Source organism: Rhizophagus irregularis, chromosome 11 (genome assembly GCF_026210795.1).
Source record: "Rhizophagus irregularis chromosome 11, complete sequence".
Classification (NCBI taxonomy): domain Eukaryota; kingdom Fungi; phylum Glomeromycota; class Glomeromycetes; order Glomerales; family Glomeraceae; genus Rhizophagus; species Rhizophagus irregularis.
The window spans coordinates 4,399,119-4,465,556 of NC_089439.1; the positions used below are offsets into that span (position 1 = coordinate 4,399,119).

At 26.4% G+C, this 66,438-nt stretch overlaps 10 protein-coding genes across 10 annotated transcripts; 3 read left to right on the plus strand and 7 right to left on the minus strand.

Moving 5' to 3' along the window:
- Positions 1 to 1,157: 1,157 nt before the first annotated feature.
- On the plus strand, positions 1,158 to 2,276 carry OCT59_003440 (uncharacterized protein; the record flags this gene model as incomplete). The annotated part of the gene is made up of 4 exons (XM_066145614.1): positions 1,158 to 1,209; positions 1,275 to 1,291; positions 1,377 to 1,488; positions 1,888 to 2,276. The coding sequence occupies 4 exons, from the start codon at positions 1,158 to 1,160 to the stop codon at positions 2,274 to 2,276; spliced, it is 570 nt and encodes a 189-aa protein (XP_065996318.1).
- Positions 2,277 to 5,045: 2,769 nt separating this feature from the next.
- On the minus strand, positions 5,046 to 6,615 carry OCT59_003441 (uncharacterized protein; the record flags this gene model as incomplete). Its single annotated transcript, XM_066145615.1, has 6 exons — positions 5,046 to 5,383; positions 5,466 to 5,660; positions 5,739 to 5,790; positions 5,876 to 5,926; positions 6,017 to 6,127; positions 6,211 to 6,615. 6 exons carry the CDS (start codon positions 6,613 to 6,615, stop codon positions 5,046 to 5,048), a joined length of 1,152 nt encoding a protein of 383 aa, XP_065996319.1.
- A 5,236-nt stretch (positions 6,616 to 11,851) lies between these two features.
- Positions 11,852 to 12,133, minus strand: OCT59_003442 (uncharacterized protein; the record flags this gene model as incomplete). Its single annotated transcript, XM_066145616.1, has 1 exon — positions 11,852 to 12,133. The coding sequence occupies one exon, from the start codon at positions 12,131 to 12,133 to the stop codon at positions 11,852 to 11,854; it is 282 nt and encodes a 93-aa protein (XP_065996320.1).
- An 11,345-nt stretch (positions 12,134 to 23,478) lies between these two features.
- OCT59_003443 (uncharacterized protein) lies at positions 23,479 to 23,718 on the plus strand (the record flags this gene model as incomplete). Its single annotated transcript, XM_066145617.1, has 1 exon — positions 23,479 to 23,718. One exon carries the CDS (start codon positions 23,479 to 23,481, stop codon positions 23,716 to 23,718), a length of 240 nt encoding a protein of 79 aa, XP_065996321.1.
- A 268-nt stretch (positions 23,719 to 23,986) lies between these two features.
- OCT59_003444 (uncharacterized protein) lies at positions 23,987 to 25,459 on the minus strand (the record flags this gene model as incomplete). Its single annotated transcript, XM_025331959.2, has 1 exon — positions 23,987 to 25,459. One exon carries the CDS (start codon positions 25,457 to 25,459, stop codon positions 23,987 to 23,989), a length of 1,473 nt encoding a protein of 490 aa, XP_025179577.1.
- A 2,995-nt stretch (positions 25,460 to 28,454) lies between these two features.
- Positions 28,455 to 31,128, minus strand: OCT59_003445 (uncharacterized protein; the record flags this gene model as incomplete). The annotated part of the gene is made up of 9 exons (XM_066145618.1): positions 28,455 to 28,510; positions 28,600 to 28,848; positions 29,053 to 29,446; positions 29,523 to 30,124; positions 30,206 to 30,409; positions 30,498 to 30,680; positions 30,789 to 30,814; positions 30,893 to 31,014; positions 31,099 to 31,128. The coding sequence occupies 9 exons, from the start codon at positions 31,126 to 31,128 to the stop codon at positions 28,455 to 28,457; spliced, it is 1,866 nt and encodes a 621-aa protein (XP_065996322.1).
- A 4,799-nt stretch (positions 31,129 to 35,927) lies between these two features.
- OCT59_003446 (uncharacterized protein) lies at positions 35,928 to 37,532 on the minus strand (the record flags this gene model as incomplete). The annotated part of the gene is made up of 7 exons (XM_066145619.1): positions 35,928 to 36,151; positions 36,217 to 36,559; positions 36,649 to 36,830; positions 36,906 to 36,972; positions 37,069 to 37,269; positions 37,431 to 37,448; positions 37,527 to 37,532. The coding sequence occupies 7 exons, from the start codon at positions 37,530 to 37,532 to the stop codon at positions 35,928 to 35,930; spliced, it is 1,041 nt and encodes a 346-aa protein (XP_065996323.1).
- A 4,340-nt stretch (positions 37,533 to 41,872) lies between these two features.
- Positions 41,873 to 42,662, minus strand: OCT59_003447 (uncharacterized protein; the record flags this gene model as incomplete). The annotated part of the gene is made up of 4 exons (XM_025308492.2): positions 41,873 to 42,258; positions 42,336 to 42,361; positions 42,450 to 42,559; positions 42,639 to 42,662. 4 exons carry the CDS (start codon positions 42,660 to 42,662, stop codon positions 41,873 to 41,875), a joined length of 546 nt encoding a protein of 181 aa, XP_025179574.1.
- Positions 42,663 to 51,499: 8,837 nt separating this feature from the next.
- OCT59_003448 (uncharacterized protein) lies at positions 51,500 to 51,851 on the minus strand (the record flags this gene model as incomplete). Its single annotated transcript, XM_066145620.1, has 2 exons — positions 51,500 to 51,607; positions 51,705 to 51,851. The coding sequence occupies 2 exons, from the start codon at positions 51,849 to 51,851 to the stop codon at positions 51,500 to 51,502; spliced, it is 255 nt and encodes an 84-aa protein (XP_065996324.1).
- A 12,228-nt stretch (positions 51,852 to 64,079) lies between these two features.
- Positions 64,080 to 65,139, plus strand: OCT59_003449 (uncharacterized protein; the record flags this gene model as incomplete). The annotated part of the gene is made up of 5 exons (XM_025316853.2): positions 64,080 to 64,083; positions 64,164 to 64,279; positions 64,514 to 64,586; positions 64,693 to 64,877; positions 64,957 to 65,139. The coding sequence occupies 5 exons, from the start codon at positions 64,080 to 64,082 to the stop codon at positions 65,137 to 65,139; spliced, it is 561 nt and encodes a 186-aa protein (XP_025179571.2).
- Between the last annotated feature and the right edge of the window lie 1,299 nt (positions 65,140 to 66,438).

A 66,438-nucleotide genomic window follows, 5' to 3' on the forward strand; every position in this document is an offset into this window, starting at 1 on the left:
AATAGTATTTAATATATAAAAGTCCGTCGAAATTAATTATAGATTGCCGATCATTTTGTACCGTTGAGTGGTGGACCGGCAATTAATTCTATATTACTTACGTATAATTTAAACTAACTAAATTCTTTATATTCAAAAATTATTATTTAATAATATAGAGTGTAAGTTATTTATTTAATTCTATTGGTATTTGCATATAATTTAACTAACTAAATTCTTTATTTTCTACATAATATAGTTCGTAAGTTATTTATTTAATTCTATTATTATTTAAATATAATTTCAACTAACTAAATTCTTTATTTAAAAAATTATTTAATAATATAGAGTGTAAGTTATTTTAATTTATTCTATTATTACACATAAGTATTTGCATATAATCTAATTAACTAAATTCTTTATTTAAAAAATTATTTTATAATTTCTTTTAGGGCGTAAGTTATAAGTTATTTATTCAATTTTTATTATAATACTTGCAACTAACTAAATTCTTTATTTAAAAAATTATTTAATAATATAGAGAGTAAGTTATTTATTTAATTCTATTATTACTTATTGTGATAATTATATATAATTTAAACTAACTAATTTCTTTATTTAAAAATCATTTAATAATATAGAGAGTAAGTTAATTTATTTAATTCATTGACTTATAATTTAAACTAATTAAATTCTTTATTTTAAAAATTATTTAATAATATAGATAGTAAGTTATTTAAATTACATATTTATATATATTTATATAATATTTGCATATAATTTAATTTAACAAAATTCTTTATTTATAAAAATCATCTAATGATATAGATTGTAAGTTATTTATTGTTTCTATTATTATATTATATATATAATATTTGTTTGTTAACTAAATTCTTTATTTAAATAATTATCTTTTACTTTAGTTGGTAAGTTTGTGAATTATAGGTTTTTATATATATTTATACAAAAAACTAAGACTTATATTATATTAAATTTCTATTTGAATTTTAGAGTAAGTGTTTTTAATTTTAATTTTAAATTTTAGCATAAATTTTAATATATACTTTATTAATATTTAATTGTTTAAATTCATAGATTTGGAAAAAGTGGAAATACAACTATAGATGAATTTATTTATGAAAAAAATTTAAGATGGATTCCTTATAATAAATTTAAAAATGTTGAATATTTTAGTAAAGGAGGATTTGGTGTTATATATAAAGCTATTTGGTTAAATAATAGTGGTAATAAAGAAGTAATTCTTAAATGTCATAATAATTTAAATGAAAATTTAGATGAATTTTTAAATGAGGTATGAAAAGTTTATTATTTATTTTTTAATATAAATTATAATTTTATCTATACTAATATATTTATATATATTTTATTATTTATAGTGGAAGTGTCATGTAAGTTTTTTAAACTCATATGATATTATTAATTTTTATGGATTTACAGAAAATCCAGATACTTTAAAATATATGGTAGTAATGGATTATGCAAGCAAAGGTAATTTAAGAGAAAATTTAATAAGAGTAATCAACTATAATTGGAAACAAAAATTATATATGTTGTATGAAATTATTACCGGACTTAGTGATATACATGAACAACATCTTATTCATTGTGATTTTCATGATGGAAATATTTTAAATCATGAAGATAAAAGTGAGGATAAACTTTATGTTTGTGATTTAGGATTATGTCAACCTGTAAAATCATTATTGAAGGAACATAGTATTTATGGTGTTGTACCATTTATGGCACCTGAAGTATTAAGAGGCAAATCTTATACTCCAGCTAGTGATGTATACAGTTTTTCTATGATTATGTGGGAATTTACATCTGGAGTACCACCGTTTAATGACAGAGCACATGATTTTAAACTTAGTTTAAGTATTTGTGAAGGTGAGCGTCCTGAAATTATTGAAAATACCCCACAATGCTATGTTGATTTGATGAAAAAATGTTGGGATGGAGATCCGTTAAAAAGACCATCTTCTAAAGAAGTCTTAAATATTATTGGAGAATGGATTTTTCTTCCTTATGATAAGAAACTTGAAGACATTAATGAAGAATTAAAATGCAAGATTATGAAATTTATAAATGCACCAATTGGGTATAACAATCTTACTACTGAATCTCATCCACAAGCATGTTGTACAAGTCGCTTACTTGATTTTAATAGTAAAAAATTGAATGAAATTCTTGAAAGTAAAAATTCACAAGCTAGTGTACAAGTGAGTGAAATGCTTGTAAGTGAAGATTTGAATGAATTTATGGTTAATTTGAAGTAATTAGGTATGTGAAGTATATATAATATAGCCAATATGATATAAAATAAATTAATTTACAAATTATTTACATGAGATTAATTTTATTCATTTAATATTTAGATATTAAAACAAATGAAAATTAAACTAATTATTTGAGTTTTAAAAAGATATTAGTTTTTTTTTTTGTAATATTTGATGTCATGCATTTAAAATTGTTCTTTATTTTATTCTTTTTAGATTTATTTAAATACTAAGGCTAGAGTAGCAAAATATTTTACAAGATTCTTAGTTTGTAATTTGAATAATTCCTTTTTTTTATATATATTTCATCCAAATATTAAATATATGTATTCTCTTTTTAGAATTATTTAAAACATTAGGATTAGAGTAGTAAATATTTTACAAATTTCTTAGTTTGTAATTTAAATAAATCTTTTTTTTATACCTTTTCATTTATTTAAATATAATATAAAGCATATAAAATTATTTTCATTGTGTAAAATTAAATAAATATATTCATTTCAAGAGCTAATAATACCAATAATAAATTCACATATAATAATATAAACAGATGTTTGATTCATATGAGTTGATTTTTATAATAAAAATTATCTTCTACATAGAATTTTTTAACTTTACTAAAAAAACCATATAGAATGTTTAATGTCTCTAAAATTCAAGAGTTTTATGAATACAAATTACATTACTATAATATAATAATTATTATGTTCAATAATACAACATTATTTCTGTAAAAAAGTTGATCCGTTTTTTATATTCCATCTTTTTTCCGTAAAAGACTCATATTTCCTGAATTAATAACCTTATATCATGGAATTTATCTACATTTTTTGTGAGTAGATCCGTAAGAGGCTCATTTTTATGGAGTTTTTACAGAAATAATGGATAAAATCTTTTATAGGGACGACGAACACAAATAATAATTTATTTGCCCTATAAAAAAAAAATTCTTTAAAATGTACTTAAAATATACTTATGTATTTTTTAAAATATACTTAAAATATACTTATATATTTTAAAATATACCTAAAATATACTTAACATTTTAAAATATACTTAAAATATACTTAAAATTGCAATTTTAAGTATATTATAAGTACATTTAAAAATTTTAAGTACATTTTAGATATATTTTAAAATATTTAAGTACATTTTAAGTATATTTTAAAGAAATTTTTTTTCATAGGGATTGTACTACAATGATTATAATCTAGTCCTATACTGTTTTATTTATCCAATTATACCATTAAAAATAATAAGAATAAATGAATTATTGCAGAAAGACATTTGATATTAAACGAAATATTTCATAAATTGCTTGTTTTTATATAAATATATACCGTATAACGGGGGCCATAGTACCCCGGGTATGATACAGATTTCAGAGGTTTTGACCTTATACCCGTGAGTTTTTATTATTAGTAGATATGTATAAAACTTATATAATATTTGGGTATTTATCATGCGTAATACCTAGGTATTTATTAATTATTTTAAATAATAAAATCGGTAGAAAATGGGAGTTCTATTTTGTAGGGTACTGTGCATGGGGTACTGTGGCCCGCAAAATCTGGTAATTAAGGAAGCATTAAGGTTAGAATGCCTTCACTATCACCACCTCATACATAATACGGTCAACTCTCTTTAAGTGCACCTCCATTGGAACCATAGTGAAACTTTGAAAAAATGTGCATTTAGAAATGGTTTGCATTTAGAGAAAGGAATTGTTCAAGGCCATCCCATTAAAAAGAGAAAAGATGAAACATTAATAAAACATTTAGTTAAGTGAATAATTAAAAAGAAAAAAGACAAACTGTTAGTAAAGTTCGTTGAAATAAAATAAATAAAAATTTTTAAATTTGAAAAACTTAACAAAATTTCGCGTTCAAGAAGACTGAAAAAACGGCCTAAAAAGTTTCGTTTAGGAATTTTTTTTCAACAGAAAGTACGAAGTGGGAAAGGGGAAAGAAAGACGAAGAAAAGGGAATGGTAGGGAAAGGACAAAGGAAGGGGAAAGAGGACGAAGGGAAGGAAAAGAAAAATGAAGAAGAGTTTAATAAAAAAGTAAAAAGTGTTTTAGGAACCTAATTGCTGATCATTATCGTTACTAATTGAGTCGATAGAGAAGGTTACACCTTATTGAAATATATTGTTAATAAAAATATTTTAAATAATCGGAATATAATCAATTTGAATACAAAATCGGATTATCTTCAAAATTTTTTCAGAGTATTTCCCAAAAAACTTTTGAAATATAATCGGAATGTTATCAGTATAATCGGAGTATTTTCATAAATTCAGGAAAAAATTGGTGTGTATCCGACAAAAATTTTTTATAGGATCTTTACGATATTAAAATGATATCAAAATGATGTCCTAAAAAAATGATATTATTAACGATATTATTTGATATCTTTACCGATATTATACTAGGAAACGGGAACCGTTGTAAGTCCGGAACGAAAAACTAAAATTTGCCGATTTCATTGGGTGACGATCACGTGGCGGACAGAGAAACTCACGTGATCGATTTTTTTTTCATTCGCTTCGCTCCGGACAATTAATTATATTAATTATAATATCGTAATAAATATCAAATGATCAATATCGTTAGGATTATTTTAACGATATCGGTTAAATTTTTAGAATTATTGCTTTTTTTATTTCAAATCTGAAGACTTCCCATATATTTTTTTAATTAAATAGTAACTTTTTTTTCAATAATCATTTTATATGTGTATTTTATCGCCATCTAACACTCTATAAAACTTAACAATTAATTGCATGTTTAGCTTGGGGAGCATATATAACAGTTCTCTTTCTACGATATAATAAGTAACTAACAGATATAATAATTATTACAGTTGCAATACCACCAGTTGTTCCACCTATTATTGCTGCAAGACCTTCTCCAGGTGATTTAGTTGCATTTGCTGATTTAGTTGCGCTTGCTGGTTCAATTGTACTTGTTGATTCAGTTGTTGTATTACTTGTATAGGTATTATTTGGAGTAAAACTTTTAACCCACATGTAATTATTTTTTTCGCTCACGTCAATCATATGAATTTGATCACTAAAAATATCATTAGTAGTATTACGGTATTCTCCTAAACAATATAATAATTTGAAGAAAAATTAAGTAAACTTAATTTAAGTAAAAGCAAGATTTCATCAATATAAAATTCATACCAAATGCAATAATCATATAATTTCCAACAATAGTAGCCGTATGATCACGGAATGGTGCAGAGCTAGGTACAGGATCGATATTAGGAACGGACCATGTAAAAGAGTCTACTTTGGTATCTAAAACTGATATTTGATCGGGAACAGGTAAGAATTGAGAGTCTACTCCCCCATAAATGATAATAAGATCATCTTGTGCTAGAAAATTATTTAACCCATTTTATTAAAAATACTTTATTTAATCTAATATATGTATTTTTTAAAATTGATATATACTTAAGACCGCTGTGTGTAAAGCTCTAGATGATGGTTCAATTCCACTTGTACTCTAATAATATAACAAATTTTGTGCATTAAATAGCAGAGAATAAATAATTGGCATAAATACCCTTCCTCTTTACAAAATTATTTACCATATTTATCCATGTTCCATTAATGGTATCATATATGTAAATATTCCGAAACTGCGTTAATATAATAAACATACAGCCAATTAAAATAATTACTTATCTAATAATGATAAAACAATCAATCAAAATAAACCGTACATTAACCCACAAATCATCTATTCTTTTGCCGATATAAGCAATTCTTCCATCTGGTAATAAGATCGCCGGAGCAAGATAATTCGGTATATTCAAATCAGGCAAAAGAAAATATTCCAGCTGGAAATATCCATAATAGTAATCTCATCATGAATAACACTACCATCATATATATATATATATGATCCATTTTTATTACAGACGGCTGATGACCATTGAACATTATCGAAACTTATAACCGGTACCCACTCTTTGTTATTAATAAATCTATAAAAAAAACTATCTTTAGAAACTCCACAGATTAGAAAGATCGTATCATTGTTAGGACCACATATAGTTGATACCCCACTACTACTATGAGGATGAATTTTACGAGCATCGTTACTTAAATCGACTATTGGTAAAGTAGAATCCAAATTAAAAGGTTTTGAAACGTCTAAATAAAAAAAATCATTGGTTTCAAAATAGTTTTCTATTGCTCCACCAAGAAAATAAATTTTATTGTCCATATAACTTGCGGTGTGCCCCTTACGCCCAACAAGTGTATAAGAACTAGTAATAATTAATTGTGAAAAAAATACAAAAAATAATATAGAATATCGAGACATTTGATTAAAAATTTCACAAATACATTATGTTTAAAAGAACAAATTCATTTGGTAATATGCTACAAGACCACAACAGTGAAAAAAATTTTTTATGCGATAAAGTATAAATTAATGACGCAAACAATGCTAAAAGATTCCGCGCAACCTTAATAATAAGTCACCACACTACTAGATATAAAGGAAAAATCAAAATACAATATAGGGCGTAATACGATATGACGAAAATAGGGAAATAGGTGAGGACAAAATGGAGAAACTAAATGTAATAAAAACATATCGTGTTGTGTTACGAATATGAAACAGTAAATTGGCGAATTATTTAGCCTGTATAAATTAGGTTTCATATCTGTATATGATCTATATGATCTGCAATCAATCATTGGTCTCAGCGTATAAAATCTATTATCTCCTGGCTAATTGGAATAATAAAAATTTTACGGCAGAAGGCCGATCATTTATCCAATCCTAGTAAAATTTTACTTATTCCTAATTAGCCAGGAGATAAGTAATACTTCTAAATTTGTCGAAGGATTCCTTGTAAAACCGGAAAAATTTTTAAATTCCAGAATTTTTTTTGGATATGGCATATTAGATTTCTGGGAAATTTTATTAGTAAGTGAATATCCTTTCTTTTTGAAGCAAATCCGGAATTTTAAATTTATTCCGGTATTTTCTTAGAGATTTTTTTGCATGCTGTAATCCATTTATGTTAAAATAATATACTGTAAATTTGTTTTTAGTTTAAGACCTTTGCAAATTTTCATTACTATTAAAGTTCTTTTATAGAAACGAAAACTTTCCTCCCTCATTCTCTTCTTTATCTTCCCTATAGGGATAGAAACGACTCTGTTGGTTCAGCTTCAGTTCTGCGAGCTAAACCAAGTCGGAGTGAGCCTGACCGATAGGACTGGTTCCAAACCCCGGTTTGAAGCAGACTTTCAAACGACATTTGCGAACGGGTTCGTTAATTCTGTTATGTCACATGACGTTACACAAATTTCCGAAAAAGTAAATTGAACTGACGATCACTAATTTCACTTAATTATTATTATATTTCAGCATTTAACATGTTTTTTTAACTTACATATTTTCAGAGGCCAAAAGTGAAGAAAGGAGATTGTAATTAATATTTTGGATGGGTAGATTTTTTAGTTATTGTTTAATCAATAATAGTGTAACCATGTATAATTATAGCCTAAGAAAAATTGTCATGCACCACGAATTACTATACATAAACTTGATTCTTTGATTATATTAACTTTTTATATTAAAAAATTTAATGATCAAATAAATTTTAGGATTGGCTTTCATATAAAGTGACTCACTATTATATTGATTATATGATTATGCATAAAAGTTTTGTTACAATAATCTAATAATACTGTGCATCAATGTTCCGATTCAATATATTGACACTGCTGTACTGGCTAAATCAACAAATGAATCTTTATTGGGTACAGTATATGAATATAAAATCAAATATAATATTACCAATGGCCGTCTGAAAAAAGTTCTCTCAGTATAAATGATTTAAAAGCCCTCTCAATAAGCTGATACATTATTCCTCCAAGCATTATTAACTATTTATCATCTTTATTAATAATATAACTAGGGATGTTATGAAATTTGATCCAAACTGGTTTTATCCGAGTTTGATATAGTTTAGTCTAAAACTAGCTAGCTCACTAGTTTGAACAATCTTTGTTCGTTACTGTAACTTTGTTCACTTTGAGAAAATAAAAATAAAAAATCAATCTTGTTTTCAAACCGTGTTTGATCAATCTGTTCTTTAGTTAGGTTTAGTTGAAACTTTTTTATTTCATTTCAATTTATAAATTTTACATATTTATTTATATTCTAATTATCACCATAACTCTAGAATTTTTCTTAAATGAAATTAAAGTAATTTCTGAAAAATCAGACAAAAAATAATTCATATTATGCCATTATAAACTTTAAGTTCCAAACTACTAGATTTTCAAATACAAATGATACAATAACTAACAAAAGAGTCATGTAAGTCATCGAATTTGGTGTATTTACAGATGATGATAATTCTCTTTCCTATAAAAAATTTTATCCGTTATTTCTGTAAAAACTCTGTAAAGGTGAGCCTTTCACGGATCCATTCACGGAAAATGTAAATAAATCGATAAATTCCATGATATAAGGTTATTAATTCCATTTTACAAAAAAAAAATGGAATATAAAAAACGGAACGATATTTTTATTATCGTACAATATTGATATCAATAGTTTATTTGCATACAATATTGAATATCGATAGTTTATTTGCGTGCAATATCAAGTTTATTTGAGCATGATCTGCATTAGCCGTACGATAATATAGATATTGTACAGTGGTAGTCATTTTGTTGTTCATAACATTGAAAATCATTTCAATCAAATTAAAGTTAATACTTTTATTAAGAGATTTATATTGATAGGGAGAATGTTAACATAACGATAATGCATTTTTACAAGGAAGATTCTAGGTGAAAAAATTGGTTCTCATCCTGGCGGAACGGGAATTCCAAATTTTTATTATTTTTTTTTATGTTAAACCAATAAAATTGCTTAAAGTTATATTGCGTCCCTATAAAAAAATTGGATACGTTTTTTATAAAGTTTTATACGATTTTTTTCCTTAGAAATAACGTATCATAATAGGATACAGAAAAATGCACAATTCCGTATCACTAAAAATATGGTTTGGATACGGAATTTGCACGGGATTCATATGGAATTTACATGATTTGATCACTGATTTTATCACGAAATTTATACGACTTGGTCACTGAATTTACTATTTGTATTACAGTTTAATATAATTGTATTTTCATAAATCTAATTTTACTTTATTAAATTAAATAAAAAATAAAAAATAAATAAAATACAAATACATTATGAAAAATCCCTCCTTATTAAAACCACCTATTGCAACCAAAATTATCTATAAGTTCAGGTTCATTTGGAGTCAAACAACTAAAAAACAAAAAAAAAGAAACATAAGAACATCTAACTTAATTGGAAACAAAACCCCCCTAATATAGTATCTGCAATCATCAAAGTCACCAAAGGTTAGCATTCCTACAAAAAAGAAAGAGAACTCCAAAATGTCTGACCTACATAAAAGAAAAGTATTATAAAGCGTCTGATGAAAAAGAAACCAAAACAACAAAATAAATCCAAAACTGATCTACAAAAAAAGAAGACTCTGAAGCAACAAACTGAAACAACCTACAAAAAAAAAAGAATCTGAACCCAACTTACAAAAAAAAAAGAAAATTTGAACTGACCTAAAAAAAGAAAAAAATCCTGAACCATCCTACAAAAAGGAACTCCCAAACTGATCTACAAAAAAGAAAAAAGAAAACTGAATCTTCTCACAAAAAAAAATCTGCTGGTCTATGAAATAAAAAAAGAGATAAATATAAATAAAAAAAGGGGGAAATAAAGAATAAAGAATAAATCAAAAAAAATATTTTTTTAAAAAGAGGGGTAACGAAGTTAGGAAAGTTAAAAAAAATTTTTTTTTAAAGGGAGGACGTCAAAGTTAGAAAAATAAAAAATTTTTTATAAAGAGGAAATAGAAATAGAAAGAAAAAAGAAGAGTGGGAATAAAAGAATAAAATCAAAAAAATTTTTTTGAAGTGAGGTACGAAAAAAAAATTTTTTTTTTTTAAAGGGGGGTGATGAAGAAAGAAGAAAATTTTAGAAAAAATAACAAAAATAAGACAAGAGATAAGAGAAAGGAAAGGAAAGACAGAAAGGAAGATCAGAAGATCAAACTCATCAAAGTAAGGGTTTATATAAAAAACAAAAAACGTATCATAACAAATCAATAAACAATCACGTGATCTCGTGTTATGATGGGTAAAATTATCTTAAGTTTGTATACATTCCGCATGATTAATTTTTTCCATATACATTTCGTATACATTAGTTTTTTAAAAAATGTTCAAAAATGAATTGCTTATTAAATATACGGAATTTGTATACGGAATCTATAAAAACGTACATAAAATGTATACAAAACGTATCCTTTCCGTATACATATTTCTTATAGGGCGTGATAAACTAAAATTTGCAACAAAGTCTTGTATCCATATAAATATTTTATAAAATGATTTCTCACGTCAAAATACTAATTAATAAACAACCCTAACACAGTAAAACAAATCAAAAATCAGATGATGAAAAAATTTTGTTCTTAAAAATAAAAAAATCCGGTCAAATTAAAGTAAATTTTGATATGAAAAACCAATTTGTTTTAACTTAATAACGGCTTTATATTTTAAATTGCCAATTTTAAAGTTTTTTGAATAAATCAATTTCATTATAAATATACAATAATTTACAAATTCAATAAATAAAGCATGGTCAGCTTTTTTTTTGTTACATAACTGTCCATAATTCTGGCCAGTTCATTAGCCTCTAATCTTGAATTAGTTAGTTTAATAAAATGTATAATAATATAACTGTGCATGTATACATATTTATTGTGACAATATAGCATATTATTTATAACTGATAATAAGAATATACATTAATACAAATATGCATAATTTCACAAAATCAAAAAGAATTATCAAATTGTATCCATACTTCTTAATTGCAAAGAATTATGAATTTATTAAAATTTATTTAAAATAACTAATTAAATCTATATATAAAAACAGAAGAGAGATGAAAAGAATATAAATTAATTATGAATTGAGATAATAAATTATATATAAAGCTTTGTAAATCAACATTAAAATCAAAGTATAAACATTCAACAAATATTAAATTATCGGCCAAGTTGCTAACTAATGAACTCTATCAAGTTTCCAAAATTAGATCCATGACACACTACATAGACAACTCAACCAACATCTCCATATTACAATACCATAGTTTAAATTCTTTAAGATATAATTTATTCTTAAATAAATCTTTACAATGATCAAATCCTTCACAATATAAAAATTCAAGATGTTCTATGAATGATAAAACAAATTGTTGAAAATCTATACTATCAATTACTAACTCTTTTAAAGTTTCTTTTCGAAATTCTAATTCCAAATTAGAAACTTTAATTAATATATTTTCTATAAAGGTTGTAATTTGATGATATCTAAATGTTGTTTTGCGAATACACCATTTGCTTATGAACCATCTCCTGACAGGACATTCCCCCTAATGGTATTCTGATGTTTTTCATCATCAGTTATTAAATCTAAATTAAATATTGTTAAAGATCTAATCCAGGTTCATAATTTGTAAAAGCGGAACCTTTAGGTAAGTCAACAAAATTTTTCTGTGTTGCATTTACTTCAAATTCCTGAAAGGTTGTACTTTTTCTAATAATCATATGATATATTGCATCAATAAACTTTTGAATCCTATTTGATAATTCAATCTTATTGTAAAGGGAATTAATGATCATATGCTTGTCCTGGGAATAAAATTGTTTTTCTCTCTTATCAAGAAAATAGAGTATGTTTCTAGAACATTCAGTGGATAACAAAGTCATGATTTTTAATAAAAAAAATAGGAACGAAATTTGAGTTGATAGTTGACGCACAAATTGACATTTTATAGCGTCTAAGGTGGTACCGGAGAACCTATAAGGTTAGAGACATTTTGTTGATCATGTCAATTAATACCCTTATTAGATTTTTAATAAATTATATGATTTTATTTAACTGTAACATATTATCCCCCCTTCCCCATTTAATAAATACGTAATAGGTTTCCTTATTAATAAAACAGATGTTGTTCTCCTATTTTCCACGGTCTATAAAAAATTTTAATATTGTGTTTGGTTAAATAAATATATATATTATATTGTTTCCGCTAACGTTCTACAAAAATATTTTATTATTTTCTTAGTTTTAGAAACTTTACATGGAATAAACCTCTTTAACAAAGAAAACAATTTATAAATTCTATAGATTCATCGGCAATAATAGATGATTTTAAATAATATTTATCGTAATAATATGAATAATGTGATATATACTATATATAATATAATATAACATAAGTATTATTATTATATATTTTTTTTTTGAAACATTTAATTTTATCCAGTAAAACTTGTTTCAAGATTAAAATTAAAATATTTTGAAAACATTAAATAAAAAAATACGAATTTTTTTAGTATTTACCTCTTTCAAAAAATATTTTTAGCATATTAAAGATTTTTAAATCTTTTTAAAATGACAATTAAATTATCATTAGGATTATAAAACCAGGTTGCTTGATATATGACGTCTCCGTGTATCTTTCACAATTATTATCTTCAATATTAAATGAAACAAAAACAAATCGGTACGGGACTAGATTTTAATTTTGGTGTTGGGTTAAAAGAATTTTCTTGATTTACGTTTATTAGTTCCATTTTTGTTTATGAATACTGTATTGAAAATTCGATATACAGTTTTCAAATTCTTAAAATAATGAATTACTTAATTAGCGTACACATATATAGAAGTTATGTGAGGAATACTTTGTACATTGTGTAATGATGATCTACATGTACATATCTACCGGTATCGGACATTTTGCCGAAAGCCATTTCGCCGAAAAATAATCTCTGATCTGTCTGCATATTGTTGGCCCTATTTTTCGGCGAAACGTCCTTTCGGCGAAGTGGCTTTCGGCGAAATGTACCGTAACCATATCTACCCCTATTTGTTACAAAGTGCGGAAAAGTTTATTGTCCTTTTACGTATTGGTATGAATTACAATTTATATTTTTAAGGCGCAGTTTGAAAAATGATCCGTGATCTCATATTTCATTGCTATAATTATCAAGGGCCCAGTCCGGGAAGTTTATACTGTCCTAATTCCAATAGTAGTTGGACTTATACGTATTCCATCAAAATTTACAATATAAAATTATGAAGTATTTCAAGTATTTAAGCAATAATATGTTGATGTGAATTTTGTTTTAAAAGGTATATCACATTAGGCCATTCCAAACTAATAATTAGTTTAACGTTCTTTCTGGCTGAAAAATTTGAGGGGGGGAGGGGAGGGAATAATTTAAACAAACATGATTTTTAAACATCAAAATTTCTGAAAGTTTTCGGTAAAATCGGAAATATTCGGTACACCTAGTTTTTAATAGATGGACTGTCAGTAATTTACTTGTTACATTTTCATTAAATAAATCATCAATATTATTTTTTATATCCTTATTGTAATAATTAATAATTATATGATTTTTTTGATAGATTTCATCTACAGCAATAGTAAGCTGATATTCGATATTCGTAAAGCCTTTTTTACGCCTATATCTTTGTGGTTATTATTTATAAGATATTCCCTGATTTTTCATTCTTTTTACATCATTTGACTTCATTAAATTGACTAAATCTAACATTTTTAAATAGCAGTGGGGATGTTATTTCTCATTAAGAATAAAACTTTAGAAAAAATAAATTCTCTTCATAATCGTTGATCTGTTTTATGAATCATTAAAAATTTTCTTTTCCGATACTTCACAAAAAAAAAAAAATTGCGAATTTGAATTTTAAAATTTTTTTAAAAAAATTAGATGACTACATCATCCGGTATCCAATTTGCATCAACATTTTTATTCTCAAATTTATCATGTTAAAAAAAAAAAAATTAGAAATATTGAAATAACATTTTAATTTCTGTAAAACAGACAAATTTTGATAAACTTATTAAATATATCTTAATTTTTTTTATCGACTTAATAATAAATAATATAAACATAGAGATTATTGCTTATTTTACGCTTAAATCACTTAAATTTGATTTTTGGAGGATATCCGTTGGTCTTAAACCGATACATCTATCTATTCCTTATCAAATATATAAATACATATAGTACTTCCTTAAATATAGTGAGAGAGTAAATTTCTTAAATTTCTTGGTTTAATTTCAAACAATAATTCGTCACCAGCAGCTATAATACAAGAAAATCAATTTCTTGGTCTAATTTCAACTATTAAGTTGAGACATTTAATTATACTGCCGTCACTGGTAATTTTAATAGGATTATTCATATCCACTAAATTAATTTCATATTTTCTAAACATTAAAGCCATTAAACAAACTATTCCAGTCATTGATAACTTTCTTCCTGGACATAATCTTAATCCTCCACCAAACATAAGAAAAGAATTCTTCTTTGGCTCAAAATTTTCAACCATCCACCTATCAGGGTTAAATTTATTAGGTTCTTCCCAATATTCATCATTATTATGAATAGCTTTAGAATAAATTAGAAACAATGAGTCAGCTGGCCAATGATATTCCCCCGTTTTATTAGGTTTATCAATATATCTTGTAAATGAATGTACTACTGGAATAATGCGAGCTGTTTCCTTTACAATTGCTTCACAATAATTTAAACTATAAAAATCATCTTTAGTAATTGGTCGCCTTTTATCACCTTGGAATACATTATCAATTTCTTTTAGCATTTTCTTTTTTACATCTGGATTACATACAATATAATAAACAATGAATGAGAGTAAATTTCCAGTCTATATTTGAAATAAAAAATGAGTATTTAAATTAATTTCAAGTTAAAGTACATTGCATTTCAATGATTAAAGTAATGTATAATAAAAATTTCCTTAAAAAGATTTACTTACTTTAAAAGTTCCACCACTAATTGCTTCTTGTATACTAAGGCAAATTTCAGCATCAGTCATAGATCTCATGGCTTCACCAGTTTCGATATAATTATTATCACGAATTGTATTTTTGATAATCATCGATGTCAACATATCATACGATAAAGATTCATTCAATGGTGTATATTCAATTTCTTGTCTTCGATTCTTAATCAATTCATCCAATCTTTGATTAACATAATTGAAGGTTTGTTTTATTTCATCTGCTTTCTTTCTAACAAATGGAACATTATGTCGTATAAAAGAAGGAACTACGAAAAACACTGAATATCCCATAACTAATCTACGTAATGCTTCAAATAATCTCACAGAATCTTCAACTATTGCTGATGGATAATCAGTTTTTTCGTCACTAAGAGTATCAAAATAAGCTGCCATTGAATAAGATCTTTTACCAGTTAACAATTTAATAATAAAATCATTTGTGTAATGATAAACCCATTCAGAAAAATCCAATTTATTTTTATGTTCTCTAATAATTTCTTCCTTAAGGAATAACTTAATCCAATAACTTTCTAATTCATTGAAAAGTTTGTTTGTCTGTTTAATAGCTTCATTAGTAAATTTTGGTGACAAAATAGCTTGATTAAAAAAATGATTATTAAACATCCATGATTTATAATTATTATTGAACGTTAATCCTTTTCCGTAAAGCCCCAATTCTTCTGTTCCTTCGCATTTTGGATATTTCATTGCATGTGTATTTTTTGATAAAATGTTTTCAAGGTATTTTTCTCGACATAAAATTATAGATCGCATATTTACACTATAAAACTCGTATATGCCACCATATTTCTCGTAACAATAATCATAAAACGTTATGATATTTCCTTTAAACCACAAAATTTGAGGCAAATTACCAACGAACGGGAATGGGAATGGACCAGGTAAAGAATTGATACGAGTAAAATATTTGTAATAATAATATGCCACATATGTCATTAACATTGCTGTTAAGAATAAAATGCAATCATAAATTCCAAAATTCTCAAATAGTTTAAAAATCATTTTATTTTTTTTTCAATTAACTTAGGATTAGCTTAATGTTTGATTTTAATTGATTTTTTTTTTGTAGACGCTGTTGCGCCACGGTATACTTTTTTTGTTTACTTTGTTCAGCTTCTTTTTTCAGGTATTTTTATATCCTTTAGTAAATTTCAATTATTGGAGAACCAATGAGACCTGAGGATGGTGAAATTTTAATACCTAAAAATAACAATCCATTATTTTTACTAAATTGAACTAATTTGATTCAAGATGTGTGATCGTCAAATTGTATAAAATTGATCTTTGCATGTGTTAATCTTCCTTCAAATGCAGATCTTTTTTTTAATAACAAATTAATATTTTAAAAAGGATTTAACGATAAGTCACATTAAATTTCGTGGTACAACCTGAGTAATAAAAATTATGAAGCTGTTTGATATATATGTCTTGGTAAGCAATATTTTTTTTTTAGTTTGTTTTTTTTTTTACATGGAAATGCTTTATAAATATAAATTTATGAATTTCCACAAAATTAATATTAATCGAAATAATTACTTTATTTTTACTACCGGTAAAGTAAAATCATTTAAAAAGTGGAGATTGAAGGAAATGTATTTTAACAGTAAGATGTTCATACTTTTTTCAATATAATAAACAGGAAACTCGTCCTCTGAGGAGCATCAACACGTGATATCTTATTAGGATCGTCAGAAAAATTTAGTTATTCTGTTACCATTTTTGTTTACTCCGTAAAATATCCATATGAATGGCACAACAATGTATCCTATCTTTACACATATGTATATATCAGATCCATCTATTAATTTTATTAATTTTAATCATCATCAATATGAATAGCTTTAAATATTACTGATATTACTAGGAACAATGTGTTCAGCTGACCGCTGGTAACCTATTTTCATGAGCGTTTATCAACACATGAGAATGTGGTTTAGGTGTCTGGCCAAAATCTCAAATTTCGCTTGCCCGACTAACACAATTCTGACAAACATAAATCCCGAAAGTTCATTATCAAATTCCCGACAATTCATTATTCCGTCAACACATCTTGCAAATGAGTGTACTGCTGTGAGAACGTGGTTTAGACGTCTGGTCAAAATCCCAAATTCCGACTAACACATGACAAACATAAATCCCGAAAGTTCATTGTCAAATTTTCGACAATTCGTTATCCCGACACAGGGGTCGCCATTATTATCCCCTGATCGGCACCATTTACACGATTAGTTATACCTACTGGGTAGCAAATTTTATATGTATTTGTTTATCCGTTTCTAGGAATTTTTCGTAAAAATTAACTATTGATTATACTAGGACTGATTTGAAAATTTGAGTAATTCGGAAAGATTTGCATTTAAAAACTATTTTTCAAGTGTAATAGTAATGGTTCCGAAACTTTCTAAAATTAATTATTTTTTAAAAATCTTTTAAAATGGAAAAAAAAAACCAAGCGAAAGAAAAATAAGATTCAACAATAAAATATACTATAAAATATACTATATTATACTCACGATATACTATAAAACACTTGCTATTGTGTAAATGGCAGGGGATAAATCAATTATCTCTTGGCTAATTGGAATAGTAAAATTTTACCGCTGAAAGACCTCCTAATTAGCCAGGAGATAAGTAATACTTAAATGGCAGCATAATTCCCGTATGAAAATCACGATGAACCATATTATATTGTTTTATAATAACATAAACATAATAGAGCTGGTTCGATAGAAATAATAGTTATATACTGTATAATATTTATTATTACAATATGAAATCAGCTGTAATAAAAACTTTTGTTATGGTCAGGTCGTACGACAATAATACTATATACGTGGGCATGTGATCGGTGATCGGCAAATAAAATTTTGCTACAAAATTTTTTAACCAATCACCCATTAACCATGTGAAAATAAGTGATATGCTCTCTCTCTGTATTAAATATAAATAATAAAAAAAATAATTAATTTTAATTAATAAAATTTAAAATTAATAAAAAAACAATTAATTTAATTAATAAAATCTGTTATTATAAAAAAATCGTTTGATCATTTTCGGCGTAATTAATGACCATTTTTAGCACCAATTTCCGATGGAAAAAAAAAATAATAATAAAATTTTTGATTGTTTTTTAATTTATCATTTACTACTAAAAGTAAATCTGTATATGTATCGTTCCCTAAAAACTTAAGAGTAACTTAAAATCGTAATTCCACAATTTTGCGAAAGAAAAAAATGATGCTCATAATTATAATAATGAAGGAGAGGGTTTTGTTATATGTCAATACTTTCAAAAATATAATATATGAGAATAATCATGCCCTATAAAAAAACTGGATACGTTTTTTATAAAGTTTTTATAAGATTTTTTTTCCTTAAAAATAACGTATCATGAGAGGATACGGAAAAATGCAATTCCGTATCACAAAAACGTATCATTTGCACGATTTTATCACGGAATTTACACTTATTTGGTTACTGAATTTACATGGTTTAGTCGCAAATTTATAATGATTTAGTCACTGAATTTACACTATTGTTTACTAGTACTTTATTAAATAAAATACAAATAAAGTAAAATACAAATATGAAAAGTCCATTCCCTCCCAAAAATCTTTATTAAAATAAAAATACCATGCATACCAACGTATCTATAAGATATTTGAAGTAGTCCTAAGAAAAAAGCTGTTCTTACAAAAATATACAAAAAAGAAATAATAATATATTTCTTTGATACAAATGAAAACCCCAATTTAAAAGCCTAACTTCCCTTATATTAATTAGATCTAAGTCCAGGTTCGTCCAAGTTTCCACTTTCCAAGAGTCTAACGACCTGAAAAACAAAATAAAAAAAATGTATTAAAAGAATATTAATTACTTTTACTCAAACTCCTTCCTATATAGTACCTACAGTATCCCAGGCTCGTCTAAGTCTCCAAAAGTCCGGCAACCTAAAAAAAAGAAGAAATGTTACTACATTTCTAATTAATATATTAACTCCTTCTATTTAATACATACAGAAAGTCTGGGTCTCCAAGAGGCAACGTTCCTATGAAAAAGAAGCTCAGTGTCATAAAAAAGGAAGAAGTCCTAGCGTCCTACACGTCGTCCTACAAGAAAAGAAATCAAACCACCCTACAAAAAAAAAGAGGGAAACCAAAAAATCCTACAAAAAAAATAAAAAATAAAAAATAAAAATTATAAAAAAAATTTTTTTTAAAACACTTCTAAAAAGGGGGAAGACAAAAACAACGAGATGGAAATAAATGAGAAAAAATTTTTTTTAAAAAAAAACCAAAGGGGACGAAGTGATATAAAAAAAATATTATAAAAAGAGGGAATGAAGTGGAATCTATAAGAAAAAAAAATTATTTTTTTTTAAAACAAAAGCACGAAGTGGAATAAAAAAGAAGTGGGATAAAAGATAATAAAAAAAAGATCGGTGATCTAAATAAATAAAAAACGTATTACAGATCATAACAATAAACAATCACGTGGTCACATGTTATGGTACGGGAATGGAAATACGGAATAATGATAATTATTAAGTTTAAAAATTCAGTATAAATTCCGTATACACAATTTTCATTCCGTATACATTAATTTTTTAAAAAATCTTCAAAAATAAATTACTTATGAAATATACGGAATTGTGATACGGAATTTAAAAAACCACGTATAAAATGTATACAAAACGTATCATTTCCGTACATAGATTTTTTATAGGGATGTAATTATATAAGTTTATTGATAAATTGGATATTAATAAAAAACGTATGGTTTTAAAAGTTTTACAATTTTAAAAATTATATTATTTAACAATAATATGTTTGTTTTACCATAGCAAAAACTGAGTAAAATGTGAATCATAATAAAGGCATCTTTGGATATTAATAAAAAACATGGTTTTAAAAGTTATACAATTTCAAAAATTATCGTCTATGATTATTATTTAACAACAATATGTACTCTTGCTATATGTTTTAACATAGCAAAAACTTGAAAAAAATGTTTATCACAATAAGGGCATTTATCTTCAATTTCATTACATTCCTATGAAAAAAAAAAAATTAAATGTAAATAAAAAGATAGAACTTTGCAACATAAAAGCAATAAAAACAAACATATACCTGTGAAACAATATTTTCAATTATTGATATGTTTAAAGTAAAACCTGGTAAAGTGTCACCCCCATCTAAATCTTCCCATTTACAATTATTACGAATAATTTCATTATTATTCTTCTTATAAGTACAAATCATGCGTCTCTTTGGATCAATTAACCATCCTAGCTCTACAGACGTACCCATTGCAAAGTAATCATTTTTGAATCTATTATCAACTTCATTAAGTATTTGATCACTTGTACTATTTACAACCTCAGCAACAAATATGGGAGTAAAAGGTCGGCCATGCAAAGTCCAAAGTTGTTTTGCATTAAGTGAGTTGTAAGTATCTGCAGACGTAAAAGCAACGTGTGGTGCTCGGATTTTTCTTGGAGCAGTGGTACTAAAATTAAAAGCCCCTTGAGATGTAGTAACAACACCATTTTGGCAGGTATCAATATTCCAGTTACCAAGTTGTCTGGAAATCTCATGTACAACAGCCTCATGAGCAATTGGAGTTTGAGGAAGAGAGATTAGCCTTCCATCTTCAAAATTAGTACGAACTTTAAGATATTTGTTAATTTGTTCAAGTTCCTCTGGAGTGTAAGTACGGGTGAGATTCAATTTGTTTAAGTCTAATGAAAGAGAGAATTAGTATTAAAAATGTTTGGTGCAAAAGTCAAAATTGTTTCTTAATCACAAATCAAAAATTACTTTACCAAGATTTTCAGGTTCTGACATGTTGCTTAATATGGAAACTGCTTAATATGGAAATAATATGGAAACACTGCAAAACTGCAAAATATTTAATATGCAATCTGTTTGGCTTGTGAATCGTTCATTTATATACTTTTATTCTTACACATACTTGGTCAAAATTGCAATTTTGTAGTCATTATGATGACAAATGTTTTATATAGAGATCTTGTTTCATATGATAGTTTTTTTTTACTATGTTTCAAATTGGTATCTTATTATAATATTAGGAAATTGAGCAATAACGTTACCTATCTTAATAATAATAATAATCGAGTTGATGTTAACTTGCATAACTGATGATTAATTTTCACAAAAATCGAAATAGAATTATACATTTTTATACAAGTACATATTACCGAAATAGTATAAAATAATATGATTCACTATTTATTTCACGACAATACAAGATGTAACAATTAATCACCTGGCCCACATTACAGTATAACTCCGGCCATTATGTTTATACATCACGTCATGTGTTTACGGTGAAATGATTGTTGTCAAACCGTCTATCGGTCACTGAAACTTCCCTGTAATTCGTAAATATATGATACATTTATGGAAGAATCTCAGTAAGCAATTAAGGTAATTTCCATGTTTTGAGGCAATAAATTTTGTGAATATGATACATTCGTGGTAATGACATGGAATAAGAAAACACGGAATATATGGCTTATATTTACCAATCAGTTTTAAGGCCCTAAAGGTCAACATGATTGCGAGGTCCTAGATGCCTCAGGCATAGGTGTTTATACAAGACCTTAAAATTACGTGTACTTCTATTCTTTTCCGACTGTTTTCTTCACGAAGCAAGGAGCGAGGTATTTACATAAGGAAGGTCATTCAAGCTTTCCAAAGTGCGAAGGAACAACCAAAGAAAACTAAAGAAATATATCTCTACTTTCTTCATAAACTTTCCTTCTGACAATACTTCTAGTAGAATATACTCTCTATACCTGGCTAGTTAAATTATTATGTTTTTTCATTTGCTACTACTTTATCTTCATGTCTCGTAGAGATTAACCAAGTCTATTTTTGCAATTCTTTCTTTATTAGCGAAATCTTGTTCTATGTTACATCAATATCATTACATTATGGTTTCCAAATACAAACCATGTTTCATTCATTCATTTTACCATAATTATAAGAAACTTCATTTGTTTTACTTTAAAGTGATTTTTTAATAAAAATAATATTTAAATAATCTTTAACTAACTTTACTATCGTACATATTTTATAAAAAGCAAATACGTCTAAATAACAACTCATGAAATTTTTATAGTAAATAAATAATAACAGATATTATTAAAATTTTGTTTTAACAAGAGAAGGATAAACAAAGCAATTCTTAAATGATGTAATTGAATAATCAAGAATTATTCTGATTAATAAGGGCACTGTCAGATATTACCTAATATCACTTTAATATAAGAGCTTACCCCCCCAGGTAAGATATGTTATATATATAATTCCTTATATAATATTGTATGTAACCAAGATCTTTAGTTACCCCCCCTCCTCTCCTCCCCCTAAAATATTAGGTAATATCTGACAGCACCCTAATAACTATTATTATTTAATATTAAGAACGCTCCCTATGGATTTACCAGACGGAACTAGAAATAGCTAAACCGAAATTTCCTTTGATGATCATATAATTAGAAGTTCCTGAAACAACAGTTGAAGCTTGAGAATATGATATTTTTTCTTCTTATAATCTTTCGTTACTCTAAGTTCTTCAACTAATTTGCAATCTGACTTGGATAAGTTGGATTAGGCCTTTATAGATAGTCCAAGCAATCTCATAGTTTCCTCCAAGTGCAATAAAATGATATATATTAAGTAATAGTTTCTCACTTTACAAGGGGTTGGAAAGATGCCAACATAAAGTTTATCATATTTCGTATCTTCCATACTATCGGAAATAGTCTCAATTGAAGCCCTAGATGCAATATTATGATCACAAAAAAAATATTTGAACATTAACAAAAGAACTGAATAAAGTTGCCTTTATAAATAATTTTAGTTGTCATATTTTTATTATTGTAATCTAAAATAGTAATAAATTTCAAGTTGCATTTAGACCGAATAAATTAAAAATATTTTTTAAACTGAATTAACTATTGAAGTTATTATAATTATACCGAAGCGAAGCATTGTATAAAATGATCTGCGTATTAAATTTAACAAAACACAATATATTTGTAATTGCTTTCACAAAGGCGAGATTTTAAAGGTTCCGAACTCGTAAGTTTAATAATTTTTTTCTTTAAAAAGAAGTGCTCCTTAATTTAAAAATATGAAACCGATTTATTATAATTTTTTTTAGGATGAGCGAAGATATTTTGTATCATATCATAACTATATTACAAGATCAATCATCCGCATTTACTCCTTCACAGCATCATTTAAATATTTTAAAAGTTAGTGAATTCTGGAACGTTGTATTATGTGCTGGCGGGAGCGTTGCAAAACTTAATTCACATCCATTGAATAGTAGTTACCCGAGTATAACTTTCGTCCTGTCATTACTAGAAGAATTTAGTATAGCGTATAAAAGGTGTATATAAAAATTGTTGAATATAAGAAATTAAATAGAACCATGCATTACATATTCAGCATATTGACACGGGCTACTAAACAATAGCAATTTTTTAAAATGAGTTTATTGGTCACTTAAAAGTTTTTAAAATAAAGGGCAAAGTAAAAATTTATTTGAGGATGTGGTATACATTATTTCGCCAATGCTACACTATAATATCATAAGAAAAAAAAAGTTCATTATTTTAAAAGCTTTATTGTTGTGGCTAATGTAAAAATAGAATTATTTCGTCATTATTAATCTTCCCATTCAATTTCTTCATATTTTTCAATATACCAAAAACTATTATCCATACAATATTTGATAATTCCTTCTATTTCATATTTTTTAAGTGAATCAGAAGTACTTCTCCAAGTTATCAAAGGATATAAATGCAGAAATTTTCTACCTCTCCAATTAATAAAAAATAGATCTAAAGTTTTTAAGGAGAAAATTCTTAAATCGATTTGGATTTTATATAAACTAGTTGGTGCTAAACTAACCAATATATAAAAGAACTTTTCACTCATAAACCTTACATTCTCTGCCATTTTTATTAGTAATTCTATTCCTTCTAATCGCTGACAACTAATTAAAAGCCTTTTCAGTTCATCTAGATTCTGATTATTTATGAACAATGAAACATATTCAATATTCGGACAATAGTTAATTATTGCTCGTATATATATTATTGTATTGTTAAAATCACTGCTTTCAATTTTAACCTTCCAAAGATTCCCATTAGTATTCTCAATAATCTTCGTAGCTATAGAAAGTGAGATACTAGTTAATTCAAGTACTTGAAGATTAGGAAAAGATGCCATTTCTAATTGCTTCTCAAATAATCTTTGTTCAACGCCAAGATCATTAATCAATTTCAAAGTTTCTAAATTTATTAATTGTGGAAAAAGACAAAAGGGAAAAGATCTATCAATCCATAACATAAAATAAAGAATTGAATCAGCATGTTTCACCAAAGCTTGAAAGATTCTTTTGTGTTTGTTCTCTCCACTCACTTGTTCCTTTTTACTTTCATTTTTATCTTTAAATCCATAATCATTATCATCAACATAAACGCATAAATATTTAATTCGGGTTTGCATTTCAATTAAATGTGCAATCCCAGAATTGCTTTCAAATAACATTAGAGAAATTTTTTCTATTGATCTGCATATCTGTGCCAATCCATAATAAAATGATAATTCACTACATGACATACATTGTAATTCTTTGAGTTTTGAGAGACTAACATTTGCTCCTGGGAATGTATATATTGGATATTCGCTGACCATAGTACTCAAACGCTTTATAGCATAACATTTACTGATAAAAAGTTTAATAATTTCTTGATTTAAAATTGCATATTGAGAATCGGTTAAATTATGCGATTCATGAAAATATTTACCATAGCAAATATATTGACAATATTTGATATAATCAAATAAAAGTTTTTGTCGTTGTTCTGGAATAATATTGATGCCCTTGCTTATTAAATGATTTCTTGATGATTCTGGTAAATGAAAAAGAATAATTCTCTCAAATAATGTTCCTCTTTTTAATCTTTCTTCAATATCTCTTGAACGTAAATATTTATACGGATCTCTCCATAAGATTGAGACTACCAGTTCACACAAAAGTTTATTAACGGATAAGCAAGAATATAGTGATTTTCTATCATTTATTAGTTCTTGTAAAATTAAGAAAAAAATATCATCGTTAAGTTTTGACATTTTTACAGTCATTTATTTTTTTTTATTTGAGATTTTTTTAGGAGAGTCATCACGAAGTAGAATTCTAAGTTGATCATTATTTATAGATTTAACGACACCGATCACCATTTTTGGGATGTCTAAAGTCGCGTTCGATCACGTGAAATACACGTACCTTGATTGGTCACTACAAATAGCCAGGCATTACGATTGGCTTATGGTCACGTAAACGAACATGACCCCATTTCCATATTTTTTGGTAATTTATCTAATTTATCTATTACTATAAGACGCTTTTACGGACAACCTAGAAAATTAGGACGTGATATTAACCTCCTATGTCTATTTTTCCGAAAGGAATTCCTGACCAACATTGTTATCTTTCTTTCAACGACAATTTCATCATTGATCGAGACATCAGAAAAACTTTAAAAAAATCTTTGAATTACCGTATATTAGAATCTCACATTTCTCATCGCTCGTTATCGATCATTAAGCGATACGCCCTCGACTATACTATAGATTGGGAATTTTCACAACTTTGGATCAAACATAATCCTTTTGATCGACCTACAAGCATACAACTTAGATTTACCAGTTGGAAAATAAAATGTTCTACACACTCACTACCCACGTTAGATATCTTATTTAGAAACTATCCTGATTTATTGAAAGGTTTTACCTCATGTTTTTTTTGTAACAACGATTTTGAAGATAACCAACATCTATGGACATGTTCTAAGATTCTCGACATACTTCGCCCCATTTTCAAAAACTTTCACGACACCTACAAAATTATTATTGTCAACAACTCCGACCGATATTCTACTTTATACGAAGATGCTATCAAATTTGCGCTATATTTAATTGGACCGAACGTACTTTAACGAATATCACGGATAATCTACATTTACATTGCTCACTCTTAAATTTAATCCCTAAAGAGATTATTTATCCTTTCAAAGCTGTTGGTATAGGTAAATCTCGTATGAAAAAGTTATCAATCAACTTTTTATACGACCTTCACAAAGACATTTACGAAGGGAAAGAACGCTCCATTATGTGGAAAGAGACCAAAAAACGTCTTAACATCACCAAATCTTCATTCCGTGATTATTAACGTACACATCCTAACGACACTACACGAAAACGTACGCATCACGACCGAAATCTTAATAACTCCATTATAGAACGTGGCTATCGCCACCCCTTTAATGATTCACGACGAGCGCTTGACAACTCTATATTATGGATCTATTTAACATCGTCAAATTTTAGACATAATCTGCCTTGGCTATCATCTTTGGATGTTGATTTATCATCTATTTCTTTTTATTCTCATTATAATTTGGATCTATTTTACTTTCTAATATATATACCCATCGGACTAGTTTTCTTTTTTTCTTTTTTTTGTAGTTTTATTATTCTCGTATGGTTTTTTAGTGCTAGTAGTAGCATAGTTTTATTACTAGTATAGTTCAGTTCGAAGGGTGAGGTTTTGCTTTTGGTGGAATGAATAATGTACTTCTACTTGTTAGATTTCCCTGTGATTTTTTTCGCATATCTTTTGTAACAGATAACATTTACTACTCTTTTAGAAATAAATAAATAAATAAATAAATAACTATTACTATAATCAGACAATCTTGTCCGACCAATTTTATATGGGGTTTTTTTTCATGAAGTTTTGCATAATTACATAATTTCAGAATAGATTTTGGGTTTCAATAACTTAAATTTTAATTTAACCAACTTCTTATTAATAAGAATTTTTCTTATCGTATAAAGATGAATACTTAGTTGTTGATGACTCATACTTTTAAAACTATAATATCATCAGAAATTCTCGGTTTTAACATATAAATAATAAATATTGAATAAAAGATAATCTAATATTAAAGTAAGCATTCTGAAATCCAGACACATTGCAACACATCTTTTTTCACTAACGTACTTTTGACCGGCGCCATTCAATCTGCTTATAATTTATATGAGAGGAATATTACACTACCGATTTATTGTCACGTTAGAAATGATTTTTTTAAAAAAATAAAAAATAGTATAAACAATAATAATATATTTGAAATTCTTTTGACTAGCTAGTAATAGAAAGCAATTGAAAAATCTTGTCGATTAACGAATGTCGTCAAATAATAGGAGTCGGTAATTTCCATTTTATATATTCGCAACTTTTAATTTCATTGCTGATCGACCAAATTTATAATAAGACTCCAGATAGGATTTTTAATTTGGGCCAGCATTATATATTTGATCAGCACTACAGAGTACAGATTTATTTTGTACAACATATATCTTAGAAAAATTTTTGCGGGTTTTTCAAGAATATACATTTCGAGGCGAAATAACGCAAAATACTAAAAAAATTAAGGTGAGAACTGTTGAAAATAATATTCTATTGCGGTCTATTTTATCAATATATCCACTATTTTTAGATTAGTAGTACAAAGTTATGTTATCGAATATTTTTTGGTTATGTTCTTGGGCAATTAGCTGTACGCAGGGTTTTTAATAAGTATAGCACGTATTATTGACATCTGATATTAAAAATCCTGTAAAAATACGTTTATATATTTGTTATATATTTGATTTATTAAATGTACTGTACATCCTTACCATACTGTATACAAGTTATAACAATACATCATGGTCTGTATAAATAATTATTTAAGCAAGCTAGCTAGGATAATGAAAAAAAATTTTTTTATGTGACCTGCTAAATTAATAATTCAAATAATTCATAAACTGTACGCAAATAAAAACCTTACTCTACTATTATGGTGACGCATCATTGGACCCACCCCTATATATATATGAAGAAACTAAATTGATTCATTTTCGTTAACTATTTATAACATGCGGTATATAATTTGTTAGTATTATTCATTCACGATTTCATTATAATAAAGACAAATAATCCTTTTAATAAAATAGAATTGAAATTACTGTATGGAGTATATGCTCATCTATATATAATAATAAAATTACGGTGAATATACTAATTAAAATTTGATTTTCCGGAAATATGAAGTTCAACCAAATGTGAATCTGGAACTACAATAAGTATGATATCATTTAAAAAAAGTTAGTAAATACATAAATAAATACAAAAGAATTAATAAATATTTATATATAAAATCTACCTTCTGGATCTTCAACGGAATTTCTTGGTACAGGAAGATTATGAAAACACATAGAACGACCAGAATAAATTGCTTCAGAATGTTTTAGTATTTCAGGAAAGGATTTTTTAAACATAATGTTATCTGCATCAATAAATTCTTTAAGAATTTCTGGTTCATCAAAAGATTTTTCGAGACGGGAATAATTATCGTTAGGAAATCTCCAATTTCTAATTGTTTTAAGTAACACTTTTGAAGAGGGCCTTTTTCCTGGATTTACATCAAGACATTGGTTTACCAAATCGATATAACATTTTGGTGTCCCTTTAGCTACTCTTGGTCTCAAACCATTGCATATTTTCAATGCAAGATTTCCATCATGCGGTACATTTCTGTAAGGTGATTTTCCGGTTGACACTTCTGTCATTATAATTCCGAAACTATAAATATCGCTTTCTAATGTATAAGATTTACCATCTAATATTTCAGGTGCTATGTAAGGAAGAACCCCAAAAACGTTTGAACAACAAGAAGATTTTGAATTTGTTATTGATTGTGAAAGTCCTAAATCAGTTATTTTTGTACCAAAACCACCGATATAAAATTGAAGTATGTTCCCACTATGCAAATCTCTATGTATATATTTTAATTTGTGAATATTAAAAAGATTATTTGCAATACTTATTAAGATATTTAATTTATCTTTCCATTTTAAATTTATGAAGTTGTTTTCAAGGTAATTTCTTAAATTTCCTTCATGAGCATATTCTAAGATCATAAGAAATTCATTTGTTGCGGGATCTTTAGTTATTCCATAAAATTTCGTTAAATTCGCATTGTATAATACACAATGGTGATGTATGTTAATCTAATTAAAATAAAATATTATTAATATAGCATATATAAAGCAAAATTAATTATCAGTGTATCAAACAATCAAATACCTCATTAACGAAAGCTTCTGTCGTAAATTTTGTATCTTTAATTCTTTTTAAAGCAATAGTAATTGGAGGAGACCTCTTTTTTTCTCTATTAAGTTTAGGTTCACCATCTAGCCAAATAGCAGAATATATTTTAGCAAACCCACCTTCTGCAACAAGTTTAATATCTTGAAATTTATCATAAGATATCCATTCTAAATTACTGTAATAAGATTGTGTCTTGATTTGCGCTTGATAAATTAGTTGGTTTATTTCAGTGTTTCCACTTGATTTTCCTTCCCTCAAAAATTTACCTGGATCACATTTCTTACACCATGCATATCCAGTATTTATTTTTTTGCAATTAGGACATACACCATAATAATCAGCATTGTATTTTTCACATTTAGTTGGTTCAATTGCATCATAGTTATTACAACATTTTTCTTCAGGGGTGTAATGTTGTTTAAATTCACGATTTTGTAAGCAATAAGTATTATTCCGGGAGTGAAATTTACTAAATTTATTTTCTAAATCACGAAGTACATATTTCCAAATGGTACCATTCGATGTTCGATGTTTTTGAATAATAAATATTTTTTCATCTCCTAAAAAATCGGGACATACTATCAAAGAAGCATGTTAAATTACTAAATTTAGTATATGTTTACGTGAAAAAAAGATAATTAAAGATAAGAACTACTTACAATCCATATCGAGAATTCTATTTTGCTTCGAGTACCAAACCATTTTAATTTTATCTGCAGAACGAAGTTTACCAAATTTATTTTTCAAATCACGGATTACAGATTCCCAAATCATATACGAATTTTGGTATTTTGGAACCCGTCTAATAATAAATTTTTTTTCATCATCTCCTAAGGGATCGTGACATTCTTGATCATGATACACTTTTTTATTAAAGAATTGAAAAAAAAATATATATATATTAATTATTTTTTTCTTAAAATCAAATATAATACGTATGTATACACTTACAAGTTAGGTCAAAATTCCATGAATGCCAAAAGTCTCTGACTTTATTTATAGAATGTAGTTTGCCAAATTTCTTTTCTAAATCACGGATTATGAATTTCCAATCAATAACTTTTGATCTTTGTTGTTTTTGAGCTTGTTCAACAATAAAATTTATTTCATCATGCGTTAAAGGATCGTGACATACTAATAGAGTATAAGTATAAAAGATAAACTAAAATTAATGTAATTCTTTTTTTATTTAGAAAAGAATAAACAAAAAATAAATTAATATTAATATATAAATTCACATACAACGCGGATTGAGATGGTTTTTCCAGCTAAAATTAAAAAAAATCATATATGTCGATGTCTTCGATAAAGAAAGAAAGAAAGAAAATAATTTATTAAAAACTTACTAATAATAAATGTGTCTGTCTGTAAATCTTGCGTATGTGCTCTGAGTTAATTTTCTAATTGACGCAAGACATTCATAAGAATTTTCATGCTCTTTCAAATATTGTTTGACAATTTCACCGTCCTATAATAAAAAATAATTTAGTATATATTTTAGCTAGAATTATTTTTTAAAATAAATAAATTAATAAATAATGCATTTTTATACTTCTAATGTAAGAATTGCTTTCTTTGACATTTTACAATATATAATCTTTAGAAGTGAAGAAGAAAAATTAAAATAATTGGATTTTCTCTACAAAAACGTAGAAAGCGCGTTTAAATATTTCATTTTAAAACAATTTTTTTGTTGGTCAAAACTTTAAATTAAAAATGGTTAATCCGAATTTTACTCACCATTTATTATTTACCACAGGATATAACATTACACCACTTCTGCATTACACCTGTATAAACATTTGGGATCTAAACTCATGTAATATATTTCAGCTTTAAAAAATATCTGGAATATATGATTGCATCCATGTACAGTATATACGCCCTGATGTAAACATCATTCAAAGTAAGTAATTTAGTATTACATTGATTCGGACAGGCTAAGGTTCAACACATGATCATGTGTAATATAGTTTAAAAAATTCCTATTTTGTTAAGTTCATAAGGGTTTATTTGTTTTTTTTTTCTTTTTTTTAAAAAAAAAAGAAAATGGTGAATTCAAATTGATTTTTGAATGATCAAGAAATCTCATTTATTATCAGTATTAAGAAAAATTTTGTTTCAGCCCCTGCTTAGTGTCCTTCCACAAACATTAAAATGATTTCCTTTTAAAATGATCCACATGCATACTGCAGTTTTTTTATCATACTGTACATTCTGTAGCACGACAGACTTACACAAATTGCTAATTAAATAACGATTATTGAATGCGAGATGGATGTCTTCGGAGTTGACATTTAAAATTATTATTTCTTTCTTATTTTGCCTTATTTAAACTGTTCAATCCGTAGTACAGTATTGGCCAGTGATGTGCATTTGTACTTCCAATAGTATTTGTTGGAAGTTTCCAATCCTGGTTTTATTAGAAAATTATACTTCCAATCTTTCCAAAGATGCTTCCAATAGTGCTTCCAATCTTCCAAGAGCACATCACTGAACTATTGCGGAAAATAATTGGAATTTATAGAGTTTAATTATTAATTAGAAATTTTTCTCTTTTGGAATATTGATTTTGATCACATTTATAGACTTAATTAAAGGAATTATACTCTTAATATATTAACAAATATGCGACAACATATCTTCAATCATGTTTTTGAAGAAATTTAGATCCCTAGATGTTCGCATTTGAAATAATTTGAACATTAGTTGGGTATTACAAAAAACAATTTAAAAATTATCGTTCTTTACCTACAAATAATAATAATAGATTAAATAATATTTGATGCTAGTGCTCCTACCGGGTCAAGTCGGGTCGGGTTTTGAGGAAATATTCGACCCGATCTGAATAAAAAAATATAAGACTCGTATTTATTCGGGTCTCATATTTTCGTAACCCGACCCTTGACTCGACCGAGTATAATTTAACTCATGTAACCCGGGTTAGACCCGAACATTTAAGTAAAATGGGTACTAACTTATATTATGTGAGATTTTCTTATAATAATAACAAAATTAATTTCCTTTTATTTGAAAAAAAGGCAACTCAGTGATTAACCACTAGTAGCCACCTGAAATTTGTATCATGAATGGTTATACAAAACATGTAACACTAGCTCTTATTTTCTCCTAGACTAATTAAATAAAATAAAATTAAAAATACGAATTTTGAACCTGGTTTAATATAATAAAAGTCAAAGAATTAGGCAAAATAATTAGCAGATATTCAAATCAAAGATAAATTGGAATTCTAAAGCTATCAGAAAAATATTATTCTCAAAAGTCAAAGGTTAATTTTTTTATTTTTCTGATTAAGCTATGTTAATATTTGTTAAAACTAATTCTTGGCTTAATTTTGGCCAAAATTATAATTTTCCCAGAATTAAAAACATCCGGGTCGATCCGGGTCAAAACCCGGGTCAAACCCGGGTCAAGGAAATTTATAACCCGACCCGGCGGGTCGGGTCATGCGGGTCATGCGGGTCACGGGTCATTAAAAATCATTAGTATCGACCCGATTTAAAAGTCGAGTCGGGTCAAATTAACCCGGGTTGACTCGTATCATTCGGAGCACTATTTGATGCATTAGATAGTATTAGAAATAACATTTATTTTGGTAAAAATATTATATAATTTTATACTAATCTAGCTTCATAGTGCTAATGTAGATTAATTATTATTAGCTCGTATAAATTTTATAGGGTTATGTTATAATCTTTCTACAGGGCGGGCTTATCTAATTTTATTGGAGAATGGGAGGTAGTGGGTTAATTATAGAAATGTTTTTAGAATTTATTATATAGGTTTTAAATAGTTTCGTTTATAATTATTACCTCAACCGTTGAAGTAGATTTTTTGTCTCTTCTTCTAGTTTAGTTTATTTTTGTTATTTCTTTTTCAATTTTGATTTGTTTGATAATAATTATATGTATATTAACTAATTACTGGTAAATAAAAAATATAAAATGATGAAAAATAATTTAAAAGTAGAATAATAATGTATTTTCATCCAATGTAACACCTTATAAAATCTTTAATCCAATAGATTTATTATGTCTATTAAAGTAACTTCTTTAAGGTTTATTACACTGCCATTATCTCTAACCTATCTGCTATTTCTTTATAAATAAGTTCATAAGAAAATAAAATAATATTATATGTTATTATATACTGTATCTATCTAATCTATCTAATTAAAAAAATTTTGTCATGTTTAGATTACTCTGTATAAATAATTTGAGTTGTGTAACATTGAAAAGTGTGATATTCTTTCGTTCCGTATTTATCATATCATACTACAATAACCAATCTTTAAACTAATACATTTCCGGTTAATTAAAATTTTAACTAGATTTTTTTTATTCTGATGGATTAATACTAACAAAAAAAAAGTATAATTTTTCTTATTAATTGCAGTCATTTCTGCTCTTTTAGTTACCACGACTAACCATTTCTATAATAATAATTTTTTTTTATTTTTCAGTCATTTTTTTTTTGTTTTACTTTTATTGGATTTTTTTAGGGGATTTTTTTTTCAATTGGAATTTATCAAAATTTTTGGAATTTTTTTTTAACCCAAAAAATATTGTTTATTCTTTTTTGGTTTGGGTCAAGACTATAATCAGATTAGAACTATGTTGGTGATATTGTTTCTGACTAATAAATTCGCATGAAATTTTTTTTTTGTGAGAATTTTTTTGATTTAGTGAGAACTTTTTTTTTGTTTATTGAGATTGTTTTTTTCCGACTAAAGTGAAAAATTTTTTTTTTTGATACTAACGAATTTTTTTTAGTAAGATTGTTTTTAATTATATAGATACATAACAATATTAATAATATTGTAATTAAATCTATAATAAATTTTTTGATAAATCTATATAACTAAAAAAACTATATAATTAAAAAAAATTATTTGACGTTTGGATTAGTTTTCGCATAAATAATATGAATTGTGTAACTTGAAATCCGTACATTCCAATCAACTAATACAATTTCAGTTAATGAAATTTTTTGCCTTAATCAGAATTGTTTTTGATTATTAATTTTAAATTTTTCAACAGAAAAAAAATTTTTTATCCCTTTCTTCTTACGGTTTAGTTTTTTTTCAAACCGAAAAATTTGATTTTTCTCATTCTTTTCCTGTTTAAGTTTAATTTTTTTTCCCAAACTGAAAATTTTTTTTTTATTAAATAACCCTATTGTTTCGACCGATTTTTTTATATTATTTTTTTCAATCTTTTTTTTTCCATTTAACTCCGCACATGTTATCAATGTATTAACGCGTGATGCTCATATGGAATTAGGATCCTTTAATAAAAACAAGGAATAATGTATAGTAATTCTAATATTGTGGTAATATAAAGTATGTAGAGAATGTAAATATCGGAGAAATATTGTATAGGTCTTTAGGCAATACTTTGCTAGGACCCGAGCTATACATAGAAAGGGGTTTTGGTTATTTGCTCCAAAATCATGTAGCTCGCTTCCATTTGTGGATAATGCCGACCGGCATTACATAGTGCCGGCCCTGAAGAAAGCGTACTAGAGAGAATAGTAAATGTGTGACGACCTATAATATATATATCTCGGGATCCTACTTTGCTGTTTTCATTATTAAGAACGCCCATTTTGAAAATGACAATAAATTAAATTTAATATTTTCTACCACTTCATTATTATTTTTATTATTATTTAAATATTAATTATTATTATAAAAATTCTTTAGGCTCGATCAAAGTGGATTGACATGATCGCTACAGGCAAATTGATATTTTTTTATTAACATTTTTATTATTAATACTGTTATTATTATTATTAAAAAAAAATACATTTAAATTAATTATTATTAATTGGTTTGCAAATTATTTTTAGACGAAACATACAGATTGTAAGAAATCTAGCAATGCATGCATACATATATATAAAAAAATGGTTGTATAAAATTAAAAAAAAGCAGCTGTGCACACATGTACTAAAGAAAACTTGAAATAAATCAAAAAATGTTGATTGTATTTTTAATAAAAAATCCGAGGAAAAAAAACGAAAAAACAAGCGATAAAATGAAGGAATTTGAAATAACTCGAATAATTTGTTTGCGTTCGTAATAAAAGCGAAAAAAAGAATAATAATAAACGAAAAAGTTGTTTTTATTTGTAATAAAACCCGAGAAATAACTCGAATAATTTGCTTGCGTTTGTAATTAAAACCGAAAAAAAGAATAACAATAAACGAAAAGTTATTCGTATTTGTAATAAAACCCGGGAAAAAAAATATGAAAAAACGGTGATAAAATGAAAGAAAAATTGAAATAACTCGAATAATTTGTTTGCGTTCGTAATAAAAACCGAAAAAAAAGAATAATAAACGAAATAATATAAGTTTTCATATTTGATACTTATCAGAATTTATGTCACAATCATCACAACTTGGCAAATTTGGTAAGTCAGAATTATCATTTCTTAATATTACTGTTGTTTCACTTTCATTTTTAAAATTATTTGCTAAGCTTGTGTTGACTTTAGGATCAGTAGAATCAATAATTTTATTAAGTTCCGAATTTACTTTGTGAACATCTGGTCTTTCATCTGGTTCTTGTCTCCAACATTCTATTCAAATAAATTTTAAAATTAGATCGTGCAGTTAAAAATTAATAGTATTAGCTCAAACTTACCTTCGTAAAGCGCAACGAATTTATCGTTTGTGTTTGGAATAGGTTTTTCCCTTTCACCATCAAGAATTTTTAATATAATAGATGCATTATCATTCCTTGTTTCATAATTGAAAGGTGATGAACAACTAGTTAATTCCCAGAATATTACTCCTAAACTATATATATCTGATTTTTCGTTTAAATCGTAACCCTTAACATTATTAAGAATTTTAGGATCAACGTAAGGTATTATTCCACGTGGTTTAGTAGGTAAATAAGAATCTTTTCCTTGTTGACGCAAACGCGAACATCCAAAATCTGATAATTTTATTGTATTTTGATGTATTAATATATTTTTTGGATGCTAAATAGAATGAATAATACCTTAATGTGTTTAATTAGTGTTAATTATATAATATGATAACAATATTAAAATAAATTGATCATACTTACAAGATCTCCGTGTATGATTTTATTATCATGTAACCATAAAATTGCACCTGTAATTTCTTTGGCAAACTTAAATTGAATTTCCCATCTAATTAAAGATTTAGTATTGTCTTTTAAATGATTTTCCAATGTCCCCCCGTCCGCGTATTCAAGAACGAATGAATAATTTATTCCATCCGATTCACCTTAAATTATAAAAAGAATTATACTTAAAATATATATCAAGCGATCAAATTATTATCATACCTCATACCTCATACCTTTTAATTTCGTAACTCCATAAAATCGAATTATATTTGGATGAGAGGCTATTATCATTAAATTAATCTAAATGAAGAATTCATAATATTAAAAATAACAATGTCAATAAAATAATACGGATACAGTATACTATATATAAACAGAGTTAAATTATTAACATACTTCGTTAATGATTTCTTTCATAGAGCTTAAACTTTCATTAAATTTTTTAATCGCAAATTTCGTTGTGTTCTTCCAATATACGACATGAACTGTAGAAAATCCTCCAGAGCCAATCTTAGCAAAATTTTTAAATTCTTGAGAGTCATAGTAACAAATTATCTTATCATCCAATAATACATTGATGCTATTTGGCTCGCGTGACTTTTATAAAATAAAATATAATTAATTAATTAATTAATTAATTAATACTAATTAATAACTAGTAATTGAATGGTTTTAATTTTAAATCAAAATAAATCCTAACCAACTGAAGGATAAAATAAGTTGGGCTCAATAAATTCAAACAAAAAATAACAATTTACCTGTATACTCGTATTGTGCTTTTTTATTAAAAAAATGCAAGAATATAAGTTAAAGAAAGAATAAATAAATAAATTAATTAATTAAAAATCACGTACATTCATAACAGCAGTAATATTGTTATTACTACCAAAAAAAGTTAGGATTATGGATCTTGATAAGTTACAATTGCTAAGATAAGCTTGAGTGTAAAAGGATTGCAACCCAGAATGTAAGGATATTTAGGATATTTTATAGCTTTTTTTAAAATCTACGTGCATGCGACACAAAAAAAAAGGTCGAGAGGTAAACGCCATCAAACTTCTTAAAAATTTTCCACCTTTCGAAAAAGAATAACAGTATCGATTTAAAATATACAAATAAAAAAAATATGTTTTTATTATTCTACGGAGAATATATTATTATGATACGAATTTTATGTATTTATATTCTTACTTATGCTAATTTATTTATATTTCTTGTAAAGTACTTTAAAAAAATATTTAACAAATGGAATAAACATTTATGGATTTCTTTATTATATAGTATGTCTCGAGCCCTTAACAGATGATGAAAAAAAATATTATTGAACATGTTCAAAGCAATCGAAGAATAAACGGTCTTATTAATTGGAAACTCGTCCTTGTAGGTTTTTACTTGGGGTGATCTTCACCGTTGGCCAGAATTATCAATTTTTACCGGCACTATATTTTTTTAATGCTGGTCGATTGTCATAATTTCAGTCACCGGTGATAATCACCCCCCTGTGATAGTTAGAAAAATTCAAACTTACTGTATATAATTCAAAAATTTCTAGAAAAGATTTCTTTATAGTATAAAAACAATAAAATAGCCAAATGGAATAAATAATTTTCGGCGAAATGTTCATTCGGTAAAATGGCTTAGCTTCGGCGAAATGGAATTCGGTGAAATAGAAATAAATGGATATCGGCAAAAAGTCCCGACACCTAGTAAAGATGTATACACACGTACTCTTTTTTAAAAAATATATATTATATACTTTACTGTAAACACAACTTGAATCAAGATTCCATGAGTACCAAAAATCTTTGATTTTAGTTGTAGAACGTAATTTGCCAAATTTAATTATCGTTATATATGAATTTCAATCGATGCCTTTTGATCTTGAGCTTGATCAATAATAAATTTTATTTCATTGTGTGTCAAGGGGTCGTGACATACTAATAGAATATCAGTATAAAAGATAAACTAAATTAATGTAATTCTTTTTTATTCAGAATAGAAATCAATAAACAAAAAAATAAATTAATATTAATAGATAAATTACATAACGCGGATTAAGATGGTTATTCCATCTATAATTAAATTATTAAACATATTTATTAATATCTTCAAGAAAAGTAAGAAAGAAAAAAAAATTTATTTACTGATTATAAACATACAGTATATACCTTGCCGTAAATCTTGTATATATATACTTTTTATCTTGGGTTAATTTTCTAATTAAAACAAGTCATTTATAAGAATTTTCATTCTTTCAAATATTGTTTGACAAATTCACCGTCCTACAAAATAAGCATATATTTAACAGGATTTTTTTTTTTTAATAATAAGAAAATAAATAATTCAGTTTTTATACTTTCAATGGATGATTTGATATTTTTACAACGAATAATGTCTTATACTAGTAGATCAAAGAAAAAGCATTTTTGATAAATTAATTGTTTTGCTGCAAATTTCTTAAATAGTAAAAAGGTGCATTTTTATATTCTATTGTAAAACTTTTTTTGTTGATCAAAATAAACTTAAAGACCGTTTATTTATTGACTCAACGAGATGCATATGTAATACACCTTGATGTGTAGTTTTTATTATACAGTAAGTAATTCTTAAGGGGTATACTTTTGTAAATTGCTAAAGATCACTGGCGGTGATGGTCACCGTACCAGCATTATGATGTATTTTCGACCAGAATTAAAAACCCAATAAAATACTGGCCGGCATTGCATCATAATTTAACCATCGGTGACCATCACCACCTGTGATGTTTAGCAATACGGCCAATACCCTTATTTTTTAATAAAAAACAGAATTTTATTATCATTTATTATCAAAGCAAAAAATATTAGTGACCGAATAATTATGGTATTAGAAAATTAGAAAATTTTGTTTTAGCCTTCTTAATGTCCTTCCACAAACTGTCTCCTCTTTTAGATCCCACATGCATACCGCGATTTTTTACTGAACTGGGAACCATTCACAACCCTGACAAATCATAATCTCAAAAATTCAGAATCTTTTTTTTTAATTTTACATTATTATTATTTTTTTTGTTAAATTATTGACTGATATTGAAATACAAGATGAAAAAGATTTTATTACTTTGTAACAAATAATATTTTTATTGATATGTAATAATTTTAAAATGTTTTGCAAGAATTAATGATTTTTTAATATTTTTTACGTCGTAAAATTAAGTAACAATTAAATATATTTTTTTTAATATTTAATAATTTTAATAATAACTTCGCAAAATTTAATGAATATTATTAATGTTATTAGTTAATTAGAAAAAATAAATTAATAAATTCCAGTATATTGCTTTATATAAAATAAAAATGCAAATTATGCAATTTTTTGCATATAATTATATAATTATTTATTTTTAATATACTGATTAAATTTAATAAATAATTTCTTGAAATTTTTGTATTCATGAGTATATTATCGTCGGCGTCGGGTTTGTATTATAATAGAATCCTGAATTCCTGATTGTCGGGATTTCGTGGTAAATCTACCTGAATTAATGAATTATGTATGATAACGAACTTTTATATTTTTCTGACTAAATAGCTGAGTAACTGAGAAGCTTGATGATTATTAATAAATTGAGATGATTGCTTTTTTTTTTTTTACTCTCCGTTCTTAACAAATTTTCTGGGGAAATTCCGATAAATGAACATTTTTCTAGTTTCCGTTCCAAAAAAACTCCGATATGTAATCAATTTTCTAAAAATTTTTATAGGGTTAATAGTCTTTTTAGAAGGATAAAGTTTTTTTAGTGTTCTAAATAGGATTCGAACAGCACTGATCGTCGGGTTACTAGCGGAATTATATTTTTTATTTAATTCAAGCTTATAAATTATTTTTTTTTTTGATAGCCACAATTCGGATTGTAACTTCTATTCGGATTTATTCGGATCGGACAATTCGGAGAATTTCTTAATTTTCCGCATAACGGTTTATTCAGATCCAAGCACTAACCTCATTTATATTGTTATAGTAATTAAGATTAATGATTTAAACCTACTTTGCGATAGTAATCCTTTTTTGTCAACAATGCCTCTCCTGTTGTTTAATCCTATAAATATTGATTTTAAGTCATTAAGATAGCATTATAAACATACTTTAGTTTTTGGAAATTGATGACCCAAGCAGACATTTTTTTTCAACTGGTTAACGATTTTATGCGTTAAATAATTTAATAATTTAACAAAAAAAAAAAAAAAAAAGAATTTTTTTTCTATCCATCTATATTAGTCACAAATATATTTATATTAAAAAAAAAGAAAGAAAAGAAAAAAATATCTAAATTTTTATGGCGATTAACGTCCAATCATAATTAATTATATTTACTTTATTTTATTAATTAATTAATTGTGATTATACAATACTAAAAGAGTTCACTTCAGGTAAAAAAATCAATATCACAAATACTAATTGAACAATAGCCTTCTGATCTAATAGATATTTATTTTCTCAATATTGTCATTCATGAATATCAGAATTTAGAGCGATGAATGACATCATAAGTATCAATGACAAGTTTCATTTACAAAGAAAAAACCTTTTTATTATTCATAAATAATTTAATGTTGCATGTTTTGTGATACAACAGTTTTTTCTTTCAATGAATCATTAAAGTTTCCAGTTGAAGAAAAAATGAATGAACATTTATTTTAATATAGGAGTTAGTATTCCATTATAACTCCGAAGTGTTACCATATCGGAGAAAAACCGAAATTAGTAAGCATAATATAATGGATATGGTGATCAGTAAAACCAATCATCTAAATTAATCGAAAAAGTGTAGATCTCAATTAGTCTTTGTGGCGCCGTACTACAAAAGGACTCGAAACAATATGGACTTTGGGAATTTCAATTTTTATTATTTGTAATAAAATGTTAAAACTTAAAAATCTATTTTAAGCATAATTTTTAGGGGTACATAGATTTTTTTTTTTAGTCAAAATAGTTAATGAAATGAAAATGAACACAACATAATTCACATAATTTGAAAGTAAGTGGAGAATTGATTTTTTGAATGATTAAATATTGTTCTAATAAAATGTCTATATGATGTAAGTGGTGTAAGTGTGTAAGTGTAATACACAAACATCAATAATAAATAATAATTATTATTATTAAATTTACTTAATTGTGATTATAAAAGATTCTATAAAATTCTATAAACTGATAGTACTTAAAAAACTGGGTTCATTTTAATAGGCATATTAAAATTAAATGTAACATAAGGCTCCATAATGGGTAACGTTGAAAGATATTGTTGATTGTTTATTGTATCATTCAATTGAGGTTTATAATGTAATGGTAAATTTGGACGAACACTTTCTTCAATTAGATTATGAGGGCGAGAATTTCTTTCCTGTCTTTTAGCCTTCCTTAAATCACTTTTTTGTTTTGAATTCCAAAAATTTCTAACTCTATTTTCAGAACGGAGCTTACCAAATTTATTTTTTAAACCATTGACGACGAGTTTCCAATTAATAAGTCCATTTATTCTTCGATTGCTTTGAACATGTTCAATAATATATTTTTTTTCATCATCACTTAAAGGCTCGAGACATACTATATAATAATAAATATTTATTTCATTTGTTAAATACTTTTTTAAAGAAAAATATGAATAATATGAGATTACATACGGCGTGGATCGAGATAATTATTCCAACTAAATAAATTTTTTTTAAAGTTACTTTACCATTTTTTTTTATTTTTTTATTAAATAAGAAGAAAAAAATTGTTCAATTAAAACTTACTAATTTGAAAGTTGATTCGGTTTGTATTTCGGGACTAACTTACTAATTAAAACGAAACGATTATGAATATGTTCATATTCTTTCATATATTTTCTGATAAGTTTATTACTCTACAAGAAATATAAATAAATTAGTATAAGTAAGAATATAAATATATAAAGTTCGTTATGATAATAATATGATAAATACTTCTTCGTCGAATAATAAAGACATGTTTTTTTTTTATTTATATATTTTAAATCGATACTGTTATTCTTTTTCGAAAGGTGGAAAATTTTTAAGAAGTTTGTCCAAAAAGGATGGCGTATTTATCTCGCGACCGTTTTTTTTTTGTGTCGCATGCACGTTGATCAATTTCATAGGTAGAGTCATTTATCGGAGTTTATGTGATAAAAAAGAGAAACAAAGGACTTTATAGTTAATTACTTGCTTTGTTGTTAAATTTCAATAATAACAATGACATTAAAGTTAATTTATTGAATGCCTTTTAATAAATAGATGTAATAGATAATTCTTTTTTCTAATTTAACAAAAGAAAATAAATTTTACTTATATGTCTATATAAACAAAGTATTCTGTCTGTCTATCAATGCTCGAATTATGTTTCGGATTAAATAAAAATTTACCGAAATTGGTTAAATTGAAACAATAATACTGCGGTTGAAGTCACATAATACGTGTTTCATTTACGAAATGATTTCACATACGCATAATAAAATTTAGTTACTGTGCGTCAACTGCAAATGACATCATGTCACAGCGTTGTGATAATAATGCAATCAAATTTTTATTATGATTTTAATACGAATTCGTAATTTATAAATTTTGTAACTTATAAAGCCATTATAAAGAATAATAATGGATAAATAATGAGAATGTGAGACATCATTGTTTGTCACAAAAAATCATTGTAAAATCGGAGTAAAATGCTCAAAATTTTGGCGAAATGACTAATAAATCCTTTGAAATAAAGATGCCTAAATTTTTTTTAGAAATTAATGAATGAAGAGATAATAATATATAACGAGATATGACGTTTAAAAAAATATTTTTAATAATCTAAAGTGCAAATGGAAATCATAATGTGATCTTAATTGTCATAAAAATATATAATAGTCTTTCGCGTAAAAACACATAGTCCCTCGCTCCGCTACGGATACATTCATCTGCATGATTTATTATGACTTTAATCATATAAGTCAACCATACAAAAGGGAAAAGAAATTTTTAAAAATTTTATAAAAGTTATAATTTCTTTTTTTTTATTGAAAAAGTTAGTCAGTTTCAATATACAATAGTGGTTCTAGTTCTAATTAATATTAAACGCCTTGCCATTCTAACAGTTGCAAAGAAATGTTGCAATTAAATTATATACAGTGCCCGAAATAAATTGAGCCACTTCAAATAGGAAACATTATACTATGAATCCGTTTGTTTTCTATTTTATTTTATTTGTTTTCGAAACGGAGAAACCGGAGTTTTAAACAAAGATCCGTCGTTGTGGCGTATTTGGACATCGATCGACATTATACCATATCAAGAAAGGAAAGATCTGGATGGGCCTATAAGGGGTGCGATGATCGTCCTACTTTGCGTATCAACACTACGATTTCTATTTGAATTATATCTTGAATAAATACTTGGGCATCAATGAATAACTGAAATATTCAGGGGCCCTGTATATGGAGTATTTATTAGATACTCATGGAATACTAACAGGCTTATCTCATTGTGTATGACGTATACACCGATGGATTTTATACTTTTTTATACTTTTTTTATACCGGTGGAATAATTTACAAAAAAAATCCATCGGTGTATACATAATACTGATAGAATAATGGGAATTAATTTATCCCATATTTCTGATATCGGTTTATACACAATCATAGTACAACATCTAAATGTATTGGGTACGGCTTCAATTGGGGACTATTTCTGATAATATGGAAGATACGAAATATGATAACCTTTTTATTGGCCTCTTTTCAACCCCTTATAAAGTGAGAAACTATTACTGAAAATATATCATTTATTGCCGTAATAGTAAATCTAGCTATATTTACTTTGGAGGAACTATGGGATCGGGATATACTGATTTTACGAAGGCCCCTAATCCAAGTGATTCACTTAGTTTGCAATTTAAATGGTTAGTGAGGGGTTATAAGAAGTCGACCAATCTAAAAGTATCATATTTCTTAACTGTTTGTTTTATGAACTTCTAATTATGTGATCATCAAAGAAAATTTCGGGTTCTAGTAATTCCATAGGGAGCGCTTTTAATAATAAATATTGAATAATAGAGTTATTATTAATCAGAATAATTCTTCTATTGTTATTAGGGATTTATTATGACGAAATGATGATCATATCCTAAAATGCATTAAATTTTTGACAATCATATGAAATGAAAAATTGGGCGTATTATATTAATATAATTCCCTTTATACAGTATATACTGTTAGCATTATTTGTTAGAAAAGGAAATCACTTACCACTTTTAATTTATTCTTTTCTCATAATGAAAAAAAAATTGACAAAAAATTTAAAATAAAAATGGAAATCGTTTGTTTTATCATTTCCTTTTTTTGTTAAGAAAAATCCATTTTTGATAAAATGTTTATCTTTGAATCAAATTTATAGTTACGATGACTAATGACTAATTTTAATTTTGAAAAAAGATACGATCATCAAAAATTTTAAGTTATAGAACTTCAGTTAGTGAAAAGTAAGCGAGGCGAGTAATAAAAACTATTATTATTTTTTTTTAGGATCCAAACAATATTAATAATACTTGGATAAAGAAATTGTTTTTTGAGTATGGTGATTTATTCATATAGAAGACCTTCAGTTATCAAAAAAAAGTACTATCAAATAGATCCTATTAACAAAAATACACTATCAAAAATATTAAACAGGTTCTATTAAAAAAAAGAAAAGAATATCAAATGGATCTTACCAAAAAAAAAATTATAGTAGGAAAAAGCAAGGAAAGATACTGTACATACATACAATGCATAATACAAGATTTTGAAAAAGAAACAATTTTTATAGATAATTGTATGTTATTGTACGGGCATGCTTAATAATGGTATGATGATGGCGCGAAAATAATAATAATTAAAGTATTCCAAGCCCTATAAAAAAATTGGATACGTTTTTTATAAAGTTTTTATACGATTTTTTTCCTTAGAAATAACATATCATAATAGGATACGGGAAAATGCACAATTCCTATCACTAAAAATATGGTTTTGATACGGGATTCATATGGAATTTACATGATTTGATCACTGATTTTATCATGAAATTTATACGATTTGGTCACTGAATTTACTATTTGTATTACAGTTTACTATAAATCTAATTTTACTTTATTAAATTAAATAAAAAATAAACAAAATACAAATACATTATGAAAATTCCCTCCTTATTAAAACCACCTATTGCAACCAAAATTATCTATAAGTTCAGGTTCATTTGGAGTCAAACAACCTAAAAAAACAAAGAAAAAGAAACATAAGAATGTCTAACTTAATTGGAAACAAAACCCCCCCTCATATAGTATCTGCAATCGTCGTCACCAAAGGTCAGCATTCCTACAAAAAAAGAAAGAGAACTCCAGAATGTCTGACCTACATAAATGAAAAGAATTATGAAGCGTCTGATGAAAAAGAAACCAAAACAACAAAATAAATCCAAAACTGACCTACAAAAAAAGAAGGCTTTGAAGCAACAAAACTGAAACAACCTACAAAAGAAAAGAATCTGAACCCAACTTTCGAAAAAAAAAGAAAATTTGAACTGACCTAAAAAAAGAAAAAAATCCTGAACCATCCTACAAAAAAGAAAGGACTCCCAAACTGATCTACAAAAGAAAAAAGAAACTGAATCTTCTCACAAAAAAAAATCTGCTGGCCTATGAAATAAAAAAAGGGACAAATATAAATAAAAAAGAAAGAGAATAAAGAATAAATTAAAAAAAAATATTTTTTTAAAAAGAGGGGTAACAAAGTTAGGAAAGTTAAAAAAAAAAGATGAGTGAGAATAAAAGAATAAAATCAAAAAAAAATTTTTTTTTAAAGGAGTGACGAAAAAAATTTTTTTAAAGTGAGGTACGAAAAAAAAATATTGTTTTTTAAAAGGGGGTGACGAAGAAAGAAGAAAAATTTAGAAAAAATAACAAAAATAAGACAAGAGAAAAGTGAAAGGAAAGGAAAGACAGAAAGGAAGATCGGAAGATCAAACTCATCAAAGTAAGGGTTTATAAAAAACAAAAAACGTATCATAACAAAACAATAAACAATCACGTGATCTCATGTTATGATACGGGATTTTTGTAATAAAAATATTGTTTAAAAATTCCGTATACATTCCGCAGGATTAATTTTTTCCGTATACATTTCATATATATTAGTTTTTTAAAAAAATGTTCAAAATGAATTGCTTATTAAATAAATATACGGAATTTGTGGTTATGATGGCCACTACCGCGATGAATGGTGGCACTACAAGATGCTTCAATTTTAGAAATTAGTTAATGCAAAAAATGTATGTAATTAACATAAGGTACAATTAATTTAGTTTAAAAGTTCATGTATGTTTTTTTTAGAATAGGGATTGTTTTATATATATTTGTATATTAACATGTGTATACCAAGCGAACAAGTTTTCACAATGAATTTTTAGATAAAATAGGATATCAAGAATCATATAATAGATTTCCTATGGAATACTGTAAAAAAAGAGGATACGATAAAATTATTGAAAGAGACTACGATCTTATAGAAGTAGGGTGTTTAATACTTAAAAAAAAGAAAAAATTTCAAACATGGCAGCAAAGTTTCAATAATTTTTATATAATTATATTTTATTTTACTTTATTTTTTGTCACTGTGATTGTTCGAAATTTCATCACGTTAATAACTAAAAAAATTGAAATTTTTTACTATAAATATAATAATCATTTTGAGAAAATAACTATTTATCATTCATTCTTTTTGTTTCTTTTCTATTCTTTCTATTTAAAAATGAAATTTCATAGAAAAAGAGATCTATCCGTTTTTTCTATAAAAAAAAAATCATTATTTTTTTTCTATATTAAGAATTATTTATTGTTTTGTTTTTTTAAAAAATAGTATCATTCGTAAATATATATATATATATTAATTATATACAGTACGTGCGCATTACGGGAAAAAATATAAGATTCAAATTTTTACATTATTTTCAAATAGTATTATAATATTTACTTTTTTTTGAAAAATTTATACAATAAAACCAGACATTAAAGTCAAAAATTTAATGTTGGTATTTGTGGAATAGATCAGGCACAGACACATCACATGTTTCATGTTACACAATTCAATTTATTTTTATTTAATCGTACAAATTAATAAAATTATTATTATTATATAAACAAGCATTTTTTTTATTTATCAATTAATCATAGTCAATGAACTTGTATCATATTAAATCAACTGAACTAATATGGTTGTCTATAAACAGGACATGAAAAATCCAGATGTGCCTATTTGTATGAATATGTTTAAAAAAACAAAAAATTTTTGTAGACCGTGATAATTAGTGTATGCAATTATTATTATTCTTATATTTTTATTAACAAAATTTCATAACTTTATAATTTATAAAATATGTAACATAATATATTTCAAGATAAGAGAAAAACCATATACTGTACATCACCTCTATCAAAGCTCTTCGTGGTATTACTCTCTGTTGAAGAAATACGTTGACATTCTATCGATCACTTCTTGTTTGTGGCGCAGTTCATTTCAAAGACCCTATGAAGATATAGACTGGATGCTAATCGAAAGGTGGCAGGTATTTGTAAAAAATCGGACAGCTACACGTTTTATGCCCTGATTTGCAACTGAAATAGATCTACAAAATCGAGGTGATTGCGATTTCACGAAAACTGATAGTAGTTATCCCCTATTTCATTATAAATATATCACAAAACTTCCATTTTCGATTACTGCACAAAGGTCATAATCCGCAAAATGCAAATCAGGGAGAGATTTCATATGCTTAATGGAAAGATATACCAGAACTTTCAGAAAAACATGATGAATTACGCACGCAACTTCTTCAATTTCATAATCTAATGACAATCCTGACTTAATGACCGAAAAATTCAAACTGAAAAAAAAGAAGATAAACTAATTAGTAAGAAAATCACCTCCAAGAATTGAACTTGGACACAGAAATTGTGGAACCAACGGTGATGGATTATTGTTGAGTTGATAAGTTATTAAGGAAAGAACTCAACAAAGGAACAAAATAAAGGGTATCACATGTGAAAAATGAAATCACATGAGATAGATCAAAATGATCAAGAAAGATAAATTTTTACAAGACAAAGGATCTCTCTGACACCAATTAGCACTGTGCAATGCTTCATGGGCGATGCAAACGATCCCCTTGTAAATTTGATCTATCTAAGAATGGTCAAATGATCAAAGAAGGGTAAATTTTTACAAGACAAAGGATCTCTCTGACACCAATCAGCGCAGTGCAATGCTTCATGGGCGATGCAAACGATCCCCTTATAAAAATTATCTATCTAAGAATGGCCAAGTATTCCCGAGTTGACCAAAGGGTAAAGATTACGTCTCCATGCTATATTTGGTAAGCAATGGACCTAGCTACGTAATATAAAATTATTTAATTAAATAATAATGTCTAAACTATTGGGAATTAAGGGTATTTTTTAAATTAACTATTAATTCAATGTTGTGTTTGTAAAAAGAAAGTAAAGATAGAAGAAATAATATTGTAGAATGAGTAAACTCATAAAGAAAATCAAGAAAATAAAGAATAAAATCAAGAAATGAAAGAAAAATTGATAAAGTATAATATGAAAAATTTGAAATAAGGAAGGATTTAAAAAGAGAGAGATTTGATAGGAGGAGAAGAGAAAGATTTGAGAAAGAGAAATTTAGGGAAAGGTAAAAGAATATTTGAATTATATATTTTGTCAAAGTAAAGATTAAAACAAGTATATGAGTGAGAAGGTTTGTATATATAATTAAAAAAACAAAAAGAATGTATAAGTAAGTAATGAAAAATGGCAAGTATTGAAATGTAAATGGTCCAGTTTGGAGATGAGAAGGAAAGCATTTGTCAATAGGAATATTATTAAAAGGAGTATTAATGAAATTTGGACACATTTGGAAAGACATTTTGTATTATTAGATTTTAGAAGAAATTTAAAAATTTAAAGAAAATTTGTTGCTTGACTTGAAAGTAAATTTGAAAAATTTGATTTGAAAATTTGTTACTTGAAAAAAGTTGAAAAAGTAAATTTGATTTGAAGTTTGAATTTTAATTTTTCTTTGAAAAAGTTTAAGGGTATATATATATTTTTAAAACCTTTTGAATACATAGTGACTAATAATAAAATAGAGTAACTTATTATGATTCATAAAAAAAAAATCTAGATTATGTATGAGTCACATCTATTACATCAATTAATTTATAGTTATTTATCCTAAACTAGTAATATGAGATATAATTGTGGATTATTTATTGGAATTTACTGTAAATATTACTATCAAACCAGTAGTGATTAAAGTATTTTACCACCAGTTTTGTATCAATTGGTGATAGGGTAAATTTTTCTGGAATTGTCTTTTATCTGTAGCAACCAATTCACAATAAAATCAATTGGTAAAATATCTGTTTTTATTAATGAGTCATATGTCATTATCTATCTATAATAATGATTATAAATAATTTTCATCTATAGATCGGTAGAAATCTAGATCTCTAATTATGACTCATTAACATTTATTAACAAAATTTGGTATATATTAGGGATTTGAATATTGTGGGGCTTATACTCTCAATAATATTCAATACATACCATGATAAACATAATATAAAAATAAATTATTGGTCAGTATATTAGGATTATGCTGATTTTGACAGACTGATATTTTTGTTAATGGCTAAATAATTGATGTTTTTTTTCCATCAGTTAAATATGACTACAATTTTACAGTTTAGTATATTTCGATTTTTATAAAAATATTTCTAGTCTATAGTTTCTTCCCGCTCTCAGCTGATAATAAATTTTCTGGGTGATAAAAAATTTGACTAAATCGGTAGATTGGTAGGTTGTGTATTATATATATTTTTAACGTGTTTCAATTTTTTTCGCGATCACATCACATAATCGCACACGTCTTAACGTTAAGGTTAAATGACTCAAATAAGTCAAAACGAAAACCCTTACATTGTTATTTATTTATGGAAATGGTTTTATTTTATTGAATATTTGCTGCAGATTTTTATGAAATCATAATCTTTATAGAATCAAGTAAAACTATTCTATTTTTTATACACTACACTGCAATATAAAGACCAAACTTTTTTTTTACAGATCTTAGTGATATACAGCATGGTACAAACTCGTGATGAAACTGAGATTTAAAAACAATTACAATACGATTGGATTGAATAATATGCCAAGAAATCTATTTTTTTAATATTACAAAATCTTTTTTTTTTTTGCAACAGAAAGAAGATGAAGCAAAAAAAATGGATTGACTTTTTTTACAGGGACAGTCTTTATTTTTTTGGTATGTTAATTTCGGAAATCCAATGCATATTAGTGTTTTTGAATCGACTTTTGTGCAAAAAGCCAAATGAAGTATGGGCTTTTAGTATCAATCTTATCAAAGTAAAATCTAGACATCATTAAGAAATTTTTGAAACTATGACTCATGAGTCATGATTACAGATTAATGAACAATATTGTTAATTGGATAAATATTTTTCAGAGATGTTTAGTGATTTTAATAGGTATGCATAAATTAAATAAATATAGACGAAGTTTATAATAAAGTATGTAAAATTGTTATACAATAATTGTTCATATCATAATCATGAGCCATCTTTTATGTATATTTAGCCAAACAAAAAACAAAATTGTATTTCGTAAGAAATATCCATTCATTTATTAGATAAGAAATTAATGTACGTCTCAGAAAAAATTCATTTTTTGTGTGTGTCTTCTCTTTTCTTTAGGTTTCTCTTTCTGCATCTTCTCTTTCGTGTCTTCTCTTTTCTCTCTTTTCTTTAAGTATTCTCTTTTTGGTCGTGTCTTCTCTTTTATTTAGGTCTTCTCTTTTCTTAAATTTTAAGAAAAAATACAAATTTAGTTATACCATCACCGTCAAACGTTACAAAACCAAACAAATTCAATAGAACATTTTCTAACTACATTACGTCAACTTCGTATTTATCCCAATAAAGAATATTTGAATCTGAGATTTGACGTCGTGAAATCTCCTCAACAAGATCAACAAGACAAGGTGGAATCGCATAACGGCTATAACTCTGATAATTCGAAGATTGTACCCTTTTGTCAAACATTCTACCCAAGATCCCTTTTATCGTTATTGTATTGACGAGTTACCTAAAGGTGCAGCAACATACATTCTTCTACTAGTACAGTTAGTTATAACTTTTATACTCATTTTATACTCATGTTTCAATTTATCATTGTTACTAACATCTATTCTTTATTTGTTAGTCCAAAAGCTGTAATACGGTCAAAACCGCAAGATTGCTGCAAAATTCAGTGGTTTCACTTTGAAAATGAACAAATTCTTGAGTTTAAATTATTAATTATATCAGATACGTTATAAAAGGACTCTCGAACTCGCGTGATATATAATTATTAATTAAATATCTTAATGAGAACTATAATATCTGTTTGTATAAACTTATGCACAAACCAAGTTTGGGTCGAAAGTCATACACCTGAATATATAAAGAGTAGAGCAAAGAGATTTTGGTCATCAAAACGATGATTCCAGACAAAATATATCGATTTTTTTTTATGAATCTGGATGTTTCAAGAGGTATTTACGATATTTTACTTGATAATTTTTTTAAATTTTATTAATAATAAAGAGTTTGTATACGGAATCTATAGAAACGTACATAAATGTATACAAAACGTATCCTTTCCGTATACATATTTCTTATAGGGAAGTATTATATAAATCGAAAAATTGAGTAATTAACAAAACACGTGTACTTTGCTGTGGAAGGTCCTCAATGTGTTTCCATTATTAATGAGTATGTTAGGTCGAAAATGTCTTCTTATAATTCTTTGTCTTAGCTGTTTCTATCTTTATTGAGAAGGCATTTTCGTTTATACGACGTATATTAAGCCCCTACTGTATAAAAATTTATTCCGTGTTTTTTTTTTATTCCATATTTACGGAGTTTTGTTATAGAAATTATGGATAAAATTTTTTACAGGGAAGAGGAGATAAAAAAAGAAAATAAGAGGGAAGGGGAAAGCAAAAGAGAAAAAAAAGTAAAAAACGCTTATTTAAAGGAAAAACTAGAACGATAAAAATGAAAAAAGAATAAGCTACCATAGGGGGTGCGCGTGTACAGGTATGCACGATATGAAATTTAGCTTGGTTACAGTACAGCCATTTCACAGACATGAAATTAACTGACGCAATTTTGCTGACTTCCATTTTATTAACATTAAAATTTACTATTCCATTTCACCGAAATGCCATTTTACCAACATATAAAATTACCCGACTTGTTTTCACCGAAAATTTATGATCCCATCGTCCCATCGTACCTAACGAAAATCTCGTGACCGTTTTTTGTTACATGCGTTACACCCTTCCTTGTTTCTATTTTTCAACTTATTTTTCATAAGTATCTGAATTTTTCGAGGTGTGAAATCCTATTTGTCAATTTAATTTCTTAATGTCCGGCCGTCTCGTGACATTTTTGTAGTCAAAATTTATTGGCTGCGACACATTCCTTACTGGCTCATTTCAAATTATTTCAAGTGCTTAATAATGAAAGATTACTAATTATTTCTTCTCGAATTTTTTTTTTTTTTAAGTAGAACGGCTAGAATTTAGAAACAAAAAATTTTTGTATCATTAAAATTTTCTTTTATGATCATCAAATACCACATTATTTGTGTCGCCATTCATATGGATATTTTCAGGTTATGATTATTGATAAATAATTTAAACAAAAATGGTAACAAAATAATTCAATTTCTAGTTTCATGTCATATGTAATCATATTATAACTATTTATTACAATCTATCAAACCGAAAAAGACATAAAACCTGTTATGTTTAAATTATTATTTATAAAACAATAATAATTAAAGGAATTTGTCTAATTGAGTTGGGATGGCGATCGCTAGGTGTCGGGTAATGAATTGGCGGGAATTTGATAATGAACTTTCGGGGTTTATGTTTGGGATTTTGGCCAGAGCAGGATATTAGCGGCCAGCTGACACATTAATAATATTAAAAATTATCCATAATGATTGATTATTAAGAAAATTTAACCCTGATAAATGGATCCGATATGATACATTATTGTGTCACGAGGTTATGATTATACTATTTTCTGACGATCCTAATAAGCCATCACGTGTTGATACTTCCAAAATTTTCAGCTTCCTGTTTATTATATTGAAAAAAGCATGAACATCAATCTCCACTTTTAAATGATTTACTTTACCAATAAAGTAATTACTTCGATTGTATTAATTTATGTGGAAATTTATACATTTCTATGTAAAAAAAATTGCATACCAAAGACATATATATCATACAGCTTCATAATTTTTTATTACTCAGATATACCACGAAATTTAATGTAACTTATTATTGTTAAATCTTTTAATCTTTCTTTTTTATTAAAAAAAAAAAAGATCTGCAAATTGAAAATTACCACATGTACTGTAATTGACGATCATTCATCTTGAATCAGATTAGTTCATGAAGATAATGTGATGGTTATTTTTTAAATGTCAAAAATTTCACCATCCTCAGACCTCGTCGGTTCTCCAATAATTATAGATTACTATACCTGAAAAAAAGAAACTGAACAAGTAAACAAAAAAGTATATCATACCTTGGTGCAACAGCGCCTACAAAAAATCAATTAGAACATTAAGCTAAACCTAAATTAAATTTTATAATTGGATGTAATGATTTATATGTCATCTTAAAAGTTTTTGATTTAAATATTTAGAAAAAAAATTATGCAAAATAAAAGAATTTATATTAACTTTTTAAATAAAATATATGACAAACAATAAAATGATATTTGGACTATTTAAGAATATTGGAATTTATAATTGTGTTTTATTCTTAACTGCAATGTTAATGATGTATGTGACATATTTCTATTACAAATATTTTACTCGTGTCAATTCTTTACCTGGTCCACTCCCATTCCCATTCCTTGGTAATTTTCCTCAAATTTTGTGGTTTGGTGGAAATATCCATATGTTTTATATTTATTGTTGCGAGAAATATGGTGACATATATGAGACTTATAGTGTAAATATACGAACTGTAGTTTTATGTCGAAGAAAATACCTTGAGAACATTTTATCAAAAAATACACATGGAATGAAATTTCCCAAATGCGAAGGAACAGAAAAATTGGGAGTTTACGGAAAGGATTAGCGTTCAATAATGATTATAAATCGTGGATGTTTAATAATCATTTTTTTAATCAAGCTATTTTGTCACCAAAATTTACTAATGAAGCTATTGATCAGACAAACAAACTTTTCAATGAATTAGAAAGTTATTGGAGTAAATTATTTCTTAAGAAAGAAATTATTCAAGAACATAAAAATAAATTAAATTATTCTGAATGGTCTTATCATTACACAAATGATATTATTATTAAATTGTTAACTGGTAAAAGATCTTATTCAATGGCAGCTTATTTTGATGCTCTTAGTGATGAAAAAACTGATTATCCTAAAGATTCTGTGAAATTATTTCTAGCATTTCGTAAATTAGTTACTGTGGGATATGCATTATTTGCTGTAGTTCCTTCTTTCATACGATATAATTTTCCATTTGTTAGAAAGATAACAGATGAAGTATTACAAGACTTGGATTATATTAATCAAACATTGGATGCAATGATTAAGAGTCGAAGACAAGAAATTGAACATACACCATTGAATGAACCTTTGAACCTTTATCGCATGATATGTTGACATCGATGATTATCAAAAATACAATTCGTGAGATCTTTGACTGATGCCAAAATTCGCGCTAATATGCAAGAAGCAATTTGTACTGGAACTTATAAAGTAAGTAAATTTTTTTAGGAAAATTTTATGTTTAATATTATATATTATTTAGTCATTGAAATTTTAACATGAATGCAATGTGCTTTAACTTGAAATTAATTTAAACAATCCTTATTATTTATTTCAAATATAGACTGGGAATTTACTTTCATTCATTGTCTATTATATTGAACATAATCCAGATGTGAAAAATAAGTTGCTAAAAGAAATTGATAGTATATTCCAAGGTGATAAAATATGACCAATAACTAAAGATGATTTTTATAGCTTAAGCTATCTATTGTGAAGCGATTGTAAAGGAAGCAGCTCGCATGTTCCCAGTAATACACTCGTTTACAAGATATATTGATAAACCCACGAAACAGCGGAATATCATTGACCAGCTGACACATTGTTTGCAATTAACGTTAAAGCTATTCATACAGATAATGATGATTGGGAAGAACCTAATAAATTTAATCCTTAATTGAAAATTTTGAGCCAAATAAGAATTCCTTTCTTATGTTTGGTGGAGGATTAAGATTATGTCCAGTAAGAAAATTATCAATGATTGTATTAGTTTGTCTTACGGCTTTAATGTTTAGAAAATATGAAATTAATTTAGTAGATAAGAATTCTCCTATTAAAATTACCAGTGACGGCTGTATAATCAAATGTCTCAATTTATTAGTTGAAATTAGACCAAGAAATTGATTTTCTTTTATTATAGCTGCTGGTGACGAATTATTGTTTGAAATTAAACTAAGAAATTGACTCTCTTACTATATTTAAGAAAGTACTATATGTATTATATACAACACTTATCCTTCATATATATTATTATGCAGAAAATCAAATTTAAGCGATTTAAGCGTAAACTATAGTGATAGACTCTACATTTATATTATTTGTTATTAAGTTTATATATATTCATTTCCAGAAATTAAGCACTATTAATAAGTTTATCAAGATATGTCTGTTTTACAGAAATAAAATGTTATTTTAATATTTTTAAGTTTATATTAAATGAATTTTTTTTTTTTAACAAGATGGTAAAATTGAGAGTAAAATGATGAACGGGATAGATTCTTCTTGGTGCAAATTGAATACCGGATGATTTTTTGTAAAAGAAAACTTTTAATGATTAATAAAATGATCAACGATCATGAAGAGAATTTATATTTTCTAAAGTTTTACTCTTTATGAGACAGAACACTCCACTGCTATTTAAAAATGCCACTACATATTAGATTTAGTCAGCTTAATCATTGGAGTCAGATGATGTAAAATGAATACAAAATCAGGGGATTTCTAATAAATATTAATCAAGCACAAAAGGGATTTACCAAATACCAGTTTACTACTGCTGTAGATGAAATTTATACTTTCAATTTGACTTGGTCAAAAAATTATATAATTATAATAAATAAGGATATAAAAATAATATTAATAAAAATAGCATACAGTGTAGATGGTCACCATACCACAATTAAAATCCAATAAAATCATATGGGCTCCCTTGATGGTGATCAGGATTGCAGATATTTCTTAGGATAGTTAGCAAAAATTATCTTTTTGACCCTGTACGACATCCTTTTTTGACCCTCCTATATGAAAACACGAGGAGGGTCAAAAAGGTAATTTTTGCGGGTAGAATACAAAAAGGAAAGGACCGAAAGGTTACTACGTCATTACGTCAAGGTATACTAACTTTAAGGTATTTTTAACCGTGATGTTTGATGTACTATATGTCATATGTCATATTATGCGTCATATGTCGTAATACATGTATTATTTTCACTATTTCCGGTTTTCTCTTTAACCTAGATTTCCGTTTCAAATTATTTTATTGTTTAATATTTATGTAATGATATGAAAATTATGAATTTATATATATTAAATAAAATAAATGACCGATTCTAAACATATTTTAATATTTTATTATCTTCTGAACTGCTTTATCCATCATTCATAGTGAAAAATAAAGAAAAAGTCGCATATTGCATATTAATTTATTTTATCAATTTTTTTTTTTTTGAAGAATGATTTTTGATCGGTTTTCATCATACAACGTGACGGGGATACGTCATGTGCAAGAGATACAGTACATCATATGGCAAGATTTACATCATGCGTCAAGGGTACGACATATGACGTATTGCTGTGACGTTTGCCGTAAGGTAGTTACCCCTAGCATGAGAAATGTCTGCAACCCTAATATGAAAACTTTGCGACGCCCTAGTAATACCCTTTTTTAAAAAATGGAAATCGTTAAAACTTGTTATTGAACAATACTTCATAATTTTCTATTGTAAATTTTGACGGAATACATTATTATGGTAACGTGTATTGGAAATAGGACAGAGCGACAGGCATCCCATACTGGGCCCTTGATAATCATAGCAATAAATATCACGATAACCGAAATTATTTGTAGTGCTTTTACTATCCCTTCCAGTTCCTCCAATTAATTGTGTTGAACCTTGAATTTTTACCATCCCCTTTATTATCACAATTTTTATGAAATGATGCAGCATTGAATTCCACAATAAACATAATTTGATTTTTTTATCAAACGAAGCAAGTATGAACTTTACACATTTATGAAAATTTCGTTAGACAATTCGAATTTTGTATTCAAAACACACGATTATTTATCCACGCGTCGTGGTCTCATTATGTATGAAAACGTAAACTAAATACAAAATCTGATTTGCAGGACAGAACGATATTGCATCTAAAATGCTTAAAAGTAAAAAAAAAATTAACTCATCACAAATTCCAAGATTGAATAAAATGCCTACTCAAATCTATTGTATATTAATTACAAGTAGAATATAAGTAAAAACCTGACATCATGTAGTTCCGTAAAAATAATCTAGCATTGAAATAAATAATGCTTGAATGAACAATGCGTAGTAAATGCCAATGATCATTGCAAATCTCGAAAATCATTTCAAAATCCCGACAAAAATTATAACACATTTAAACTAAATATTATATATTGCAACAAATTATTTTATTAGAACACACAAAATTATCGATATTATGGCTTGTTAGGATTTTGGATTGTCATCAACATACCGAATTTTACTATCATTGATTTATGACGATCTAAAAAAATTATCCTAAACAAAACGGTAATAAAATAATTCTTTTCTGACGATCCCAATAAGACATCCCGTGTCGATACTCCAAAATTTTCAGCCACAGAGGACTTTAAATAACTTTAATTTGTAAAAAAAGTTACACGCCTCCTCAGTTAATCTGAATCTGAACCTGAATCAGAACCAGATACTGAATCAGATACATAATAAACGGGTCATTTAGGTAAAAAGGAAATTGTTTATTACACTAAAGACGATGAACATATATATAATTTCATTTTTAAGGTAACACAACTCTCTTGGCGGATCATCCTTAATTATATTATGTTAAAAAGATCTGCAATTGAACCACATGTATGATCAACACTACGATCGCACATCTTGAATCAAAATTAAAGTTTTAGTCATGAAGGTTATGGGATGGTTATTTTTTAAATGTCATAAGTTTCACTATCCTCAGACCTCGTCAGTTCTCCAATAATTGAGCTTACTAAAAAAATATAAACTATCCCCAGACCTCGTCGGTTCTCCAATAATTGTAAATTACTAAAAAAATATATAAATATACTGAAAAAAGAAGCTGAACAACAAAAAAAAGTATATCAATACAGTGTAACAGCGTCTACAAGGATTCAATTAAATCAAACAATACGCTAAGCCAAAGTTAAATTTAAATAAGATGATTTTTGGACTATTTGAGAATTTTGGAATTTATGATTGTGTTTTATTCTTAACATTAACGTATGTGGCATATTACTATTACAAATATTTTACTCGTGAAAATCCTTTACCTGGTCCATTCCCATTCCCATTAGTTGGTAATTTTCCTCAAATTTTGTGGTTTATCGGAAATATTGAAATGTTTTTTAATTGTTGTTACAAGAAATATGGTGACATATATGAGATTTATACTATAAATATACGAACTATAGTTTTATGTCAAAGAAAATACCTTGATAACATTTTATCAAAAAATACACATGAAATGAAAATTCCAAAATGCAAAATACTAACAAAAGAATTGGGAAGTGAAGGAAAAGGATTAACGTTAAATAATGATTATAAATCGTGGATGTTTAATCGTCATTTTTTTAATCAAGCTATTTTGTCACCAAAATTTACTAATGAAGCTATTGAACAGACAAACAAACTTTTCAATGAATTAGAAAGTTATTGGAGTAAATTATTTCTTAAAGAAGAAATTATTAAAGAAAATAAAAATATATTGAATTTTTCTGAATGGTTTCAATATTACACAAATGATATTACTATTAAATTGTTATCTGGTAAAAGATCTTATTCAATGGCAACTTATTTTAATACTCTTAGTGATGAAAAAGCTGATTATCCTGAAGATGCTGTGAAATTGTCTCAAACATTTCATAAACCAATTACGGAATATTCAATATTTTTCGTAGTTCCTCCTTTCATACGACATAATATTCCATTTTTTAAAAATAAAGCAAATAGTATACTTCAAACTTTGGATAATGTCAATCAAACACTGGATGCAATAATTAAGAGTCGTAGACAAGAAATTGAAGATACATCATTGAATGAACCCTTACAGAATGATATGTTGACATCGATGATCATCAAAAATACTCTTCGTGATAATAATTATATCGAAACTGGTGAAGCCATGAGATCTTTGACTGATGCCGAAATTCGCGCTAATATGCAAGAAGCAATTAATAGTGCAGCTTTGAAAGTAAGTAAATTTTATTAGAGAAATTATATGTTTAGGTTATTATATTATTTTAGTCATTGAAATTTAAACATAAATGCAATGTACTTTAACTTGAAGTAAATTTAAACATTCCTTTTTTTTTATTTCAAATATAGATTGGGAATATGCTTTCATTCATTGTTTATTATATTGCACATAATCCAGATGTGAAAAAGAAACTACTAGAAGAAATTGATAGTATATTCCAAGGTGATAAAATAAGACCAATTACTAAAGATGATTTTTATAGTTTAAGTTATTGTGAAGCAATTGTAAAGGAAGTAGCTCGCATTTTTCCAGTAACACACTTGATTACAAGATATATTGATAACCCTAGCGAAACAGCGGAATATCATTGGCCAGCTGGCACATTGTTTGTAATTAATTCTAAAGTTATTCAAAATAATGATGATGATTGGGAAGAACCTAATAAATTTAACCCTGATAGATGGATGGTTGAAAATTTTGAGCCAAATAAGAATTCTTTTCTTATGTTTGGTGGTGGATCAAGATTTTGTCCAGGAAGAAAGTTATCAATGATTGAATTAGTTTGTTTGACGGCTTTAATTTTTAGAAAATATGAAGTTGATTTAGTAGATATGAATGCTCCTATTAAAGTTACCAGTGATCCCGGTTTAGTTAGATGTCTCAGTTTATTAGTTGAAATTAGACCAAGAAATTGTTATGTTGGTGCCGATTATTGAAGTTTAAAAAAATGACTCCCTTACTATGTTTAAGATAGTACTATATATTTGATAAGGAATAGATGTATCTGTTGAAGATCCTCCATATTATTATGTAAAAGTTCTATATTTGTTTTATTAGTTAATTATTATTAAGTATATATATATATATTATTTATAACTTGGATATTATAAAACTAATAAAAAAATTAATTCGTGATCCACGAGTCAAAATGGGAATCTGGCGTGGCGTCAAATAAAAATTAACAAATTATGTGAGAAAATTATTTTAAAAAATAAATTATTTGAAACTTGAATGGGTTCATATAAAGAGCATTACTTAACTGTTAGGAGAACCAAAATTATATATGAATTTTTTGCAGTTAACTCACATATCACAAGTTATTTCAATGTTTCTAAGTTATTTAATGAATTTTTTTCTTTTAACAAGAGGATTAAATTTGATTTAAAAAAAAGTTAAAATAATGAACGGGATAGATTTCTTTTTATGCAAATTGGATACTGGATGATGTAGCTAACTTTATTATTTTAATCTTTTCTTTATGAGACATCTCACCGCTGATTTGTGGGAAAGTGTCACTATCATATTGGATTTGGTATAGGTGCCGTCGGAATTGCCGAATTGAAATTACGACATTACGAAATATGGATTTTACCATTTAAATATTTCAAGATCAGCATTATAGATTTATGGATTACAAATTATCTACGGCATTACGGCGATTTAATATATTACGGTATAAGCTTCATATGCCGTAATTAATTCCGACGGCAAGTATAGAATTTAGTCAGCTTAATCAGTGAATTTCTAATAAATAATAATTAGATGAAATGTGATTTAAAATCTATACTTTCAGTTTTGTCTTTTGGTCAAAATATTATATAATTATTAATAATACATCTCTCCTTCCAAATAAATTAACAGTATGTATAAGTTTTGATTTGTCAAAACCTATTACTAATTCACCTATTATTATTTCTTTATACTTAATTTAACAAAAGTACTTTGTTTAAAGGCTTTTATTATCGAATAATTAATCCTATAATCACTAACTTTGTTACATTCTTAACGTTAATAGATTGTAAAGATTCTCAATTATAACAGGTGCTGATGCTGACGATTGATTTTTGAGCTTTAGCAAATTGCGTTTTAAGGACGATGAGAAATGTGGTATTGTTGTATCGTTTTTTTAAATATCTCCATTGATTAAAGATTTTGTTTGTTCTTTTCAACTACCTATAACTTTCTTTTTATTTGAGACAACATACATTTTCTGATGTATATTAGTACTATTATTTCTATTCTTTCATGTGGCTTTATAATTTACTGTATATAAATTATGCTATTTCATAGTTTATTATCTAAATATGAACATTAATAAATGAATAAATTTATTTCTTAAATATTATGATCGGACAAACTCGTCATCACACGACCAAATAAAATAAATTTTTTTCCTTAAACATGATACGGCCGATGATGAGAATTTATATAGGATTTGTCATTACGTAATTAAATGAGATTATGGCTGAAAAAAAAAATATTATAAGCCTCAGCTCTGAATGGACTATAAATTCGACCGGAATTAATATTATTATTCTGCAGTTCCACCCTAAATTAGCCGTACTGGATACCGGATAAAACTGTTACGGATAGAAACACTAGTCACAATTGGATATCGACTTGGAAAAATTACTTTTGGACGTTTTTAATTATGAAGAATAAATAGAGTAAATTATTTTAATTATCTATTTATAGTAAATATATTTTTGAGATGAAATTGTTTTCTTTTTATTGAAATGACAAGATCGAATTATCAAAATAATTTTTTTTTTTGAAAATTTTATTCTGTCTTACAAAGTATTTAAGGTTGTATCCACCGGTAAGACAAAAACTGACTCACACCAATAGTTCATAGTATAGCTTTTAAGAATAATTGTCCGGAGCATAGCGAAGGAAATTCGTGATTTGATAGTAATATTCCTTCCTTTGCTTACGTCATCCTTATTCACCCTTGCATTTTCCCTTTTTTTTGATTATATACTTCTATTTGGTTGAAAGATAATAATGTCGACTGATTATTTTTTTTATTGCAAATTTGGTCACAATGATGTTACGATGTAAATTATTAGTACAGGAAATCAAAATTTATTTTTAAAAGTCCGTCCGAGTACAGAAAAAATTTTTTTATACTAATTTGTAATAAAGATGACTCATATAGTAGTTATACTGTAAATATAGTTGTATTATTCTTATGTAATCATAATTTTCCATATACTAATATAGTAAACTATAATTGCAAACAAAAAAATATAAATCAGAATTTTCTTTCAATGTACATATTTACCGTATATCACTAGGGTGATGTTTTTCGCATCTTTTTAATTTTTCTTATCGAGAAAAACATTGAGAGGATAACACTTTCGATGAGCTTTAAAAATAAAATAATATAAAGGTTACAAATAATTTTTTTTAGATAGAAACAGAATTAAGGACGAAATGTCAGTGAATTATCAAGTAATATTTTAGAATTATATGAATGTGTTTTAATACTTAAAGTTGCTCTATATAAAAAAAATAAAATTCATTAATAAACGTTCAAATTAATCTTGTAAGACATACTTGATATTTGATATATAATCTCAAGTTTTATTATACATCTATTTCAACAATTAATTCAGATCAACGTATTTATGAACTGTTAATTATTTATTTAAGGAATTACGTGTCTTCACTATCACGTTAATGAAATAATATTCATAATAATTTACTAAACTTGACACCACGTGACCGCAACGATTTTAAATACGAATATTGTTACACACGGTGGCTTTGATTGTGCTACTATTGTGTATGTATAACATTACCAAACTATTAAAGTCCACATATAGAATTTTCATTAATTTTTTTTTTACTTACGATTACTAAGAATATCAAAATGAAAAACACAAATACTGTAAATGGGTGAATTGGATTGAAGAAGCTATTTCTAGAGAAATATTATAGACTTTATGAACAAAAACATTTTGGTAATATCCAAAAAGTTGGAATTGGAGGATTCAGAAAAGTTTATCGTGCGAGTTGGAAAAATTCTCAATATTTTGCGTTGAAATCTTTTTTTAATATTGATGACGTCACTGCAAAAGAAATCGTTCATGAGGTATAAATTATGAGATAGTCAAAATAATAAACATTTCATATCGGCTGATTGGAAAAATCAAGCCAATTAATATTTAAGCTCAGTTGATGGGTTCATTATATAACTGATGGGTTACTTAATGTCATTAGCATATAAAATTATGGGAGGCTTTTCTGATCAGCCGATATGTTAATATTCATAATATGAAATTTTGTTCATTTAAAGTTTATAGTATTTATAATATTGATATTCTAGCTTAAACTTCAACGTGATATACAATTACATAATAACATTATTAAATTCTATGGAATTGCAAAATTTGATCCAGGTATAGTAAATTTATTATATTTCTGTATGTTTAATATGTAATTTATAAATTATATTTTAATAAAAAAAAAATGATTATTTCTTTTTATTTTATTATTTATAATTAGAAAACCAAAATTCTCAATCAAATAATTATTTGCTAGTGATGGAGCATGCTGATTCTGGTTCTCTTAAAGATTATTTAAAGGAAAACTTCAATAATCTTACATGGAACGATAAATATAACTTTGCATACCAATTAACCTGTGCCGTGTCATGTTTACATAATGAAGGAATAGTGCATCGTGATTTGGTAATTTATTTAATTAATTATAAAAGTATTATTATAAAATTTTTCTTCCATATTTTTTAATATCATAACGCATTTATAGCACTCGGGTAATGTATCGGTTCATCGGAATATTATCAAATTATCCGACTTTGGGTTGTCGAAGAGAATTGAATCATCATCCAACACACAATCAAAACTTTTTGGAATAATTCTTTATGTTGATCCAAAAATATTTAATGGACAAAGAAAAAATCAACCTCAACACAAATATTCCGTTAAATGAAAAAGTGATATCTATAGTGTTGGTGTATTATTCTGGGAGATATCTAGTATTCAAACTCCTTTCTATTATAAAAGCGAACAGTACTATGATATTGATTTTGCTTTAGAAATTTCACAGGTCTTAGAGAAGAACCGTTCCCGATACACCTAAAGATTATGTTGAAATTTATACTGGTATGTAATATATTTATTTAGAAAATAAAATTTTCAACAAACTCTCATTATTACAATGTACTTTTTTTAGAATGTTGCCAGATAAACGCCCAACCATAAATCAAGTAGTAGAAAGATATTTATTGGTATGAGAAAACTGCTAAACAAGGATTTCAATGCGCTCAAATTAAATTAAAAAAATTAAGAAAATTGATTTTTTTATTCGAATGTAACTAAAAGTACATGATAATGATAGTATTTTGTTTATACTGTGCCTAGGGGGAAAATGGTGATGGCAATTGTAACCCAGTAATATTTTTACTTATTAGACAATTATTTATCACTCCTTAAATTTAATTCCTTGTTATTGTAAAAAGTTAAGGAGGTCAACGATATAATCTAAGTTTAATTCCTGGCGACGATTACGTGAACATCTGAATCAACCTATTTACAAAATATTGTAGACAATAAAAAAAATTCCAAAATAACAACATTACTACATTTTAATCTTAAATTTTCATTTAAATTATTAGTGAGCTCTCTTAAAAATGTGGTGACAAAAAAATTGAAAAAACATATGTAATATATATGATGTAACACAGGATCTATAGAATATTCTTAAGGCTTTTAAAAATTTTTTCGATATATTAAGAAAATATTAAATAATGTATTCATCAAATTGTAAATAAGATGTTGATACTCTATGTAGATTAATGAAGGAATTTTTAAGATGAAAGTTTGAAAGTTTGATTCATATCCTGAATTTTCATCCAAAAAAATGAAATTTGCCGAAAAGAGAATTTATATTTTGTATTTCAATTGCACCCAGTTTTTTGTATCACGGGGTGACAAATAAAATTTTGACACTAAGTCCCTCAGATACTTAATGTTTTTGAACTCGTGGCTGCACGTGATTATGTGACACTTAAATGTCACTTGTTCCTTAGATGGTGAAGATCGACACAAACCGCGCCCACAAAACCTGAGTGCATTTCAATTTTGAGATGACGTAAATTATTTTGAGACCATAATATACAGGAATTATAATTACCACCGCTACAATTGCTACAGGTTCCAATTTGAACACGTTAAACGAATTTTCTATATTCGTTTCAAATTTATTAATATATTGTTCTTCTCAATGGTT